The sequence below is a fragment of the Pristiophorus japonicus genome, chromosome 9 (genome assembly GCF_044704955.1).
Source record: "Pristiophorus japonicus isolate sPriJap1 chromosome 9, sPriJap1.hap1, whole genome shotgun sequence".
Lineage (NCBI taxonomy): Eukaryota > Metazoa > Chordata > Chondrichthyes > Pristiophoridae > Pristiophorus > Pristiophorus japonicus.
This window is the reverse complement of record NC_091985.1, coordinates 103,280,309-103,352,397: the sequence shown is the minus strand read 5'-3', so window position 1 is coordinate 103,352,397 and position 72,089 is coordinate 103,280,309. Positions and strand designations below refer to the sequence as shown.

Here is a 72,089-nt window from a genome sequence, read left to right as displayed (position 1 = left end):
GAGGCTAGCTCATTGAATGTATTCAAATCACAGATAGATAGATTTTTAACCAATAAGGGAATTAAGGGTTATGGAGAGCGGGCGGGTAAGTGGAGCTGAGTCCATGGCCAGATCAGCCATGATCTTGCTGAATGGCAGAGCAGGCTCGAGGGGCTAGATGGCCGACTCCTGTTCCTAATTCTTATGTTCTTATGTTCTTATGAGCTGGATGCGAAACTGGCATGAACATAACTGGCAAATAACTGGGAAAGACTTGTGGGGAAAGCAGCTATGGGAACAAATATGGTCCAAAGACCAGAAGATGAAAATAACTGTATATCATGTGGACGCTCACATGAAAAACACTTCAAAGACCTCTGAACACATTGCAAGGGTGGTTAAATGTCTTACCACAAGCAGTGCGCAATCTGAATCACCAACCATTACGGGGCGGACTCCCATAAGCCACATGTTAGGCAAAGTTAGTATCCCTACTATTGAAAAGGAAAATCAGACTCAGGACACAGTTTGTGAAGGAGGAAAAGTGTGGGTGCAGTACCCCCAGAAACCCTTACAAGCAGGGGAAATGTTAGCGAAAGGAGAAGGAAACACTTATTGGGTGCTTCTGACAGGTCAAGATATTCCTCTCTGTGTTGACAAGAGTAAATTGACTAAACGGAGCTGAAATTAATATACTTATGCTTCCTCCCACAGGAATTCTGCCCAAAATGGCGACTTACCAACTCATACCGGCAAGTCACTGTGTCTCGTTATCTGTGACTGTGCTACTTCCATCCTCAAACACAGCATGGGATGGCTGTACAGGGTGGTGGTTAGCTAACACCAATCGTACGCAAGACAATCAAGGGTGGATTGTATTGGTGGGACATCTTTTACGGATGGTCCCTGAGAACATCCGGCGCTTTGAAGCTGTTAATACATCCTATCGTTATTTTACTTGTCGCGTTCTTACTGCTTGTATGTATTCTTAGGTGTAGATTGCGGGCGTCGCTTGCGCATACTCAATATGTAACTGATGCATTACGCCTTCAACTTAATTATATTACTTAGAATGTCTAAATATCAAGGGTGCATTGTATTGTATGGGGTTAATCACATACTGTTAATTGTGATATTTAGACATTTACAGTGTGTCTCTGTCCCATGCCCCGTAGAATGTTGTTGCTATAGAGAGAGAGGGAAGTGACCTTGGGACGCACACCAGCTTGTTATGAGACGGTCGGCGCCTCAAGATCTCATGCTTTGTGGATGAGCACCTGGGGCCTTACAGATTAGGAATTGGCCATAAGCCACATGCACCCATGTTTTGTTCAACAGAATGTTTGTTTGATAGTATAAAGGTACAGCACTGCCCCGTAGCTCTTTGAACTTCACCTTGGACCGTGATTCGCGAGCGGTGCCGGGACCCCCAAGGCTCCAGACCAGCCGTCGCTGCAGAGTTCCTGTATTATTAATGTTTCTTTTCTCTCAGTAAATGGTATCTTATTCTTTACTTCATTTGTCTTGTCTCTTATTTAACATTCATCCAGATCCCGAACCTGGGTCTATTGTTATCAATCCAAAGCAGATGGTGTCGAACTTCTTGAGTGTTGTTGGAGCTGTACTCATCCAGGCAAGTGAAGAGTATTCCATCACACTCTTGACTTATAGATGGTGGAAAAGCTTTGGGGAGTCAGGAGGTGAGACACTTGCTGCAGAATACCCAGCCTCTGACCTGCTCTTGTAGCCATAGTATTTATGTGGCCACTCCAGTTAAGTTTCTGGTTGATGGTGACCCCCAGGATGTTGATGGTGGAGGATTTGTTGGAGAAAGTCATTGCCTGGCACTTGTGTGGCATGAATGTTACTTGCCTGTTCTGTCTTTCCACATATGTAAATCCTCTCAATTCTGGTATCACCCTTTTGAATCTTTTTTGAATCCAGTGCCTCTATATTTTTTTTATAATATGGAGACCAGAACTGTGCACAGTACTCTAAGTGCGGTCTAACCAAGATTTGATACAAGTTTAACATAATTTCTCCGCTTTTCAATTCCTATCCTTCTAGAAATGAACCCCATCCGGGACCAGGAGTTTTATCCTCTCTCAAGTTTGATCAGTTATCTCCCTCCTCCCCGCACCCCCCCCCCCCCCCACCCCTTTCTATCTATCTTAAATGTCTTTGTATCTTTTTAGACCTTTTTTCTGATGCCATGCTCACTTTGTTAATCTGCCTGGTAAATACTGAGGCAAAGTGTTCAATGTTTCTGCCATTTTGCTTTAATTACCTACAAGTTTATCTTGTGCATCCTGTAGTGGCTCTATCCCTGCACTTATTTGTCTTTTGTTGGTTATGTATCTGTAGAATACTTTACTATTTCTTTTTATATGCTTTGATCATTTAATTTCATAGGCCGGAATTTTCTGGGATCCGTGTGGGCGGGAATGGAGGCGGGTCAGGTGGGAAATTTGAAAAAAGTGGAAGCGGGTTTGGAACCCACCGTCATCCTGTCCCCATGCGCCGTTCCCTCGGATGCGGTTGCCGATGCGACGCGACCGGAAGAGGCGGGCAACCTTATTGAAATCATTATAAACTTGTTTTCAGACAGTTTAGAGCCTTTTACCCCCTACATTTCAAAATTCCCTGCATGACGAGAGTCACACAGCTCGGGAACTACATCTGTCAACCTGAGGCAGGAGTTGCTCCAGCGGATTACTTGATAGGATCAAATGTATTTTAAAAGCTCCCACCACACAGCTGATCACTTTCCTCAGACAGAAGTGGTTGCTGACTGCATTCCCAGCACAGATTGCGCAAGTCTTTCCAGCAAAGCCTCCATCCAGTGTTACCTCATTGGAAGAACCTTTCTCACCATTGACAGATTGCTTCTGTCAAATCTACTTGACCTGCCATCTATTCCATCATGGGTGCCGTTTATACTGTCTCACCTTGGTCCTCAGAATCTGACCATGATGAGCCCAACACCAGCAGCACCAAGCACACCAACAGCAGCAGCAACAACAACACCATTAACCTTCTCCTCAACTACCTGATGCTTCACAGGACAGAGGCCTTCAGCCGAGGGCTGCACCATGCTGGAGACGATACCCCCAACACAGGGTATACAGGCAGAGGATGAGCTTCCTCAACATGTCTGAGCAGCAGTGCCAAAGGAGGCTCAGGCTATTGCGCCAGGTCGTCGCAGACATTTGCAGATTGCTGGAGGAAGATCTGCAGGCCAGAGGTGTGGGTGGCCACACCGTAACAGTGGCTGTCAAAGTCAGCAGCACCTTCAACTTCTTCACCTCAGGCTCCTTCCAGGGATCTGCAGCAGACATTTGCAGCATCTCGCAGTCGGCCTCCCACAGATGCATCACCCAGGTCACCAATGCCCTGTTTGACAAGTCTGCCAATTATATCAACTTTGCCACTGATGAAGCAGGCGTCGGCTTTGCCGCTCTGGCTGGCTTCCCACGGGTGCACGGCAGCATCAACTGCACACATGTGGCCATCAGGATATCCTATCATAACCCAGGAGTCTTTGTCAACCACAAGGGCTTCCACTCACTCAGTGTGCAACTGATCTGCAACCATAGGAAGATCATCATGCATGTGTGTGCCAAATTTGCTGGTAGCTGTCATGACACTTTCGTCCTTCACCAGTCCACCCTCTCTCAGCTCTTCGCACCTCCAAACAGACTGTCCGGCTGGCTGCTTGGAGACAAGGCTCATGACACCATTGAGGAGGCTAAAGACTGAGGCCAAGGAGAGATATAATGAAAGCTACATGTCCACCAGATGTGTCATAGAGCAGACAATAGGCATGCTGAAAATATGATTCAGATGTCTTGGCCAATCTGGAGGAACCTTTCAGTACACACCAGCCAGGGTCTCCAGAATTGTCGTCTGCTGCGCCCTGACAACATAGTGCAGCAGGGAGGATTAGCGCTGGATGAGGAGCAAGGCACTGAGCACACAGCCTCTTTACACGAGGAGGAGGAGCATCAGCTGGAAGACGAGAAAGAGCAGGCACTGGATGAACCTGCGGTGCAGATGGCACCAGCACCTCAGCACATTGCTGCCCGGGAGTCCAGGACCTCATCATAGCCAGATTTACTTAACTTTACACAGTACACCCATATGGCTGCCACATGCTTCACCAGGTTGGCAACACTCCACAGCCACACCATAAAGCATCTCTACAATGACCAATCCATTCCTTTCACAGTCACCACCATCACTCCAACTCACTAAGCTACTTCCAATAAATGATCACTCCAACTCACTAAGCTACTTCCAATAAATGGTTCACAAAAATTTGTCCAAGACCTGAAAATTTTGAAAAAAAAGCTATTTATGGCTCACATTAAATTAACTGAAACTTCACATTAACATTGAATAAAACACCCAAGTGGCTACTTGCGTGTCATCTTTCTCTTATGAGTGCTTCTACGAGGTGCTACCCCTGTGACTTCAGCAGAGGTGGAGGCAGGCAGCTCATTTCCTTTAGACACTTTTGGCGGTCACCCTCTGGATTTTGGCGCTTATGATAGCCCCGCCAAAGTGTGCTCCCCCTGCGACTGGGACAGGGGCAAACTCGGCCATCGTTGTCCGGGGAGGCATCTGGGGCTCTGACTGAGGGGATGGCAACAGGGTAGAAGTGTGAACACTTTGAGAGGAGCCCCAGCTTCCATGTCCCTTCTCACCATCATCATTCTCTTGGACAACCCACACTTCCCTGCTAGTAAGACCGTGAGGAGCCATGTCTACACTGCCATCCCTCCTAGAGAGGACATCTATGAGCCTCTGCCATCTATTGTCCGTAGATAGCCATCTATTGTCCATAGATAGCCATCTATTCTGCATAGAGACCATGTGCTCCGCTGAAGAATGCATCAGCTGTTTCTTGCAGGTGGCTGGCCTATCCATGCAATGCAAAGCCTGCAATCGGCATCGCCTGTGACACGCTGGTGCTCATGTTGGACATTCTCTGAACACTGGCAGTCATCGCACTCGTAAAACCTATCAGAGCCTCCTGTACTTGTTCCTGCAGCTCCAGATCACCCTCTTTGTGGATGTCACCCGAGGCTCAGAGTCCGCATGCACTTGAGCAGAGCTGGGAAAGTCCTGTGTCCTCCGACAAGGAGTCTCCACTGCTGTCCCTATCTCCACCATCTGCTCTTGCTTGGTTGTGATTTGTGAGACACCAGGTGACAAAACTGTTCTATCTCGCGAGGACTCATTGATGTGTGCATATCTGTGCTGGTGCTAGGCTCCTCTGAGGAGTCGTCATCTTCTTGATCCTGGACAGTGGTGGGGACTCCTGATGGACCTGCAGAGTAGGTCTCCAGTCGTCCTGGTTAACCCTTGCCATTGGATAAAGGCTTAGCTCTGTCAAGCCAGTGTGGTGGCTGATGTGCAACAGTCACCACACGTTAAAAAAATCCACGCACAGGCATCTTCCACCCCTTCAACATATGGTTCGGGACTGAAACATCGGGTCCTTCATTGAAACATTTATGAACTTGTGTGGAAGCAAGTCATCCTCATTCGAGGGACCGCCTATGATGATGATGATGATGATGGACCTGTTGGAGAGTAAAGAGATGACTTAGATATGTCAATGTAGATTGGGCACAGATACCATTATGCACATAATGACCATTTAATGGCTGCTGACATCAGTCCCCATATTAGTGATTGATGTATGCCATGTAGCTGTATGATACGTAATTCTGTCACCAGGATACTGAGATGCCCCTCTATCTCCATTTCCCACCTCCAGGTGCTCAGCGACTCCCAGCAGCTCTAAGGCAGCCTCTACTTCAGCTGATGAAGAAACACTGAGGGTAGCAAGGGCACAGAATGTATTCTGGGTGGGGGAATTCAGTGTCCATCATCAAGAGTGGCTCGGTAGCTCCACGACTGACCGAACTAGCCGAGACCTGAAGGACATAGCTGCCAGGCTGGGCCTATGGCAGACGGTGGGAGAACCAACAAAAAAAGAAAACCTACTTGACCTCATTCTCACCAATCTACCTGTCACAGATGCATCTGTCCATGACAGTATTGGTAGCAGTGACTGCCACATATTCCTTGTGGAGATGAAGTCATATCTTCACACTGAGAACACCTCATGGCCTGGCATATCCCTCATTACCATTACCAGCAAGCCAGGAGACCAACCCTGGTTGAATGAGGAGTGTAGAAGAGTATACCAGGAGCAGCACCAGGCTTATGTAAAAATGAGGTGCCGACCTTGGGAACCCGCAACACAGAACTACATGCATGCTAAGCAGTAGAAGCAACATGCTATAGACAGAGTTAAGTGAATCCACAACCAATGGATCAGATCAAAGCTCTGTGTGCAGTCCTGCCACATCCAGTCGGCAATGGTGTTGGACCATTAACCAACTAACGGAAGGAGGAGGCTCCATGAATATCCCCATCCTCAATGATGGCAGAGCCCAGCACGCAAGTGCAAAAGACAAGGCTGAAGCATTCGCAACCATCTTCAGCTAGAAGTGCTGAGTGGATGATCCATATTGGCTTCCTCCTGAGATAACCTCCATCACAAATGCCAGTCTTCAACTATTTCGATTCGCTCCTCATGATACCAAGAAACGGCTAAGCGCATTGGATAATACAAAGGCAATGGGCCCCGGCAATATCCCGGCTGTTATGCTGAAGTCTTGTGCGCCAGAACTAGCCATGCCTCTAGCCAAGCCGTTCCAGTACAGCTAGATCACTGGCATCTATCCGACAATGCGGAAAACTGCCCAGGTAGGTCCTGTCTACAAAAAGCAGGACAATGCCAATCCGGCCAATTACCGCCCCATCAGTCTACTTTCAATCATCAGCAAAGTGAAGGAAGGTGTCGTCAACAGTGCTATCAAGAGGCACTTACTCACCAATAAACTTAGCTCAGTTTGGGTTCCGCCAGGACCACTCGGCTCCAGAACTCATTACAGCCTTGGTCCAAACATGAACAAAAGAGCTGAATTTCAGAGGTGAGGTGCGAATATCTGCCTTTGACATCAAGGCAGCATTTGACCGAGTGTGGCATCAAAGAATGGGAGTCAGGGGGAAAACTCTGCACTGACTGGAGTCATACCTAGGACAAAGGAAGATGGTTGCGGTTGTTGGAAGTCAATCATCTCAGACCAAGGACATCACTGCAGGAGTTCCACAGGGAAGTGTCCTAGGCCCATGGAATGCTTCATTAGTGAAATTCATAAGGTCAGAAATGGGGATGATAGCTGATGATTGCACAGTAATCCGTTCTATTCGCAACTTCTCAGATAATGAAGCATTCCATGCCCACATGCAGCAAAACCTGGAGTGGCAAGTAACATTCGAGCCACACAAGTGCCAGGCAATGACTATCTCCAACAAGAGAGAGTCTAACCACTACCCCTTGACATTCAACGGCATTACCACCGCCGAATCGTCCACCATCAATATCCTGGCGGTCACCATTAACTGAACCAGCCACATAAATACTGTGGCTACAAGAGCAAGTTAGAGGCTGGGTATTCTGTAGCAAATGTCTCACATCCTGACTTCCCAAAGGCTTTCCACCATCTACAAGGCACAAGTCAGAAGTATGATAGAATAATCTCCACTTGCCTGGATGAGTGCAGCTCCAACAACACTCAAGAAGCTCAACACCATCCAGGACAAAGCAGCCCGCTTGATTAGCACCCCATCTACTGTGTGTCAGCTGTGGCTCAGTGGGTAGCACATTCGACTCTGAATCAGAAGATTGTGGATTTAAATCCCACTACAGGGACGAGAGCACATAAATCGAGGTTGACACTCCAGTGTAGTGCTGAGGGAGTGCTGCACTGTCAGAGGTGCCGTCTTTCGGATGAGACGTTAAACTGAGGCCCTATCTGCTCTCGTAGATGGACATAAAAGATCCCATGGCACCATTTCGAAGAAGAGCAGGGGAGTTATCTCCGGTGTCCTTGCCAATGTTTATCCCACAATCAACATAACATAAAAATAATGGGGTAGAAATTCCGATATCCCGGACCCGTACAAAGTTTCTACGGATCCGGGAAGGCATCAGAAAAGCCAGTTCCCAGCGCGCTGAAAACCGGCTTTTCCGATTTGTCAAATTGATTGACAGATCGTAGCCCGATTGGGAGCGAGGACATTTGTACGGGCAAGATTGTGGGATTTACGCATATCCTGCCCGGCAAATGTCCTCAAAACTCTTGCGCCTGATAAAAGTAGGCGCATAGTCTACTTCTACAAGTGTAAGAGTTTAAAAACCTATAAAAAACATGATTAAAATAAAATTTTTAAAAACATATTTATGTTAAAACCCTGTCCACTCAGGTAATGTTATTTTAAACTCTAACCCTAACTTTAAAAAAAAATCAGATTTCTTTTCTTTAAAAAACATGTAGAACAACTTTAATTTTTATTAGTGTATTGTGTGAGGTGTTTTTTAAATGTTTTATGTAGTGTTTGTGCGTTTTGGGGTTTTTCTCTGTGCTGCACAGGCAGAAGAGGCCTATGGACCAGGATCTCGAGCAGGTGCAGCAGCTTCAGGTAAGTGCGCATTTTATGTCTATTATTTAGTGCTTTGCCTGCGGGAAGTCCTCGAGAGGAATTTCTGCCCCATTATCTGATCATTATCATCATCATCATAGGCAGTCCCTCCAAATCAAGGAAGACTTGCTTCCACTCTAAAAATGAGTTCTTAGGTGACTGAACAGTCCAATATGGGAATTACAGTCTCTGTCACAGGTAGGGCAGACAGTCATTGAAAGAAAGGGTGGGTGGGACTGATCTGCCGCATGCCCCTTCCGCTGCCTGCGCTTGCTTTCTGCATGCTCTCAGCGATGAGATGCGAGATGCTCAGCGTCCTCCCGGATGCACTTCCTCCACTTAGGGTGATCTTTGGCCAGGGACTCCCAGGTGTTGTTGGGGATGTTGCACTTTATCAAGGTGGCTTTGAGGATATCCTTGAAACGTTTTTTCTGCCCACCTTGGGCTCGCTTGCCATGTAGGAGTTCCGAGTAGAGCGCTTGCTTTGGGAGTTTTGTGTTAGGCATGTGAACAATGTGGCCCGCCCAGCGGAGCTGGTCGAGTGTGGTCAGTGCTTCAATGCTGGAGATGTTGGCCTGGTCGAGGACCAGGATTTGAAGGTCAGGCCCTCAAATCTGCCACCAAGCTCATGGTCTACAGGGCTGTAGTGATGCCCGCCCTCCTGTATGGCTCAGAAATGTAGACCATATACAGTGGACACCTCAAATCACTGGAGAAATACCACCAACGATGTCTCCGCAAGATCCTGCAAATCCCCTGGGAGGACAGACGCACCAACGTTGGCTTCCTCGACCAGACCAACATCCCCAGCAGCGAAGCACTGGTCATTATCACATTGCTGTTTGTAGGAGCTTGCTGTGCATAGATTGACTGCCGCGTTTGCCACATTATAACAGTGACTACACTCCAAAAAGTACTTAATTAGTTGTAAAACACTTTAAGACGTCTGGTGATCATGAAAGGCACTATATAAATGCAAGTATTTCTTTCACTGGCGCACCATGGCTGCAGTGTATACCATTTTGAGATGCACTGCAGCAACTCGCCAAGGTTTCTTCAATAGCACTCCCAAACCTGTGACCGCTATTACCTAGAAGGCCAAGGGCAGCAGGCGCATGAGAACACCAGCACCTGCAAGTTCCCCTCCAAGTCACACCCCATCCTGACTTGGAAATATACCGCCGTTCCTTCATCGTTGCTGGGTCAAAATCCTGGAACTCTCTACCTAACAGCTCTGTGGGAGTGCCTTCACCACACAGACTTCCGCGGTTCAAGAAGGCAGCTCACCACCTCCTTCACAAGGGCAATTAGGGATGGGCAATAAATGCTGGCCCTGCCAGTGACACACATATCCCAGGAACGAATAATTTAAAAAATCTGTAGCAAAGTGCAACACTTTGAAGCATAATGTCTGGAGTGTGACATTGCAAGTGTGACACAAATCTAGCAAGACCAGATGCAGGGGATATGCCAGGAGGTATACTCATCAAACACATGTTGATTTTACAATATGAATTATTCTGCAGAGATTAGCAAAAATCTCAGTTTAGGAACATTTCTTGGCTTGATACAGAATACTTGTAATTTAATTAAAAACTTTTATCCTGTGGTATATTACCCAGATAACCACAGAAATTGCTTGAGTAGAGCACCCTTTACGTAGAAAAACAAATTAGAGTACTAGTTTACAGGGATAGAAGTGAAGTCCATTTATGCTCCCTGTATGATTTTTTAGACAAAGCAGCTAGAGGAAGGCATTGTGTGAAATAGATAGCAACACATTAGAGATGGATATCTATATAATACTGATGTATGTTGGAATTTTTCAGCAATGCACACACTCAGACTGTGACATCTATGGAATTATATGCTAACTCACTTTAGCTGACAGGCTGAAAAGAATATCAACGCAAACCCTAAGCTTTTCAGAGACACAACGAGCTAGAAATTCAGTTTTTGGCGATATAGGTTTTTTCTCGTCATTTTTCAGAAGAAAAACGACGTCATTTTTAAGGGGTAAAATTGGCAAAAAGAATGCGCCCGACGGTAAAAATCGGCGTTGCACGAGGATTCGCAGTGGAAACCGCGGTCCTTGCCAACTTTAGCCCGAGGCCTATCACCACCAAAAATAGAGGCCCTGGGAGAGAAGAAAACACCAAAAAAAATTTGCAAAAATAAAAAAATCAGAAAACATTCCCTATACACTTAACTAATGAATCGCTGAAAAAGAATTTAAAAATTACTTCAACTTACCTTTTTTGTAGATCTTCATACCTATCGCTGTTTCTGGGGCTTCAGCGTAGGCTTTTCTCAGGCAGCGTTTTTTCATCCTGAGTACGGGTTCGCCGAGCGGCCAATTTTAAGTGGTCGCATTTTTTTTGGTGTTGCACGTCGTTGATCCGCTTCTCGGTGATATTTCAAAACCGCCAGTCGTTAACTTTGGCCAATTTAGGTGAGTACCTTTTACTGACAAAAAAGGCAAAATATCGCCTAAAAAAACGTGTGCAAGGCTGGCCAATTTCTCCCCCAAAATGATTTTACAGTACGTTTAATCAATGTTACTTTGAACAATGCAAAGTATGCAACTTTTATGTCTGTGTTATGCCACAAACTTTATTTTTAACAATAGAAATTTCAGTTACAGGTTGAACCTCCTTTATCCAGAACTCACTTATCCAGAACCACCACTCGTCCAGAATCATTCCCGGTCACCAGGTGGTGCATGCGCAGAACACCGACATGAACAAATTGAAGTCCTTCCTCGCTGCCGACTCCCGCAATTGCTGGCCTGATCCCACGATCCACCACTCCCCCCGCCCCCCCCCATGATCTCTCTGCTGCACTCCCAGCTCCAAGCCAGTCAGCCCCAATACCCCCTTGCTCAGTACCTGTACCACCCAATTTAATGTGACCACCCCTCGTCCGGAAAAATCCCTTATCCAGAACAGGCCAGGTCCTAAGGGTTCCGGATAAGGGAGGTTCAACCTGTACTGAGAAAACAGTAAATTTTCAAATACTTCACTCCCAGCACAGTCTCAACTTGACAGAAGCTGAATCAGAAGATTCAACATGGAGATTCATAATGCTCCCAATTTTTTGGTTATTATGAAAATTTACCAAAGGGGCCAAAAAGCTTTTGAAATTTATTTTGAGTGATATGATTGGTTGACTTTTTTCTTTTTTATTGGTAGAGTTTCCTCACTATTCATAGCTAAGGAGTTCTGATTTGTTGCTCTTTTAGAAATCTGAAATTTGAGCCAATCAAAAAATGTGATGCCAAAGTGTAATGGCAGAGATGCGACACAGGAGGAATGATGTAACAGATATGAAATGTGCACTATTGCTCTATTCTAAATATATTAGATTTGGATCGCATATGGTGATGCTCGTGATGAGTCGGGTGGTACACTTTTATGTAAGCTGGGTGCTCTGCAATGTAATGCACAATGTATTATCAAGCTGATTTATGGTGGCTGAATAACTCAAATTGCATTTTTATTACATAATATTCTGGGACTTTGCTGATGTTTTGAGATCAAATTCCACAATCATGTCCTTTTTACCATGAACAGGTGCTCTACTCATCTGTGTAATTATCTATCTAAATATCATCTGTCTGTCTGTCTGTCTGTATATCTATATATCAACTGTGTATCTCCTTAACCAATCAGATTGAAGAATTGTTAAATTAACAGTGCAAGAACTGAGAAGGAAGTGAAAGTTAGAATGGATGAATTCAATGTCAAATTAGGTACAGAAAGAGAAATAAAGTGAGGGAAAAAAAACATTGGAATAAGAGAGAAAAAAGAGACAAAAAGGAAAAGTTAGAAACATTTTAATGCATTTTTTTGCATTTAAAAAAAATCTTCAGCAACAATTAAAACCTGAAAGAATGAGACTTCATGCTTGTAATAGTTAATTAACTAAAAGGGTTAGACTTCACTTTCTGTGACATGTTTAGTTCTTATCTACTACGCAAATACAGCAACTTCACGCTTCTCAATGCAGTTTGGTAGTGAATCAGACAGCGAGATGCCGTTTCCGTGAAGTTAACAGCAGAGTGGCACAACTCGGATAGAAACGTTTGGATTTCCGTATTTAACCGCGCACCTGCCCTCGCCTGAAGGTGCAGTAGCATTTGCGCATAGATAACTGCGCATGTCGTTAGCCTCACCATTATATTGATAACATTAATTATAAGAAAAACACACTTCCAGTTGTTATATGGATACAGTCATACTGATGGGAGATTCTCCATACTGCACATGCTCAAACTGCAACAACTCTTTTTGGGGAAGACAAAACAAATTTTAAATCAAGTGCCCCCCGATCATTTTTGAGGCCCTTTTTTGTGTGTATTTTTGGGGGGGTTTTTTGTATTTTTTTTGTTTGATTTTTTTTTGGGGCACTAAAATCATAATTTTTTCCAAGTGCCCCCTATAAGAGGGGAGGGGACACTCAAACCGGCATTTAAAATAAATTAAACTTTAAAACATAAAATCAAATTAAAATTTGGTTGCCGGGGGTGATGATGCACTCCAGTCCCTCCGGCGCCCACCTCTCGCGGAATGCCGCGAGCGTACCTGTGGACACCGCGTGCTCCATTCAAACTGCAACAACTCTTTTGGGAGTAAAAATAAACATTAAATCATGCCCCCCGATCTTGGGGACACACCAAACATTTTTCAAGGCCCTTTTTTTTGTGTTTTTTTGGGGGTTTTTTTATTTTTTTTGTTTTTTGGGGGTTTTTTGGGGGGGTTTTTTGGGCACTAAAACCATAATTTTTTTTCCAAGTGCCCCCTATAAAAGGGGAGGGGGAACACTAAAAATCAGGCAAAAAACAAATTAAACTTTAAAACATGTAAAATCAAATTAAAATTTGGTTGCCGGGGGTGATAATGCACTCCAGTCCCTCCGGCGCCCACCTCTCGCGGACCTGTGGACACTGCATGCTCCATTCAAACTGCAACATTCTGGGAAGTGCAAACACAGGTGTAGTTGATGATTCTCTTCAATTGACAGTTCTGCAAGAATATCAACTCCAAGCCTTAGCTTGGAATAAATTCCTGAAGAAAATTGTTCAGACACAAAAGATAATCTTCTAGGTAAGTTTAATCATGTTGTTCTGAAATGTGTATTTTTAAAATTAATTTTATTACAATAGAAACAATATTAATTCCAAGATAAATTCTTATGAATGCTTGAATTCAGAACTCTGGCTTTGTCTGTAGACACCGTGGCTCTGGTGTTTCATGTCTCTTGGCAGTCTTGCTATACATAGCAATTAACTGACTTTGTGGGGCTGAAAACTCTCAATCACATTCTATCTGTAGATATGCAGCAGAGTAGGCACCGATGGTCTCCACTTCTGACTCCATCACAGTATCTGGGGTCAGGGGAGATCATTTCATTAACATGGCAATGGCAGGTGCCCACACAACTAAGTGGGTTACTTGGCTGCCCATTAAGCTAGGGCTTCCATTATAAGAGGATCAATTTCAGTAGAAGCTTCTCCTCGACCCTGCTCCCTGTGACATCAGGGACCATGTTTGAGTTGCATGGAACTTCTCCCCAAACCAGATAACCAAAGAAACTGTGACGTAGAAATTTGGCATCTGGCAGTGTGCGATGGACATCTGAAGGTATGACGGACAGGAAGTGCGCGCATATGTAAAGATGTTGGGGGGGAAATTGCGGTCAGAGGCTTCCTTCATATGAACGCCTCCGACCCGAAAAAATCTACAAAAGTACCTGGTGGTCCCAGAGGAATGTAGGATTCTGGTTGGAGGCCGAGATTCTCTGTGCAGTGCATGTGGAGATGTCTTTCATGTACATACGTATATATGTACGTAGATGCTGGTGTCACGTGGGCCTCGACCACCAATCACGATGCAGTATTCTCATAAAAATGGGAATTCCTTTTGTACGAGTTCCCATTACTATCAATGAGAAAAACACCGAAACACAGCATAATAATTAAATAAAACACCTCACATATTTAAAATTAAATGTAATTAAATGTTTTAGAAAGAAAATTGGGGGGGGGGGGGAATGTTTTTAATGTGTTTTAACAGGGTTAAAAATAAACTTACCTTAATGGAAAGGGTTTTTAATATAAAAATGAGTGTTTAAGTTTAATTTTTATATGTTTTAAAAGTGTTATGCTCGTAAAGTAAGCTATGCGCCTGCTTTTACCAGGCCTAAAGGTTTGAAGGACATTCGCTGGTCATGTTGAGCAAATAGCCCAATCTCTCCCATGTGGATGATCTTCTCCCAGGGATGTGGAGGATCTGTATGGAGAAATCTTGACAGATCGGAAAAGCTGGTTCTTGGCGCATGTGTATCGCGCTCCAAGAATTGGCTTTGCGAGGCCTAACCAGGTCCGTGCACACTTCGTACGCACCCGGCAAGTCCGCAATTTTTGGTAGACTGAAATGTTGGTCTTCGATGTGACAATCTATTTGCATAGATGGGTAAATTATGTGTAAGTTATATTATATTTCTTTCATTTCTCATTGGTGAATCCCCTACTCCCCATGCAAACCCCTAATAATGTGCTCTCAGGTTTCTGACAATGTTGCCATGAAGCTGCCTGAGATTGTGGTAGAAGCAGATTCAATCTTAGCTTTGAAAAGGGAATTGGATAAGTACCTAAAGAAAAAAAATTGCAGGCTATGGGGAGAGGGCGGGGGAGTGGGACTAGCTGAAGTGCTCTTGCAGAGAGCTGGCATGGTCTCAATGGGTCGAATGGCCTCCTTCTGTGTAACCATGCTATGATTTTATGATTCTGAGCCAGTGGATGAGATTTAAGACAGCAATAGACAGTTTCATAAACAATAAAGGGATAAGAGGTTATGGGGAACGGGCAGGGAAGTGCAGCTGAGTCCATGATCAGATCAGCCATGATCGTATTGATTGGCAGAGCAGGCTCGAGGGGCTGTATGGCCTACTTCTGCTCCTATTTCTTATGTTCTTATATCTGATAGTGGCTCCAGATAACTCTCTCAGATTTTCCCTCTCTGGGGCACCTATGTAGAACTTGGCTCTTTGTCCCACAGATTTCCATGATGATAACGATGAGATGGGGTACTTTTCTATATGGAGAATCTCTAATATGTCCTGCCACTACACTTAATGGGTTTACACACAATCTGCTCGCATAACAAGACTTCCAAAGTGCTTAGATGCAGGCATTTATAATTTCTAGCTCCCCAATGAGATGAGTTTCGGGGAAGGTCTTCTCACATATTGGTATCAGCACCATCCAGAATTGTGACTTTGCAGTTAATGTGACGTTGTCAATAGTAAAATGGATTTTATTATAAAGTATTTATATATGATTTGCAAAAGCTATCGAATAGGAGATTTATTCTAGCGGTATATAAAAACCACACAACTCATCAGCGGTCCTCCTTGCTGGTGAACCCGACCCCAATATCAGCAGCTTCTCCTTGATTTCTCCTGTAATTGCGTTGTGCACAACATAACTTTTGACATCTCCCGCAGAGTGAGAAATATTTGAGAAAGACGTGTAGCTTTGTTTTTTTTATCTAAAGAACTGGATTATGCTACCATTTCAATAAAATGAAGCCAGTCAATGGCTCCGATAATTTTGCCCGAGTTTAAATGTTCCAGAGTATCTCCTGCGAAGGACCGCGAGCAGCTCGCTGGACATGAGTCCATTGGAGTAAACCTGTTCGTTTTAAGCGGACCTCGATTGATTTCATCGTTAAACTTATTCATGAAATTCACGGGCATCTCTTCCTCGCCACAAGTTGCTGGACTATCTACACTTTAATAACGGCCGGCGCCAGTAACTCACCGTTAGTTTAGCAGCAAAGTCGGGGCCAATTAAATGTAATTACAAAAGATTCGCTTTATTCCGATTCCTCCTTCATATCATATCGCCTATATTTTTGTATTTTAACCAACTATCTTGTCCTTATGGCTTATGATTAAATAACGTGATACAATGTTCATTTTTAATTTTTATTGGTCTGCGTGTTCCCTTTTCCTACTCATGTTGAATTAGTAGACTGAAATGTTAGTCTTAGACTAGAGGTTGCAATTAATGCCTTTGGTCGTTTTTCTGTGCATGCCTATGGTGAGACGCTATATACAAGACAGCTCAAGTCTCCTTCCAGGCACTCAGCAATTACATCATCAGATTCCTTCCACCACGACTGGCATAGGATTTGCAGTAATTGGAATAGTTATCGAGTACATGTCAAATTCAATTTGTTCTGGAGTTTCGCTCCAAGAATTGGCAAGACAGTTATATCTACCATTTGGTGCAAAGCGAGAGCCAGAGAAAGGGTTAGATTGTGCGGCCCACAAGTCTAAAATTAAATATAAAATAAAAACAAAATGCCTTCAACCCACGCAGAATTTTCTTTTAAAATGATTGTAGTTCCCCAGGTGGGTAGGGAGGTTTAGAGGCTCGTGACGCAAAGCTGTTACTGTAGGTGACAACCAAGAAACAATTCAAAGTAGCGTTCAGTGGCTAAAAGAACCCCTATTATTTAAATCACGTAGTCTTGCCTTCTAGGATAAACAAATATCAGTGTATTCCTAATTTTAGAAATATCTCCTATATTTCGGTCAATCTGTGCAATTACTTTCCGATAATCTGCCACTGAGTTAAAACAATTCACATGATCCCCTTTTGAGTGAACCGATGATCTTGAAACAACGTTCTCAATACAATTTAAGCTAATGTAACACTTATAGTGAAATACAAACCACTGGCATATTTAGCTCAACCTCGCTTTGATTTGTCTCAGTAATTTAAAGTTAAAGTGATCAAAAGCAGCAAAAGAGTCACCGCTACAGCCGACGCACAAAATAAATCATTCTGAAATGCCCATTAATTCTCACTGCACTCTGTGCCATCCTTCAAATAATGCACTTCAGCCCAGAACACACGGCTCCACTGGAATACCAGGTTGGGTATGAGATGAATTAGAAAGTTCAAGTGAGATGAATATTTCTCCTCGTCCTCTCTCTGGCCAGTGTTTATAGCGATGTGTGTAAGAGCCGAAGGAAGTTTTTGGCTGTAAACTGTCATGCACTGCAGCTCACAGTCAAAAGCTCTCTAACTGCCCCTGCGGTACTCGGTCATGAGAACCAGCCTGAAATTACCCTCGGATCCAGAAACAAATTGCTTCCCCTTTTGTCGGTGAATAGAGAAAAGACTTTTGGTTTTATACCCGAGGGGCATCCTCAGTCTCCTTTCACAATGAACCGCTTTCATTTGATGCCTGCTGACCCTCCAAACTTTATTTCCCCCGCCATCGTTAATCCACGAAAAACTGCGATGATTTTCTTCGCATTTTCAAACTGCTGTCAAAACTCTGTCCCTATCCGCGTCCCCGCATCCGGTGTGCATTAACTATCGAAAATTCACTGCGGTGTGCGCAAATATCTCCCCAACCCTTAGCCTTCTGTATATTAACCATCAAGCAGTTATGGAGAGTGGTTTCAATGCTGTCATTTCAAGAGGCCCGCTCACTGTGATAGTTCATTGTCTTAAATAACTCATGTTTCAAAACAAATCGCCCTTCTTGTTTTTCACGTGTTACTAACGTTAAAGAATAACCTGCACACAATCTGAATATAGAGAGAAGAAGCAAAATACTGTGGATGCTGGAAATCTGAAATAAAACCAGAAATGCTGGGAGCACTCAGCATCTGTGGAGAGAGAAACGGAGTTAAAGTTTCAGGTCGACGATTCAACTGATATAACAACCCAGACTCCGTATTATATATATTTGGGTATGTGCTATAAACCGAATATCGCAGATTTTCTTAAATTTCTAGATTTTTCCTTCAAAATAATTGTGGCCCAAGGTTTCAACATGAATGCTTTGCTGTCCTGTGTAGGTCATTTCAAAGAGTATTGTTCTCGGCGCAACCCGATTAACGGTTCCATTAACTATTTCCTGGTTATTGTCACCTCAGCCTCTGAATGTATCTTTCTCACAGTAAGGTAATAAACCGTGGGCGCTAGCTCAGCGGTACTGTACTTTGGGCGAAGCGGTTACATCTCCTCTCAAACGAATCACGGCCATAAATACCTTCAGTCTGAACGTCGATTTGGGCCCAACGTAGATTAATTTCAATTTTAAGGTGCGTTCTCAATTAGAAGACAACTATAGCCCATGTCTGTAAAATATTACCTTCGATCCTACCGGATTACTTGCTTTGGTTACGAGGAAAGTTGCCACTCACAGAAGTAGGCATTTATCTATGAAATATTTCCTGTTAGTATTATTTTGGTATTTTGGTAAGGTGTTATCGCTTTACAAATAATAACTCGTTCTGCATTATCAATATTTGATTAATAATTCAAACAATCAGTGTGTAAGGCATGTTTGGTATTGCTGATATACTCTGATTTCAGTTTAAACGGGTGTTTACATGTTCTGATATGTGTGAAAAATTGTATTGCAAATAGATTAGACACTTAAGAAGACTGGGGGTCTATATCCTAAAAGCCATTTCCTCATTGAACCCCGTGCTTTGATATAGGTGTAAACATTTGCAGATTTGCATAAAATAGCTCTATTTAACTTCTGGTAATTACATCTGGCTGGAACTTCAGAGACTTCCACCAGCCTCACTGATATGGCCGCCACTAGCCAATCACAGCCGGCACTGCTCAGATCAAAGCACCACGCAACCAATCCGAGTCTATCCAACACGGTACCTGACGTCAGCAGCCAGATCGATAAGTATTTATTCGGATGGATGAGAAGGGACGATGAGAGTGTAAAAGGGATTATAGTTACTAGAGTCACCCATCAGCCTGTATGCCTGGTGTTGCAGTAGGAACCAACTTGGAGAAATCTTTGGGTTCTGAGGATCAGGACAATGAGTTCCAGTGGATCAGAGAGTGGGAAGAGCGGCCAGTACCGCGTGGACCATCTTCTAAGTGCGGTGGAGAATGAACTACAGGCTGGAAGCGAGAAAGGAGACCCCACTGAGAGAGAGCTGAAAGTCAACCTGGAAGACCTGGATCTGTGGCTGAAGTTTAAGGAGCTGACCAACGAAATGATCGTTACAAAGAATGGCAGGTAGGTGCGAGCAGCGGGGCGAGTTTCCTCTAAGGGACTCCCATCTGATCGCTTTGTAGAATGAGGAGGGCAAGGGTTTTAAAACTGTTGGAAAAGTCATTGGGGTAAACTATAACTCGGTCTGTTCTGTCTTGTACCTTCTATGATTATACCAGTAACAAAGCACCCCAATTTAAAGCTAACAATGATTGTGTTTTTGTCCTATTGGGGCTATTTTTCTTCCACATACTGCACAACAATTGTGACCAACGGTAGTGTCGTTTACAAGCATGTCCTTCAGGGCATTGTAAAAGGCAATTAATGGGGAGTTTGTGGCCAAGGATAAAGTGTACCATCCCCCATTGTTCACTTGGCTTGGTTTCTTTGCTGTTTCTCAGGAGGATGTTTCCCGTGCTGAAAGTGAACGTGTCAGGGCTGGATCCCAACGCCATGTATTCGTTCGTGTTGGATTTTGTGGCTGCCGACAATCACCGCTGGAAGTATGTAAACGGGGAGTGGGTTCCAGGTGGCAAACCGGAGCCGCAGGCACCGAGCTGTGTCTACATCCACCCGGACTCGCCCAACTTCGGAGCGCACTGGATGAAAGCGCCCGTCTCCTTCAGTAAAGTCAAACTCACCAACAAACTCAACGGCGGAGGACAGGTACATTTTGTCGATATAACGCACCACGACTGACCAAGTCAAGCAACCGTGCACCTGACTACAGCATTTGATATAACTCTCAAATGAACTTAGGCCAAATTATTTCCGATATTACATCTTGGATGATAAACAATTCAGAGCTATTTACAACCCTACTGATTTGGCATTTTATACCGTTTTTCAATAATATGTGAAGATACTAAATCAGCAGATTTAGAGATTTTTCCCCTTGTAACGTTTTCAAGGATCATGACATCCAAATTATGCGTTTTCTTGTTAATCGGGAATCAGTAACTGTTTAAACGTTCTCCAACGTATTGCAAATAATAGAGAATTAAAATGATTGTGGATTCCGATGAAAGTTTTACGTGTCTCAGTGCTGCTCTATGATACTCCACAATGCTGTTTATTATATCTGCAAAATATAGTGGAAACAGGAGAAATGCAACGGCATGAAGTAGGTGTTATGAACGTTCTGGAGGTGATGGGTCATTTGCTCTATATATGAGCTAAACCAAACTATGCCAAGGTCCAAAAAGACCCGTGAAAAACCCGTGAATAACTCGATCAAACTGCGTTATTAGCTCAAATACCTTAATGTCGATTGTTAAATATTTCACAGAATCCACACGACACTCTCGGTGTAATTGTGCACAATGACAGACTTTATTAGTGTGTTAATGTAACAGTAACTCAGCACATTTCAACCATATAGAAGCTGTTTAAACGGAACTGATATCTGATTGCCTTTGTCTTTTGTTTCAAATGTCAATTCGTAGATCATGTTGAACTCTCTGCATAAATACGAGCCCAGAATTCACATCGTGCGAGTTGGGGGTCCTCAGAGGATGATCAGCAGTCATTCGTTCCCGGAGACTCAGTTTATAGCCGTGACAGCTTATCAGAACGAAGAGGTAAGGACCTTTCAAATAATCTGATACTGCACCTTCAGACCAGACCGGAAACAAGGAGCATTAGCAGGACTACCAGCATTATTTTATTGCGATCATATGAAAACATTGATCGTTGCTGAGCATATTCAATTCCTAAAATTCTTAGGCCATTTAAATATTGATAACCGTATTTTGTCAATTCTGAATATTAACGATTACGAGCAGCAAAATATTAAATGTCAGCAACTCAACACTGGAACTGAAGCTGAAGAATCTTAACTTGTATTTACCCTCACAGATCACAGCTCTTAAAATTAAATACAACCCTTTTGCAAAAGCCTTCCTTGACTCCAAAGAGAGGTGAGACTAAAAAAGTTTTCTGTTACAGTATTTTGTGTAAGGACAAATCTGTGCGTTGTGTTAATTGGCTTTTCTCGTCCAGAAGCGATCACAAGGAAATGTTGGATGACATGAGTGACGGTCAACAATCTGGATATTCACAATGTAAGTTGTTGGGAGAGTTGCTTTGCAGTGATGTTGTATGTCGTCTGATCTCATTATTTTCTTCACCTTGTGTCTGACTTCATGTATCTTTCCCCCCAGTAGGTGGCTGGTTTCTGCCTGGCACAGGAACTCTGTGTCCTCCTTCTAATCCTCATGCTCAGTTTGGAGGACCTCTTTCTCTCTCCACACCCCATGGCTGCGAACGTTACTCCACCCTCAGGAACCACCGCTCTGCACCATACCCCAACCCGTACACACACAGAAACAACTCCCCGAGTAAGTGGTAATATTGCTGTAAAATATCCCAGACACAATTTTAAGCTACTCTAAAAGGATCAGGGAACATATTCATGAAAGGGCACAGGTCGCTTGGTGTAGAAACTTTGAACTGCTCCTCGATATCAAAGGCGATAATGTCTTTTGTCATACTAATGTACTTAAAAGACTTCATTATATAGTATCTGAATAGAACACTTAAATATGTTCCCTTCAAAACGTGACTCCTAATAGTAATTGGATCTAATGTATGATACATTAGCCGCCTATATGCAGATATTTTTACATTTAGAAAGCAAGGTGCAGAACCAAGGCAATGGTGCGGGGGTAACACCAAGGTTGAAAAGAGCAACATGGATGAGGTAAATCAAGCAATGAATAGGTGACACTAAGTTTTAGTTTCGAAAGCCTGATGATTGTGGGAGGACTGAAGGGGGTAAGGAATGCCACCGTTTTGAGGTCCTGGGAAATAAATGAGGTAGAGAAGTGTGACGAGTCTTCATTTCAACACAGTGGAGGAAGATCATGTAGGCGAAAAAGAGCAAAATTCTAGAAACACTAACTATAGTATCAATAAAATATAAAGGTTGCGATGGCGAAAGAGGGTGGCGGTGAGAGATCAGTATTCGTTCCAATTTTTAATTTTTACCGACCTTAGACCACTATTTTTACACAGTAGTTTTAATGTAACCAAAATAATGGTATTGTTTTCACCTTCATCATTTACCACAAAACTCACTTGCAATTTACAAACGTTTAGACATGAGAGTGTCTAATGATTGATTTCGGCAGGGAATGATTCGGTAAATACTCGATATAAGTTCTACAATTGAAAGTACGTGTACCCTTCAAGTAGACAATTTATTTGGATATCTAACTGCATAATACAGAACTGGATGTTAGCCATTTTGTAAAGCGGAATTTATGAAAGTCATAATTAAAATAATTGGTCTGGTTTTGTTTGCAAACTTATTAAAATGACCTTTACTGTAACAATATTGCGGAGGCGGAAATAATTAGTTTTTCAGTGTCATCATTTAATGCAGACGTGTTGCACCGTGTGGTACGTTCAGTTAGGTCGCTGTGTAATGAATGTATTGTGGTTTTGGCGGTTTTTCTGCAGCAGGCTATCCCGATAACTCCTCGGCCTGTCTCTCCATGCTTCCCAGTCATGACAACTGGTCGGGTCTGCAGGTCTCCACGCATACCAGCATGCTGCCCATGACACACAACACTGGCACTGCCACCAGCTCCAGGTATGAGACCTTTGGCAGGATAACCTTCGTGAATGTACCACAACTTCGGGGGGACCTTTCCGTAGAAACAAGAATACCTGCTATTTCTCAGGGAGGATTTAGAAATTGCACTGTTACCAAATCCCCCATGCTATTACTTTAATTCTGTTTGCCAAACTCTTTTTATTGACTTAAACTCCCAACCTGTTGCCGAAAGCAAATAGAAATTAAACCACGAAATTACCTGCATTGAATCACAGTTCATCCACATTAACACGTGGCAGAAATATATTGAAAATCCCCGCAAACCCCTCCCAATAAAACGATTGGAATAATTAGATAGGTAAATGTAGTATCATTGCAATCCTAATCTATTGATTCAAAATGCAAATGTCAGCAATACATATCTGCCAAAAATATTGCTCTAATTCTATCAGAATGAGAGTCAATTTAGCAACTTGAACGGGAACATCACGTTGTTATTGCATTTTATAGTAGATTACATGATCCATGTAGCCTGGAAATTAAACAAGGAGATCAGTAAAATTAATTTGCCTTTTCCCCCCTGTTGAAAGCCCTAGCGGGAAGTTTCTCAAGCTGTGAGAAGGTTCTGTGGTATTATAATGCGCCGAGTCTGAAAGCCGGCATGAAATTTCAATTTCATTTGGTATCCAATGTTTTAAGAGCGGCTGTGAATTAGTTACTGTCCATGTACTCCCGGATCTCACTTGGAGTTTTCGTACAGCCTCAGTCAGGCTCAGTTCTTTGAAGAATTGGATTTCATTTGTTCTAAATTAGATTTTTTTTAATCCAATGATTGTAGTTATCCGATAGAGAATGATACAGGGGCACAGAATGCAGTTAAGAAATTATTTCTTGTTTGAACCTATTCAACCAAATCGCAGTTTTTATCGAACAATTACTTTGGTCCATGTTATTTGTTTCCGATGCTTACTATAAATTAAATGATAAGACTAGCAAGGGAGATTTTTTTCACTCAAGAGTTGTTGGGGATCTGGAACATTCTATCTGAAAAGATGGTGGAAGCCGATTCCATAAATAATATTAAAAAGGAGTTGGACAGGTAGTCGAGGATGAGGAACTTACAGGGTTAATAACAAAATGCGGGGATATGGGACTAAGCACGACTACTCTTGCAAACAGCCAACACAGACACGATGGGCCAAGTGGCCTCCTTCTGTAACACTTGGTCACAATAAGGGAGCAAGGAAAATGCCATTATTATTGGTTCCTTTCATTATAGATACATATCGCTGCTCATCCCCCCCACTTACTCCATTTGAACTTTTAACGACGTTTCATAACTTTTAATTACACTTTCTTTCTCCTTGCAGCCAATATCCGAGTCTGTGGTCAGTCAGTAACAGCACCATCACCCCAGTGTCCCAGTCTGGGGGCATGTCCAACGGCCTGAGCTCACAGTTCCTGCGGGGTTCCCCGGCTCATTACCCGTCTTTGGCCCATTCGGTGAGCGCCACCTCCTCAGGGTCGCCCCTGTACGACAGCGGAACTGGACTCGAACTGTCCGACAGTCAGTACGACGCTTCTCCGCACAGCAGACTCACCTCCACATGGACTCCAGTTACTCCCCCATCCATGTGACAGCACCTGCACTCGCGTCGCCTTTCTCCAGCCATTTATTTAATTTAAGGACTTCTTGCGTGTTTCCCCCCATTTTGGACTTGATGTTTATACTCCGTGGGAAATCCGAAAGAATGGCACGAAAAACGAACTTGTTTTTAGACTGCTTGAAAGTTTACTGTATAGGTCGTCAGCGATGTGTGTTGCTCAGTACAAAGCCTCTCATGTCTTGGGGGATATGGAAGTGACAGTATTGTTTCAAAAGTTTCGATGACAATGATTCTGTTTTCATAAAGTTCTCATATTAATTATAATTTAGAAAAAATAAGATTATTGGAAAACAATTCTAATAAAGAAAATATAAACCTGCATCAGTACTTGTGAAGGTAAATCATGCAATGAATTAAATGTAGATAGTTGTCAGTAAGTACCTTAAAATCCACAGTTGATCGCTGAACAGTCCTCAGATGCAGTCTTAGTATTGGGGGTTGTCATTAATCACAAGGGTACAGAACTGCCCTGAGAAGTGTAGAAAAAACAAGATAGTGGATCAGACAGATCTGGGGTAGATTACCGCGTCCCATCCGCCACACTGTGACAAATATCACTGACCTCCTCTGGACATGCACACATACAAGAATCTACCTAATTCCCGGGATTCCCGGAATGGCGGGACTGACCTATCAAGAAAGACTGGATCAACTGGGCTTGTATTCACTGGAGTTCAGAAGAATGAGAGGGGACCTCATGGAAACGTTTAAAATTCTGACGGGTTTAGACAGGTTAAATGCAGGAAGAATGTTCCCAATGTTGGGGAAGTCCAGAACCAGGGGTCACAGTCTAAGGATAAGGGGTAAGCCATTTAGGACCGAGATGAGGAGAAACTTCTTCACCCAGAGAGTGGTGAACCTGTGGAATTCTCTACCACAGAAAGTTGTTGAGGCCAATTCACTAAATATATTCAAAAAGGAGTTAGATGAAGTCCTTACTACTAGGGGGATCAAGGGGTATGGCGAGAAAGCAGGAATGGGGTACTGAAGTTACATGTTCAGCCATGAACTCATTGAATGGCGGTGCAGGCTAGAAGGGCCGAATGGCCTACTCCTGCACCTATTTTCTATGTCTATGTTTCTACCTCCTGAGGTAGAGGAGAACCTGTTTTTTTTAAAGAGAGTTGATTGAACAAATAATTGAATTGCTTAACATGTTTTACTCGGGAGAAACATTTTTTCCACTCATTGAAAATATAAATAATTTTGCCTCATTTAGAGAGCTCTCGAGAATCTGTTGGGTGGCGAGGCAGAAAGTGTTACCCTGCCACCTTGGTGGGATTGTCGCTGCTGAATTCAGAATGTCCACGTTTCTGCTCATCATTTCTTCTGAGAACCGAGTGCTGCACTCGGTAACCATTCACGTGCATTATGCTTCATTTCACCATGAACTCTGAATCTTCTGAATTGCATTTTTTAGGAATAAATTGCTAACCCGAAAATGACGAGGCTTCGCTTCGCTGTTTAGACGCTTTTCATTTCAGTTTTCCAGTGAAGTTGCTTTCGACTTTCCTCACAGGTTCCCAGGAGTTGTCCTTGAATGTACTATATTCCGTTTGTCAATATTGTACATATTGCTCTGAGCGCTTTATTTTATTTTCGAGTTATTCGCCGTCATCCTTTTATGTTAATGATTGCGTTACGTTTTACTTTGGCTCTTCGCAATAGGTTTTCCTGTTTTCTCTTGTCTTGAAAATGCTTTGAGAAAACGCGGCGCTAGGAAGAGCATTCAAATTTGTTTATAAAAAGTAATGTGCAGCCGTGTTGATTTACTTTGGCTGATAACCTTGTGGGTAATAAAAATGAAGCTTTATGACGAAGCACTTGATCAATAAAACATTTAAGGGTTGTAAGATACCAAAAGAGGGAAACATTTTAACAGCTGGAGGAGAGGATAATTCTGGCAATATCATGGTGGGGAATTGCCGCTGAGGCAATGTTAGTTACATTTTATAACAAATATTTACGGATCATTTGGGGAATTCAATCGCTGGCTAGTACTTATCAGTGTAATTAATCAGCAAGGTGCTAAACTATGTGCAATTCTCATCTTTAAGTGATGTGGGTCAATATCTTTTTTATAAAGCAGTTTTGAGAAATGCTAATGATTGCGCTTTTAATTCACTCTGGTCAGAATTCCCTATTCTGCAACCTGAACTGATTTTTTAATCAGTGCCCCATTCATGAAAATATATTTTCATTTCCCTTTCCGAAGCGTTGACTTGGAACGTTTCCTTACAAAAATTAGATGGATTTTAAGGATTTCTTGCAAGGCTTTAATTGGATTTCATGCTTATACTCCGCGTCAGAACCGGTGCAATGAACTTACTGCCATTTTCATAAGGCGTACCATATGAGTATCTTCACAAAAGCAAAACACATGACTGCTGGTGGGGTCCGTCAGGGAGTCCTTGTGGGAGGAAATTGGTGTGTAAGAAAGGCTTTTTGTAAATTAAACCCTGCATATGGGGCCACAACCTGGCTCGTGGGGGACCGGTCACCTCATTCCTATTAGGGAAGTCCCATTACCTCTAGCGGGTTCATTATCCAGCAAAGCTTTGTTCCAATTAGAGATTTGCATGACCAGAGTTCATATAATGAGACTCGAATTAGTATTTCAAATTCTTAAATTGATCATTTATTTTACCCAGGATTGCTCGCCAAGTACTACATCTTCAAACAATACTGATCTCTACGGTGAAGAGGTGGCTGAAGTGCGCAGTTGTGGTTTCTTTGGAATATTGACTCCTCTCCAAATGAGTCTCCGATGCAGTAAAAGTGCACAAAGGCAGTATTCATTAGGAGAATGTCATTGTTAAACACGTAAAGGCAAATATTCAGTGAGATCGCGCTGTTTTCCAGCTCTCACAAAGCACGGAACTGTCAGTCCCAACATCTGAGACCGCAGAGAGCAAACAGCCCGAAACCAGAAGCCACAAACCCCGCCACTTTAAACACCAGTCTCGCGTCTGGAACTCCACGGCGAGACTGGCCTCAAACCTTCAACAGAGCTCCGTTTGAACATAGTTTCAATCGTAACCGATTCCCAAAGATGCGAGGACAACTGTACGATTCTCACTGGGGATGTCGGGCCTATTTCTGTAAAGAAACTAAATAAAAAAAGGCGATGGGATGGGACGCGAATCAGGGATTTTAACTTTTTAACTAATTTAAATTCGAGCCCAGGAAAACATTAAATACACCAACAATATTGCGGCGTGCCTCTGCGTCTCGACATGATTCTACTTTCTATTCTCTCTTTGAAGGAAACCCGATGCAGTGACTGTCTTGCCGCACTTGTTTATAGGCACCATTTCCGTTTTGTTTATTGCCGCACAGGAACAATAAAAGCTGCACAAATCTCGACGTGAGAAAGAGTGAGGTGGAATGTAACTAAATGTGATGGGAGCCAGTAGACAGGGAGGGAGCTGCATTATTTACAAAACAAAAAGCAGTCGCGCTTTCAACGAGAAATGCTGTAAATAGAAGAGCTGGTGTGAGCTACTGATAAATAATGCGCATCAGGATGAGCTCGGCAGATCTCAAAGCTTAACACGAGAAGGTCGTCCCTGATTACAGCCTATAGTTATTGAATAATTATAAATAATACGTGTCTGGACTTGAATAACGCGCCCACTCGATAAGCTGATAGTCTTCGGTATAAATACTTAAAAGAACATGATATTGACCAGTAACTTCCAGATCTAACGTTCAACAACGTTTTGAAATTTATTGATCGGATTAATTTACCCAGCGCTGTATTTAAATGCTCACTTTAAACAGTTCATTTATGACAATAGACCAGTTTATTGCAGTGTGTTTTAGAAGCAATGATTTCTGAAAAACTTTATACATAATATCCGGAACACGAGCTCTCAACAAAACACTGACAAGTATTTGCAATTCATATACGTATATTTGCACAGAATAAAACCGGTTGCACATTTCTGGAGACGAGTATTGGCCAGTGATACAGATTTAGAAGTAACTGCAACACTGATCATTCGATGTTGCGGTTACTTTAAAATCTGTATCACTAGTCAACACCACGCTCTGAAATACTTATATGGAAGACTTCATCAATCCGCCGTATTCCAGTTCAGAGACGTATTTAATTACTATAAACTGTAATCAAAGACAACTTTACACTTCTATGTGTTAAGTATTCCGCTCTGCCCGACCACAATTAATGGAATTAGGCCAATGAAAGGGATAAACTTGGAGATCAGTGTCACAGCGTTCTATTGAAATATATGGCAGATCTGGTGTAGTTACATTAAGTAGCGTGGGTCAAACTGACTGAAGTATTGTAGTGTAAATTCAGAGTTCGGTCGCCTGGGCGCTACTTTCTGTAATTCCTTCCCAAAACCCCATCCACCTCTCCACTTATCCCTTCAACTTTAACAACTTTTTCAAACCCCATCTTATTGACACTTCACTCACCCCACTCCGTCCACCGCTACTCCTTGTCTGCTTTTATTTATTTCTCCCGCTCTGTAAAGCCCTCTGCGACCTTTTCCAAGTCAAAGTATTAAAGGCAAGGTGTTATTATTGTAGGACCCCACCAGACAAAGGAATGGAGTAAAACTTTCTCCTCCACAGACTCTCACGCAACTGCAGGTTAGGCCCTTACCCTGGATTAGCACTGCAAAATAGCACATGAAACCATTTCACACCGGTATTAAAGTTACAGTGTAAATACAATCTAATTAAAAATACTGCAGAAGCTGGAAATGTGAAACAAAAAGAGAAAATGCTGGGGACACTCAGCAAGTCAGGCACCGAATCTGCACGTCTCTCCACATATGCTGTGCCTGACTTGCTGAGCGTCCCCAGCATTTTCCGATTTGGCAACCTAATTAAAGTAACTTGGTGCTTCTTGTGATTAGCACGCTTTAAAGACTGGGAGAGATTGATGCTAATTTCAACTCCGTGTTTGCTACAGAATGCTCGGGTCAGTCAGGCTGATGGTTACAAATAAGGCAACTGGCACGAAATGTAAACTGGTGGTGTTTATTTCATCTGGACGCCATGTTTTCAGAGACATGCTCCCCCCACCACCACACTGTAGAGGTGCGCCAGTACATACATCTTCCCTTCGGACAGATATACTGACACCAAGATTCTACTGGTAAAAGTGTAACCTAATAAAGGGCTACAGTGACGGCAGCGAGTTCCAGAGCTTGGGGCCTAGGCAATAACAGGCATGGGCACAGGATAAAAAATCGATACTACATTGGTCCCAAACTGAGGTCTAGTCCAATACGTAATAGGCAAGCGAACTCACATTAAAAACTGCTAATTTTGCCTTTTTTACTTTAAGCATCAACATAGAAAGGCCTTTATAGTAGTTTCAAATAATCTTCAACAGCAACAACTTGTATTTATATAGCACCTTTAACGTAGTGAAACATCCCAAGGCGCTTCACAAGAATATTATGCGATAAAAAGTTGACACCGGGCAACATTAGTAGAATGTAGGACAGGTGACCAAAAGCTTGGTCAAATAGGTATGTTTTAAGGAGCATCTTGAAGGAGGAAAGAGAGGTAGAGAGGCAGAGAGGTTTAGGCAGGGAATTCCAGAGCTTGGGACCTAGGCAAAAGAAGGCACGGTCAGCAATGGTTGAGCAATTATAATCAAGGATGCTCAGGAGGGCAGAATTAAAGGAGCGCGGACAAATCGGAGGGTTGTGGGGAGATTGCAAAGATAGGGAAGTGTGAGGCCATGGAGGGATTTGAAAATAAGGCTGAGAATTTTGAAATCCAAACGTTGCTTAAATGGTCAGCGAGCACAGGGGTGATGGGTGAGCAGGACTTGGTGCGAGTTAGGATATAGACAGAGAGTTTTGGATCACCTCTAGTGTAGAGTAGAATGTGGGAGACCAGCCAGGAATGCGTTGGAATAGTCAAGTCTAGAGGTAACATAGGCATGGATGAGGGCTTCAACAGAATGAGCCGAGGCAAGGGCAGAGACGGTCGATGTTACAGAGGTGGATTAGGCGGTCTTAGTTATGCTGTGGAAAGCTCATTTCAGGGTCAAATATGACACCAAGGTTGCGAAATCAGGTTCAGCCTCAGACAGAAGTTTGGGAGAGGGATGGAGTCAGTGGCTGGGGAACAGACTTTGTGGCGGGGACCAACTTACTCACTTTAATAGTGATTTTCAAATATGATCGTCAAGTTATCTCTTTCGTGCTTTTGTACTGAGCTCCCGAGTGAACCTGAAAGTATATGACAGAAAGACTGAAGTACGACATTTTAAAAGTGCAGGAAAGGAAGGACACCTTATGGTAAGGTTTTAAATGGAGTAGAGAAGCAGAAGGACCATTGTGTCATTAAATGCCAGGCACGTAGATAAGGCCATAAAAAGGTAACTAGATTCCTTGGTTTTGTAGCTTGAAGCATAGAATTTAAAAAAAACAAGGAGGTCATATTGAACTTGGACAAGACGTTAATTAAGCCACGGTTGTAGTTTTGGGCACCTCATTATAAGATGGATATAATAAATTGAAAAGGCTTTGGGTGACTGGGATGTTATCGGGAACGTTTATGAAGAAAGACTTGATAATGTAAGGCTTTAAAACATAGAGCTGCGAAAGTTAAGGGGGACCTGATAGAGATTTTCAAGGATGAATATTGATCAATTGTTTCCACTGGTTGGTGAGATGGTAATAAGAGTACACAAATTTAAGATAATCGCCAAATGTATTAAAAGGGAAGTTAGAACACATTTCTTTACACGGATGATTATGATTTGGAATTCCCGGCCATTAACTGCTGAGAATTTAAAAAAGAAGTTAGTTGTTTGAAAGAGAGGCATATTAACGGCTATGGGAAGCTAACAGGGCAGTGGGATTAGACTGACGCAGAGAAAAACAGACTTAATGGATCGAATGAGCTGTTTCTGCAGTAACATTGCACGATTCTATAGTGATCACAATATAAACCCAGGTCTATAGAACAGCGCACCAAGGAGCCAGTGGGCCCTCTGCTCCGTGACTGACACTTGCTGCGGTCACTCGCATTCCTTTTCATGCAGTGTAAATGTTCTCATCATATCAAACGAAGTGGTAATCCCTTGGGATGCAGGAATCATCTCCTCTGAACCAATGCCGCATCCCAAATTATTCCTAGCACCAGCTCTATCCCAATTGCGTGGAGACTCAAAAATGTGGCATATTCTGACATATTCAGGACTTGACAGTGTCTTCTTACTTACATAAACATAACAAGTGCTCCGAAAGTCGTTTTATATTGTAGCGCACGTTGGAATGTATTTCTATACAAAATGAACCAATTGCGAATGAAGATGCTTTAAGTAATTAGTTTCGAGTCCTTGTCAATTGGTTCATCTGTGATCTGATAGAACTGCGGGTTTGGAATGATATCGAGAATATTTCTTTTCACCGCAACACCAAATATCGCTCAACATAACACAGCACCACTGTCTTCTCTGCTCGGTCAGTTTGAATCTGATCAAGATTCCTCTTTAAAGGTGCTCTTTAATATGACCTCGGGATACACAGTGTCACCAGAGAGTAACATTATCATGGGTCTTATGAGTTAGAAACATAGAAACATAGAAAATAGGTGCAGGAGTAGGCCATTCGGCCCTTCTAGCCTGCACCGCCATTCAATGAGTTCATGGCTGAACATGCAACTTCAGTACCCCATTCCTGCTTTCTCACCATACCCCTTGATTCCCCCAGTAGTAAGGACTTCATCTAACTCCTTTTTGAATATATTTAGTGAATTGGCCTCAACAACTTTCTGTGGTAGAGAATTCCACAGGTTCACCACTCTCTGGGTGAAGAAATTCCTCCTCATCTCGGTCCTAAATGGCTTCCCCCTTATCCTTAGACTGTGTCCCCTGGTTCTGGACTTCCCCAACATTGGGAACATTCTTCCTGCATCTAACCTGTCTAACCCCATCAGAATTTTAAACGTTTCTATGAGGTCCCCTCTCATTCTTCTGAACTCCAGTGAATACAAGCCCAGTTGATCCAGTCTTTCTTGATAGGTCAGTCCCGCCATCCCGGGAATCAGTCTGGTGAATCTTCGCTGCACTCCCTCAATAGCAAGAATGTCCTTCCTCAGGTTAGGAGACCAAAACTGTACACAATACTCCAGGTGTGGCCTCACCAAGGCCCTGTACAATTGTAGCAACACCTCCCTGCCCCTGTACTCAAATCCCCTCGCTATGAAGGCCAACATGCCATTTGCTTTCTTAACCGCCTGCTGTACCTGCATGCCAACCTTCAATGACTGATGTACCATGACACCCAGGTCTCTTTGCACCTCCCCTTTTCCTAATCTGTCACCATTCAGATAATAGTCTGTCTCTCTGTTTTTACCACCAAAGTGGATAACCTCACATTTATCCACATTATACTTCATCTGCCATGCATTTGCCCACTCACCTAACCTATCCAAGTCGCTCTGCAGCCTCATAGCATCCTCCTCGCAGCTCACACTGCCACCCAACTTAGTATCATCCGCAAATTTGGAGATACTACATTTAATCCCCTCGTCTAAATCATTAATGTACAGTGTAAACAGCTAGGGCCCCAGCACAGAACCTTGCGGTACCCCACTAGTCACTGCCTGCCATTCTGAAAAGTCCCCATTTACTCCTACTCTTTGCTTCCTGTCTGACAACCAGTTCTCAATCCATGTCAGCACACTACCCCAATCCCATGTGCTTTAACTTTGCACATTAATCTCTTGTGTGGGACCTTGTCGAAAGCCTTCTGAAAGTCCAAATATACCACATCAACTGGTTCTCCCTTGTCCACTCTACTGGAAACATCCTCAAAAAATTCCAGAAGATTTGTCAAGCATGATTTCCCTTTCACAAATTCAAGCTGACTTGGACCTATCATATTACCTCTTTCCAAATGCACTGCTATGACATCCTTAACAATTGATTCCATCATTTTACCCACTACCGATGTCAGGCTGACCGGTCTATAATTCCCTGTTTTCTCTCTCCCTCCTTTTTTAAAAAGTGGGGTTACATTGGCTACCCTCCACTCCATAGGAACTGATCCAGAGTCAATGGAATGTTGGAAAATGACTGTCAATGCATCCACTATTTCCAAGGCCACCTCCTTAAGTACTCTGGGATGCAGTCCATCAGGCCTGGAGGATTTATCGGCCTTCAATCCCATCAATTTCCCCAACACAATTTCCCAACTAATAAAGATTTCCCTCAGTTCCTCCTCCTTACTAGCCCCTCTGACCCCTTTTATATCCGGAAGATTGTTAGTGTCCTCCTCAGTGAATACCGAACCAAAGTACTTGTTCAATTGGTCCGCCATTTCTTTGTTCCCCGTTATGACTTCCCCTGATTCTGACTGCAGGGGACCTACGTTTGTCTTTATTAACCTTTTTCTCTTTACATATCTATAGAAACTTTTGCAATCCGTCTTAATGTTCCCTGCAAGCTTCTTCTCGCACTCCATTTTCCCTGCCCTAATCAAACCCTTTGTCCTCCTCTGCTGAGTTCTAAATTTCTCCCAGTCCCCGGGTTCGCTGCTATTTCTGGCCAATTTGTATGCCACTTCCTTGGCTTTAATGCTATCCCTGATTTCCCTTGATAGCCACGGTTGAGCCACCTTCCCTTTTTTATTTTTACACCAGACAGGAATGTACAATTGTTGTAGTTCATCCATGCAGTCTCTAAATGTCTGCCATTGCCCATCCACAGTCAACCCCTTCAGTATCATTCGCCAATCTATCCTAGCCAATTCACGCCTCATACCTTCAAAGTTACCCTTCTTTAAGTTCTGGACCATGGTCTCTGAATGAACTGTTTCATTCTCCATCCTAATGCAGAATTCCACCATATTATGGTCACTCTTCCCCAAGGGGCCTCGCACAACGAGATTGCTAATTAATCCTCTCTCATTACACAACACCCAGTCTAAGATGACCTCCCCCCTAGTTGCTGCTGTGTCTCCTGTTGATATTTTAAAAGCTGGATTCTCTTCATTTTAGCAACTGAAATCACAGCCGTGACCTGGTGTTGAACAGGAAATAGACAGCAGCAACGTATTGTAGGACACTTTTTTATAGTGTAAACTGCTATAGTCTAAACTGTTCTGCACCGTGGTCACCGATTTCAGCCAGAGCGGCCTCTGGCTACAACTCACCTCTGCACATGGGCTAGGGAGGGCAACATTACCCAGTAAACTCTGCTGAAAAGCCAGTGCGTAACGGCGCTGTGTGCAGTGACATGTGATTTGTGTCATTGTATGTAATGTGTTTGAAGCAAATGTTAAAAAAAAGCTTCGCCAAGCACTTTTCATGAAAGCAATGGTCTTTTGAGATCATAATTTGACAACTTTATTAGCTTGTTATCTTCACACACATTAAATCATGCGAAGTACTCTAGATCAAGGAAAGATACACTTTGAATTGCAGTTCCTACTCTGCAGAAGACTGCGAGAAGCGAATTGTTGTAAACTCTTGGTCGCTGGCACTATACAGCATTGCTGGTTCTGAGTAAATATTAACTCAGCTGCAGTACTTTCGAATAACATTTCAATTCACAAGCAAACAAACAAGCCACTGATCCCATCTATACCGCCTTTTACTTTCAACCTGCACGAAAGTTTTCTTTAGATCTTCTGAAGTCTATCCTCCCCGCTAGTAAAGAGAAGAGTGTGTTGCAATACAACTGAGCATTGTATGTGTACCTGTTGGGCATCGCTAAATGCTCCAGGACAAAAAATGAAAACGAGTACATGGAACCTATTTTTGAGCGAATTCTGTGCTAGTCAAGGCGAGCGATGCAATTTTCTCCCCACGAGTCCTTGTCCTGATTCAATGTTTACAATGTCTACCAGAGGGGTCACTGAATAGCGAGCAGGAGCAGGAATCTTGTCAAGTTTACCCTTCGCTAGTCCAGGGTTGCAGAAGGCAACTGTTTCACTCCAACTGCTGCACCAACTAGAGTCAGGTAACTCAGCAGAGAATAGGGATTGAACCGAGGACTTTCTGTACACCTAAGCAGATGGAGAGTAAAGGTCCCTTTGCTCTAATCTAACTGGTCTCAGCCGATCAGGTAACCTGTATGTATACTCGGATGTGTTGAAATATTGCCTGGAGACCAAATCAAATGGAGACAAAGTTAAAGCAAATTAGGCAAAATCTTAGAAAAATTATTAAAGATGAAATTATTAAAAACTAAACATAGTTTAAAAAAAAAGATATATCACCTATCTATTTCTATAGAAGTATTTGAGTTGAAATGAATATGTATTCATTAAAAAATGTCACTTTTCTGTGCAACACATTCCTAAGTATTCTATGCTGAATATGACTGGCTGTTCCTCACAAACCGGAAGTGGCATGGCTCAGAATGGCAGTCTTGCATTGAACTGGTAAATGTCACACAAACTTGCATTTTGATAATAATGAACTCAGATTGGCAGATCTGGTAACACCAGTTTCAAAGTGTTTACCTTTGTGATTACCATAAAAAGTGAGTTTGCCGTTTAAATGGTTATGAAACATTAAAAAATGACGGAGAGGAAAAGACAAACTGGTTCATCAAGCCTGCCACATACTCACGATGGCTGAAGCATCATGACTAGCCCCTTCCTAAAGATTTTACATTCAGGAGTTTATAATGAGATCCTTAACAAAGCCATTGTACTTTTTGATAGCATGTTGCTTATGAGTGCATTAAATTGAACTCATCCAAAACTTTGCTGGTCACATACTAATTCGCAGTGTCTCGCTCGCTGATCTACATTGGTTCCAGGTTCACCAATGCCTCAATTTTAAAATTCTTATGCCGGTGTTCAAATACCTCCATAGCCTCGCCCCTCCCTATCTCTGTAACCACATTCAGCCTTACAACCCTCTGAGAACACTGCATTACTCCAACTCTGCTGCATCCCCCACTTCCTTCGCCCCACCATAGGTGGCCTTGCCTTCAGCCATCTGATCCTAAGCTCTGGAATTCCCTCCACAAACCTTTTCATTTCTCCAACACAAAAACAAAATATTTCGGATGCTGGAATCTGAAATAAAAATAGCAAATGCTGGAAATACTCAGCAGGCCAGGCTGCATATATGGAGAGAGAAACAAAGTTAACGTTTCAGGTTGATGGAAGGGTCATCGACCTGAAATGTTAACTGTTTCTCCAGAGATGCTGCCTAACCCGCTGAGCTTTCCAGCATTTTCTGTTTTTATCTCTTCATTTCTCCACCACTCTCTCCTTCTGTAAGATGCTGCTTAAAACCTACCTCTTTGACCAAGCATTTGGTCACCTGTCCCAATGTCTCCTTCTTTGGCTCAGTGTCAATTGTTGACTGTTTACATTCCTGTGAAGCACCTTGGGACGTTTTACTACGTTAAAGGAGTTATATAAATACAAGTTGTTGTTATTGTTGTACATTGATGTATCAGGTTTCCTAGCATGGATATCCAGATGCTGAGTACAATGCAGGTTAAAGATTGTAACAACTTGTTTGTTCTTGGTGTTAAGTTGGTCGTGAGTAGGGGTGTAGAGAAGGGGATCTGCCTCCTGGTGACCTTGTTGGCTAGATCCACCGTTTATACGTGGCTGCTAATGAATACATTTAATCTCCTATGCAGATTTGTTTTCTCTTACTCTGAGGTGATTTAGGTGTTGGGCCATACTGTCTGGTATTTTCCTACTTCCAGACAGAGACTGAACAGCTCTCATTATTTGGAATAAGTCCCATAGAAACTTCAGATATTTGTTTATTGTAGGGAGTAATGCACCCACTACACTAATGCACCCGTTACCCATCCTGGAGCTAGCAACAAAGCTGTGCTTGCCTTCATGCTGCAGGGAGAACTTGCTGTCCAGTAAATAAGCCCAGAAGGCATATAGCTCGGTCTGTAAGAATGGTGAGGTATGTTGTGTTCCTTCTGACCTTCGAATGGTTGAATGCGGGGGCATGACAACAATATGTACAGGAAGGTATTTATCTGGGTATAGCTGATGGAGCAGTCATCCAGTACAATGCAGTGAAATTTCTGAAGCTACTGTTGGCATGGTACATTCAATGGATTTTGACTTCTGAGCATGTTGTTGCAGGTGACTCCATTCCTCCTGCTATTCCTCCTCTATTAGTTGGCAGTGTAGGTCTTGTCCCTAGACTTACTTCTGGATTTTTGTGTTTATTTTTTTCATGGAGGCAAGCATGGTGTACACATGGATTAGGTTGCTAAGGCATCTAAGAAGAGGCGTGGGGAAATCACTTTGCACAAGGGTCGTTGGAGTATTACATGATTCTAGGAGTTAATGCCTAGTGCGCAGGTAGCCATATAGATTGTACACCTCATGCAGAATCCCTATTGTTGCCCATTTTAGGTCAGTTAACTCAACATAGACCAGTGATCGAGCTCGGAACTTTCTTGGTTGTGTGCCTCAGCTACTCATTGCTTTAACTATCTGAATTGTATGGGGAGGTAATTACATTTTATTTTTTAAGCATCTCCATTCCTCGTGTGCATAACTGAAGACCTGCTGTTAGCAAAATAGGACTCCAGCTGTGTGTTCGATTGCCATTCAGGTGGCAGAGAGAGATATTGTTACACTTACAACAAAAACACGTGCCTTGTGCACTTAATACTTGGGTGATATTTTACCCTTCTTACTACTTGGTCCATTCAAAACATCACCAACCAGTCATATAGGCATTAGAAAAAAATTCCCTCCAATTTTCTTCCATTATCTCCTGCAGATTCTGACTCATGCTGGGACTTTCATTCTTTTCCCTAATTTGGGGCCCCAAGGCCACTGGAAGTTTGGATGTGAGGTCACAACTCACAACAGTGGTTGCTCAGCAGATGCAATCTGTGTTTACAATGTTTTACTTTCTCTTCCCTATGGGTGCTGCATGGCTCCTCACCCTTCCATGGTGGAACAGCCAGGAGCACAAACTTCTCCTGAATTGATGTCAATAGTCATGCAGTGATTGAGTGGTGTGATTCAAATAACATCAAATGCTGCTGCTTCTCAAGCACCCAGGTACAGAAAACTAATGACATGCACAGGTTTGAGTGATGAGGGTTTCAATTTATGAGCAGAGAAACTGAGTTACAGTGACTGAATATGTCAAATTCCATTTTTGTTGCAAGGAATTTTGGACTGTTACCAATGTTTTGGGGTTTAGATTGTACGTTTTGAAAAATGCCCATTGGCCATTTCAAATGCACACTGTTCGGCATTGCAATACATCATGGGGCACAGTGACTAGGAACTGGTTAAAACAATCCCAAAACATGACAAAGATCTCAAAACCAAACAAACCTCAGAAAAGAAATGTTGACAGGGAGTTTCAATTGAAACAGATAAGTTTAGTTACATCTTAGCATGCATCCAGTAGAGTCTAACAAACAGAAACTCAGTTTGCTCAACACTTGAGTATTTTAAGTTTGAGGAGGAAAAGACTATTTGTTAAAATACAAATATTCCTGAAACAGAATAGTTAGACTAGAATATCCTCACTCTTAACTCGGAGAGGCCGACAGTTGAACTTGGGCAGCAGCAGGCAGAATATGTTGCATCAGATATGTCCAATTAGAGGCTGTGGAAAAATGTAGGCGCACAGACAGACCTTGGGATGGGTAGGGACAGGAAGACCTTGGGGTGGGTGGGGACAGACAGACCTTGAGCTGAGTGGGGACTGGTAGAACTTGGGGTGGGAGGGGACAGACAGATCTTGGGGTGAGTGGGGACTGGTAGAACTTGGGGTGAGTGGGGACAGACAGACCTTGGGGTGAGTGGGGACAGACAGACCTTGGGGTGGGTGGGGACAGACAGACCTTGGGGTGGGTAGGGACTGACAGACCTTGGGATGGGTGGGGGCAGACAGACCTTGAGCAAAGCAGGCAGTGTCACATTGGCTACCCATTACATGCCCTGCCCAATACTCAGTTCCAATGACTGCAATGCCACTGAATACTGGGCATGTCTTATAATGTTTTGCATCCCCACCTAAGGGCAATTTCACCCCACAGACTGAGGAAAGCCAATCGGATATGTGGGCTTGTGCAAAATCAGACCACCTAGCCAGCATTACTTGTGCAAAAATTCAAGCAGCAACATTACAGAGAGCATTACAGATTATCCTATAAAGGGAGAAATAGAGAAAGAGAATATCTTAGTTGCTGGTACTGAGTCTGTCATGTGCCTTTTGATTACAACCTCTTTTGTCGGTAATGATTTGCACTCTATCAAGTATTTGTATTGGTTAGTTAACCAATTTACAAATGGTGCGCATTATCCACTTCTATGAAGAGGACCCCCAGATGGAAACTGGCAGATATCTAGTAGATAATTAGGAAGAGGAGCACAGATAATGGAAGTTCCCTTGTATATTATTAAGCTGTTGTATACTGTGCTAGTTTATTTATACATTGGCTCAAAATACAGTTGGATGTTGCAGTGGGCGAGTGAGGATACTTGAGGGGTGAGCTTCAATGTGCCAATGGGCCAATCATCAGAAACCTGAAGAAAGAATGGGGGGGGGGGGAAGGGGGAACTCTGAAGAAGAAAAAACTTTACTCCATATCTAACTGCTATACTAGTCAGGCAAATGATTGATGCTAATGCTGGATGGTAAACATGTAAAAAGTACCATTCTCCAGCAATGACATCCATCCCTTAATGACCACAAATCATTCATTCCCCTGCTGCCCTTCCCAAAAATAAATAATATACTCAGTTTCTCTAGGTATTAACATTGTTGGATATATTGCACTGTAGCCCCAGTTTCAAGGAGGTGGACTGCTGAAAGGGTTAAGTGTTTCAGTCACTGCCTGGCCGCTAGCATTCCCACTTCTGTATACTTTGCCTTATGAGCAAATTCTGCTACTTAGGTGAGGAATGGCAGCCATCCCCACAGCTTGCTAGAATGCTCAACATTGCCACCGAGAAAAAAGCAGATCACAGCCCCACACAGGCCCTTCCCTGCCAGAAAATATCAAGTGATTAACCTTTATTGAGCAACCTCGGGCAGAATTTAATTCACACTCCGACAACAACCACTGAATCTCCAAAAAAGAAGAGCTGCATTTTTCCACATTTACCTGTGATCAAACAAGTTTAAGTCTTCTGTCAATCAAGTCAACACTCCTTAAAATATTTATTTATTATATTGCAATTGGTTTGATCCCATAGAGTTGTTGAAAGAGAGACAGAGCTGTACATCTTATTTGGGTGGGAAGATATTATTTCGATACTAACTTAACAGTTTCTTTGCAAGAAAAATTGCTGCAAATTATTAAACAACGCCTAGAATAGAATGAATTTCTTTCTTTAGCTGCCTCTTTTCTTTTTCTCTCATGAAGGTACTGACAGTGTCTCATGTGCTGGTAACTTAACCAACCAGTTCTTCTAGAGCTCCCCCAACGGCTTAGAGATAATGGGAATAATTATCAACATCATTAACTAAGGGGTAACCTGGTAGCACAGATCACTTGACCTCATTGCAGAACACGCCCACATTTCATCCCACTTACCTCTGGAGCCATACTGACCAGGTTCCACCCTCAGTCTTGCTGAGCAAGTATATCTCAGCCAGTGAACCATGGTGTAGGCACAGTCATTGGGCCACTGGGGAAATGAGAGGACGCGTTGCCCGCACACATTTTTTCTTGCATGGATTGTTTTACTCTCCCCAGCTCTAAATCTCACAATTGCCCCATTGCCTCCCATGATTTTCTATTCGTGGTTGTCTCTCAGGAAAGTGGTCAGGGAGCTATAATTGAGTACAGGCAGGGGAATATTGGCCAAGGTTTCTACTCTTGGTTGTTACCTAATAACTCCTATTGGAATTGCACTGGTTAGATGTAGTCCTTACTACTAGGTGGATCAAGGGGTATGGCGAGAAAGCAGGAATGGGGTACTGAAGTTGCATGTTCAGCCATGAACTCATTGAATGGCGGTGCAGGCTTGAAGGGCCGAATGGCCTACTCCTGCACCTATTTTCTATGTCTCTATGTTTCTATGTATGGACAGTAGTGGGTGAGGATAGGTTCAGGCTTGGCTGTGATGTCCTCTGCCATTGGATACCCGGACAATGCTGGCTGTCATGGCTGGTACATGAATAATGGTCAATTTTGTTGAGGTATTAACAGGCAACTGCTGCTCATAGAACTGCACAGAGTCAAGGGGTCAATCTGTTTAGGAGGTGGGGAGGCAGTAGGGTCATAATTGGCTGCCGTGCCTGAGGGGGAAATTGTCTAGGGTTCCTGCTCCTAGTCACGATTTGGCAGCCCTTGATGACAATGATCTATGTGGGCTTCGGGTGAGAATAGGACTGAGAGCAGCTGTCTGATGATGCTTACTGTCAAGTTTCACACAATAATGATGGACATTAGAACAAGATACCAGGGGGGGAGGGGGGGACACAAATGCCCATGCAACTATACCTCAGCAACCAAACATGAAAATAATTAATTTTATCACCAATGGGAATAAAGTCCTGAAAGAAAAGAGCTTGACATGGGTAACGGCATGATTTGAAAGTCACTGTAATAGCCTTCCAACAATGGTTTTCCTCTCAACTTTCTCCCCATTTTATTTCCTACTCTCCTGAAGGCACCATTCATGCTGGGAGTCTAATTTTTAAAATTCATTCTCAGGGTGTGGCCGTCACTAGCAAGGCCATCTTCTTGCCCGTCCCCAGTTGCCCTTGTGAAGGTGATGGTGGGCCATCTTCTTGAACTGCTGCGTTAGATTTGGTGAAGATTTTAAGGGAGCCAGCAGTTCTTTGGTATAAGATTCAAGTGGCCATTCTTCACAAATTTTTATTTTTTTTATTTTTTTTATTTATTCGTTGCCAATCTTTCCAATTCTTTGTCAGATCATCTTGTCAGATTACAAACGCCAGAGGTCACCTTGGGCCCAATTAAGGATCACTCTGCGCCAATGCTCTTAGCCAAAAGGCCGAGAGCCAAAGCACCGTTCCTGGAAGTACTGCAATACCAGGTTTGTGCCATGGAGGTGGATGGGTCAAGCCACCCCACCCACCTCCTATTTCCAAAAAGCATAGGAGAACCACCTTCCTGATCCAGGGAGAACCACTTTCTGGTCATGGTTACTCCCCTGTCAGGTCAGTTATGCATGATCTTAGCCAAAAGGCCGAGAACATTTATTTTTTAAAAATTCGTAGCCAATCTTTCCAATTCTTTGTCAAATCACAAACGCCAGAGGTCACCTTGCACACATCAAGGATCACTCTGCGCCAATGCTCTTAGCCAAAAGGCCTAGAGCCACTGCACCGTTCCTGGAAGTACTGCAATACCAGGTTCGTGCCATGGAGGTGGATGGGTCAGGCCCCCCACACACCTCCGTGGAGGTGGATGGGTCAAGCCACCCCACCCACCTCCTATTTCCAAAAAGCATAGGAGAACCACCTTCCTGATCCAGGGAGAACCACTTTGGGGTCATGGTTACTCCCCTGTCAGGTCAGTTACGCATGATCTTAGCCAAAAGGCCGAGAACATGAGACACTGCACTAATACACTGAGGACGTGAAGGGCATGACATGGACTGGAGCTGTACAAATCAAAAAGACCTCAGCACCTCTGGGCCAGGGAGGTGATAAACCTGTGGATGGTCCTGCACCTGACCACTCTTCAGTAATCCTGCCTGCAAGTGTGTATGCATACACACTACGGCCACAATCTTCGCAGCCCTGTGAGTGCAGGTTTGGAGGCAGGCCCACTGTCAAAATGGCCCTCATTGACAGCGGGGCCGAAGTCCGCTCCAAACATGCCTCCATATCAGTTTTTCAACTGTCGGGTCTGTCTGTGTATCACAGACCCAACACCAAGCTGCAGGCTAGTTAATTAAGGTAGTTAACAGGTAGTTGAATGCTACTGAAGAGGATTAAAATCAGGCACTTACAATTTTACCAACCTTTTGACAAATTTCCAATGTCAGAATCTGAAGCCTTCAGGATTTTGAAGAAACTTTTGAGCTTTATATAATTTGGAAGTGTTTGCAGTGAACTCGCTATTGACTGTCACCTCCTTGGAGCAACCTCACTCATCATTGACAGATCGCTTCTGTAATCTCAACCTCACCTGCCATCTATTCAGGAAAAAATCTCACCTTGGTCATCAGAATCCCACCATGATGAGGGTGGATTCACTCTGGAGCATCCACGATGCGAGAATGACGTGAGAAGCACGTGTAGCGAGCTGGTCTTACCACAGGTGAAGGGTCCACAGCCAGCTAGGGAATGGAAGACCAGCAGGAAGAGCAGTGCAAGGAAGGTAGTGCAGGAGTCCCCTGCGGTCATCCCCCTGCAAAACTGATACACTGCTTTGAGTACTGTTGAGGGGGATGACTCATCAGGGGAGGGCAGCAGCAACCAAGTTCATGGCACCATGGCTGGCTCTGTTGCACAGGAAGGCAGGAAAAAGAGTGGGAGAGCGATAGTGATAGGGGATTCAATTGTAAGGGGAATAGATAGGCGTTTCTGTGGCCGCAACCGAGACTCCAGGATGGTATGTTGCCTCCCTGGTGCAAGGGTCAAGGTTGTCTCGGAGCGGGTGCAGGACATTCTGAAAAGGAAGGGAGAACAGCCAGTTGTCGTGGTGCACATTGGTACCAACGACATAGGTAAAAAAAGGGATGAGGTCCTACCAGACAAATTTCAGGAGCTAGGAGCTAAATTAAAAAGTAGGACCTCAAAAGTAGTAATCTCGGGATTGCTACCAGTGCCACGTGCTAGTCAGAGTAGGAATCGCAGGATAGCGCAGATGAATACGTGGCTTGAGCAGTGGTGCAGCAGGGAGGGATTCAAATTCCTCGGGCATTGGAACCGGTTCTGGGGGAGGTGGGACCAGTACAAACTGGACGGTCTGCACCTGGGCAGGACCGGAACCAATGTCCTAGGGGGAGTGTTTGCTAGTGCTGTTGGGAAGGAGTTAAACTAATATGGCAGGGGGATGGGAACCAATGCAGGGAGACAGAGGGAAACAAAATGGAGACAGAAGCAAAAGACAGAAAGGAGATGAGTAAAAGTGGAGGGCAGAGAAACCCAAGGCAAAAAACAAAAAGGGCCAATGTACAGCAAAATTGTAAAGGGTCAAAGTGTAATAAAAAGGCAAGCCTGAAAGCTCGGTGCCTCAGTGCGAGGATTATTCGGAACCCAGGAGAGGGCTCTGAGCTAGTTAGAGTGGGTAAGAGTGCAGATGAACAGGACCCCAAGAAAGAACGCAAAATGCAGGATGCAACAAAGCAGAGTAGCACTGGGGTAAGTGTAAACCACAAGGTGATAGGAAGGGACAATATGTATGAATATAAAGGAGCTGCAGGAGGGGTCAAAACTAAAAATCATGGTTTAAAAACTAGTATTAAAACACTCTACCTAAACGCACGCAGCATTTGAAATAAAATAAAGGAGTTGACGGCACAAATCATTACAAATGGGTATGATTTGGTGGCCATTAGAGAAACGTGGTTGCAGGGTGGCCAAGACTGGGAATTAAACATACAGGGGTATCTGACAATTCGGAAGGATAGACAAGAAGGGAAAGGAGGTGGGGTAGCTCTGTTAATAAAGGATGATATCAGGGCAGTTGTGAGAGACGATATTGGCTCTAATGAACAAAATGTTGAATCATTGTGGGTGGAGATTAGAGATAGTAAGGGGAAAAAGTCACTGGTGGGTGTAGTTTATAGGCTCCCAAATAATAACTTCACGGTGGGGCGGACAATAATCAAGGGAATAATAGAGGCATGTGAAAAAGGAATGACAGTAATCATGGGGGATTTTAACCTACATATCGATTGGTCAAATCAAATTGCACGGGGTAGCCTGGAGGAGGAATTCATATGGGATTGTTTCTTGGAACAGTATGTTACAGAACCTACAAGGGAGCAAGCTATCTTAGATCTGGTCCTGTGTAATGAGACAGGAATAATAAACGATCTCCTAGTAAAAGATCCTCTCGGAATGAGTGATCACAGTCTGGTTGAATTTGTAAGACAGATTGAGGATGAGGAAGTAGTGTCTCAAATGAGCGTACTATGCTTAAACAAAGGGGACTACAGTTGGGTGAGGGCAGAGTTAGCTAAAGTAGACTGGGGACACAGACTAAACGGTGGCACAATTGAGGAACAGTGGAGGACTTTTAAGGAGCTCTTTCATAGTGCTCAACAAAATATATTCCAGTGAAAAAGGGCGGTAAGAGAAGGGAAAACCAGCAGTGGATAACCAAGGAAATAAAGTAGAGTATCAAATTAAAAACCAATGCGTATAAGGTGGCCAAGGTGAGTGGGAAACTAGAAGATTGGGGAAATTTTAAACGACAGCAATGAATGACTAAGAAAGCAATAAAGAAAGGAAAGATAGATTACGAAAGTAAACTTGCGCAAAACATAAAAACAGATAGTAAAAGCTTTTACTGATATATAAAACGGAAGAGAGTGACTAAAGTAAATGTTGGTCCCTTAGAAGATGAGAAGGGGGATTTAATAATGGGAAATGTGGAAATGGCTGAGACCTTAAACAATTATTTTGCTTCGGTCTTCACAGTGGAAGACACAAAAACCATGCCAAAATTTGCTGGTCACAGGAATGTGGGAAGGGAGGACCTTGAGACAATCACTGTCACTAGGGAGGTAGTGCTGGACAGGCTAATGGGACTCAAGGTAGACAAGTCCCCTGGACCTGATGAAATGCATCCCAGGGTATTAAAAGAGATGGCGGAAGTTATAGCAGATGCATTCGTTATAATCTCCCAAAATTCTCTGGACTCTGGGGAGGTACCAGCGGATTGGAAAGCAGCTAATGTAATGCCTCTGTTTAAAAAAGGGGGCAGACAAAAGGCAGGTAACTATAGGCTGGTTAGTTTAACATCTATAGTGGGGAAAATGCTTGAAACTATCATTAAGGAAGAAATAGTGGGACATGTAGATAGGAATAGTGCAATCAAGCAGACGCAACATGGATTCATGAAGGGGAAATCATGTTTAACTAATTTACTGGAATTATTTGAGGTTATAACGAGCATGGTGGATCGAGGTGTACCGATGGATGTGGTGTATTTAGATTTCCAAAAGGCATTCGATAAGGTGCCACACAAAAGGTTACTGCAGAAGATAAAGGTACGCGGAGTCAGAGGAAATGTATTAGCATGGATAGAGAATTGGCTGGCTAACAGAAAGCAGAGAGTCGGGATAAATGGGTCCTTTTTGGGTTGGAAATCGGTGATTAGTGGTGTGCCACAGGGATCGGTGCTGGGACCACAACTGTTTACAATGTACATAGATGACCTGGAAGAGGGGACAGAGTGTAGTGTAACAAAATTTGCAGATGACACAAAGATTAGTGGGAAAGTGGGTTGTGTCGAGGACACAGAGGTTGCAAAGAGATTTAGATAGGTTAAGCGAATGGGCTAAGGTTTGGCAGATGGAATACAATGTCAGAAAATGTGAGGTCATCCACCTTGGGAAAAAAAACAGTAAAAGGGAATATTATTTGAATGGGGAGAAATTACAACATGCTGCGGTGCAGAGGGACCTGGGGGTCCTTGTGCATGAATCCCAAAAAGTTAGTTTGCAGGTGCAGCAGATAATTAGGAAGGCGAATGGAATGTTGGCCTTCATTGCGAGAGGGATGGAGTACAAAAGCAGGGAGGTCCTGCTGCAACTGTACAGGGTATTGGTGAGGCCGCATCTGGAGTACTGCGTGCAGTTTTTGTCACCTTACTTAAGGAAGGATATACTAGCCTTGGAGGGGGTACAGAGACGATTCACTAGGTTGATTCCAGAGATGAGGGGGTTACCTTATGATGATAGATTGAGTAGACTGGGTCTGTACTTGTTGGAGTTCAGAAGGATGAGGGGTGATCTTATGGAAACATTTAAAATAATGAAAGGGATAGACAAGATAGAGGCAGAGAGGTTGTTTCCACTGGCTGGGGAGACTAGAACTAGGGGGCACAGCCTCAAAATACGGGGGAGCCAATTTAAAACCGAGTTGAGAAGGAATTTCTTCTCCCAGAGGGTTGTGAATCTGGAATTCTCTGCCCAAGGAAGCAGTTGAGGCTAGCTCATTGAATGTATTCAAGTCATAGATAGATAGATTTTTAACCAATAAGGGAATTAAGGGTTATGGGGAGCGGGCGGGTAAGTGGAGCTGAGTCCACGGCCAGATCAGCCATGATCTTTTTGAATGGCGAAGCAGGCTCGAGGGGCTAGAAGGCCTACTCCTGTTCCTAATTCTTATGTTCTTATGTTCTTATGATCAGCCCCAACACCAACATCACTAAACACGCCAGCATTACCAATTACAACACCAACCTTCTCCACAATCAACTAATGCTGCACAGGACACAGGGCATCAGCACCTGACCACATTTCTGCCCAGCAGACCAGGGCTGGCCTCACCATGGCCACATTTACTTCACTTGATGCTTTACACCCTGGCTGCTACATGATACACCAGGTTGGCACCATCCCACACCAGTTTCATCAAGCATCCATGCAATGCCCAAGCTATTCCTTTTACACTCATCACCATTGCAGGAGGGACCATTATGTCTCACCATTCACTGCAACTCACTAAGCCACTTCCAAAGAATCACACAAATCTGTCCAAGAACACAATGTAATAAAAATAAAGATTTCAATGTTTGACAACACATCAACATAAACTTTACATGAACATTGGCTAAAGGACCTAAGTGCCTACCCTTTTGTGTTGTTAGCTGGTATGATTGGACAAGGATGAGGGGGATTGTGAGGGGTGGCTAGTGAGATGGGGAACTGATAATGTAGATAGAGAGGGAGGGATGGATGGAGGTGCAAGGTAAGTTGGTGTGAGTAAGGATGTGCAGGAGTAGGGTAGGGAAGGCAGAGTGATGGGGATGTGATGAGTGGCACAGCAGGCTGAGGTTGAGTGTGGCTTTCAGGTAACATTTCGTGGTCTACTGAGATCATTGAAAGTTTGCACCACTGCAACCTGGTCCTCCTGATGGCATCCCTGCTTGTGCCCTCCTGTGCAATTTGCAACCAGGCTGCATTGGTGTCCTGCGGAGGTTTCTTCTGCCCATTGAGAGGGAAGAGAACCTCCCTGCATGCTGTGACTCCCTCCAAAGCATCTGGAGGGAGGGATGGGAGAGCTTGGGTGCAGCCGTGCACCTCTGTGCAGTGCATGTCAGCTTTTGCAGCAGCTCAATGCTGCAGAACACATTAAGGAAACCAGCTGATGAGCATCATCAAAAGACATCATCGGACCCGCTTCCTGTTAATTGGCCGGGAACCTCGCAGGGCAGGCTTAACAAGCCCCATCAAGGGAAGTTTGCTTCAAGAGGACGGGATGGAGCTGGGAGTGGGTTTCCCACATGCCACCGATGTCAGCTGTCCTGATCTCACCACGGGTGGCAAAATTGCAGCCTCCGTATGGGCAGGATTGATGTGATTGTGAAGTCCCCCATGCTCAAATAGCCTACCAACACTCATTGTCTAAGATCATCCAAAAATAATATGAACATAAGAAATAAGAGCAGGAGTGGACCATACGGCCCTTTGAGCTTTCCACCATTCAGTAAGATCATGGCTGATCTTCCACCTCAACTCCATTTTCCCGCTGTATCGCATATCCCTCGCTCCCCTTAGTGTCCAAAAATCTATCGATCTCTGTTGAATATACACAACAACTGAGCATCCACAGCCCTCAGGGGTAGAGAATTTCAAAGATAATAACTCCTTAAACGAGGTACGGGAAGATTGCATACTACAGTGAGAGCTGCCAAGGGCAGAATAAATTAATAAATAATTCCTTTAAAAACACAGAGCAACTGTGATGTACTCACTAAAACACAGGGTGTGTGTGGGGGGGCAGGGGGTAAAATAATACCACTCAGTTAGTACTCAGGGGTACAAAATAGGGTTCTAATCTCTCAAAATATTGAACTTCAATAAACAGTAACACACCTGTGATTTAAAACAGTGAGAACCTGTAATTGATTTTTACAAATTGGCACTCCTAACACAGAGCACCAGGAACACAAATTGAGAATTCTGGTCCGCGGGTCAGTTCATCCCAAACCGTTTTCTGTCCATTCTTGGCTCTGTATTGAGAGAGATGGGGGGCAGAATTGCCCTACGCCCCAATTGGGGGCGGTAACCTTCCGGGGCCGGGACTTTTAGCACCTGGCACAGAAGTCCCACCCCACCACCACTGAATCGGGGTTACCGCCCCTCAAAGGAAGTGGAGCACAATCTCCTGCACTCCATTACCTTTGGGGGCGGTAACAAGGACTCCACTGGGGAGGGGACTCAAACACTACACAGATGCTCCGCGTAGCACTGATGCGCTTCAACGTCCCTCCCCTTCGCTGAAATGGGATGGCCGTTGTGCACTCTGCATGGCCTCTGATGGCCTCCATTGGGCTACCAGCGCAGTGTGCGACTTGGCCAGCAGCCCGGCAGCCAAGACGGAGTGCCTGGCTGAATAATGGCAGCCCAGACCATGCTAGGACCCGAGAGTCAGCCGACAAAAAAAGATGGCGGCCCAGGACGCTGGCGACCTCCACTTTAAGCACCGCTGCGAGAGCGGATCGGCCAGCTTCGTGACACACGAAGCTGGCCTTGACATCCGCCTGCGGCAGCCTCATGGCCCACGGGCAATTTAACCCGCGGGGGGGGTTAATAGGTCGGCACGGGATGGTGAGGGGCCGTCGCTCACAGTGATGTTGTCATCGCCGGTTACATGGTGGAAAAGAGTATTTGAAGACCAGGCCCTCAAAACTGTCACCAAGCTCATGGTCTACAAGGCCGTAGTAATACCTGCCCTCCTGTATGGCTCAGAGACGTGGACCATGTACAGTAGACACCTCAAGTCGCTGGAGAAATACCACCAGCGATGTCTCCGCAAGATCCTGCAAATCCCCTGGGAGGAGAGGCACACAAACATTAGCGTCATCGTCCAGGCCAACATCCCCAGCATTGAAGCACTGACCACACTTGATCAGCTCCGCTGGGCAGGCCACATAGTCCGCATGCCAGACACGAGACTCCCAAAGCAAGCGCTCTACTCGGAACTCGTCCACAGCAAACGAACCAAAGGCGGGCAGAGGAAATGTTACAAGGACACCCTCAAAGCCTCCCTGATAAAGTGCGACATCCCCACTGACACCTGGGTGTCCTTGGCCATAGACCGCCCTAAGTGGAGAAAGTGCATTCGGGAGGGCGCTGAGCTCCTCGAGTATCGTCGCCGAGAGCATGAAGAAATCAAGCGCAGGCAGCAGAAGGAGCGTGCGGAAAACCAGGCTCCCTGCCCACCCTTTCCCTCAACAACTATCTATCCGACCTGTGACAGAGACTGTGGTTCTTGTATTGGACTGTACAGCCACCTAAGAACTCATGTTAAGAGTGGAAGCAAGTCTTCCTCGATTCCGAGGGACTGCCTACGATGATGATGATGATATAAAAGGACAGTTTCGCCTCTCTGAGTTGCAAAATCCGCACTGATGTACCTAACATTTTCCAGATGTGGAATGCCTAAATTAGATTAACATTCAACCCTTCGTCACTATCAGCTTCAGCTCCTGTAACTGTTTCCTTGGAGATGGGTCAGTTTGAGAGAGGGACACAGGTCAGCAGTCGATCCTGCCTGTTGTGGTGCGGGATTTCTCCTGAATCTATCTGAGTGCAGTGTGGAGCTCTGTAAGGTGACAGTGAAATGAGTTAAAAACAGAAAGTGCTGGAAGTATGCAGCAGGTCCATCAGGATCTGTAAAAGGACAGGCGAACATTTCATGGGTGGACCCGTCAAGGGTTCCACAAAGGGGCCTCACCCGATAAATTAATCCAACTTTTCAGGCACTGACAGACCTGTTGTGCACTGCCACCCATTTCAGCTTTTATTTCTGATTTCCAGCATTTGTAGTTTTGTTTTATTAGGAAAACAAATCCTGCTCAGTCACTTCAATCGCATAATAGGATATTAATCAACTCCATGTGATGCTGTCGGTGCAAGCAGCATATTATTAATTAGTACAAGGTTTATATAATGTTTTATTGCAGCAGTATCCTACCTTTTGGAGCATGGTTATGGGTAAGTATGGGTTAGAAACTGGATCCAAGTTTTTGGGATAGATTTAGGAGCAGGATATGGTCAAAGGTGGGGAAATGGGAAATTCAAATCCCAACATCGAAATCCAAATCACATCACCTGAATCCAAATTCCAACACCTGAATCCAAATTCCGAACACCGGAATCCAAATCCCAACACTGGAATCCAAATTCTCAATACCAGAAATCCAAATCCCAACACCGGAATTCAAATCCCAACACTGGAATCCAAATTCCCAGCAATGGAAATCCAAATCCCAACACCTGAATGTAAATCCCAACATGGAATCCGAATTCCCAATACTGGAAATCCAAATTCCCAACAATGGAAATCCAAATCCCAATGCCGGAAATCCAAATCCCAGCACCGGAATTCAAATCCCAACACTGGAATCCAAATCCCAATGCCGAAATCCAAATCCCAACACCTGAACCCAAATCCCAACATTGGAATCTAAATTCCCAATACCGGAAATCCAAATCCCAGCACCGGAATTCAAATCCCAACACTGGAATCCAAATCCCAATGCCGGAAATCCAAATCCCAACACCTGAATCCAAATCCCAACATTGGAATCTAAATTCCCAATACCGGAAATCCAAATTCCCAATGCCGGAAATCCAAATCCCAACACCTGAATCCAAATCCCAACACTGGAATCCAAATTCCCAACAATGGAAATCCAAATCCCAACACCTGAATCCAAATCCCAACATTGGAATCTAAATTCCCAATACCGGAAATCCAAATTCCCAACAGCGGAAATCCAAATCCCAATGCCGGAAATCCAAATCCCAACATTGGAATCTAAATTCCCAATACCGGAAATCCAAATTCCCAATGCCGGAAATCCAAATCCTAATGCTAGAATCCAAATTCTCAACTGTTGCTGACCATCTGCTTTAATCTCTGCTCAGTTTTTTCCACTTTGTCTCCATTTTTTTTGCTTTCAGTACCACCTCCACTTTCATGTCTGCTGCCTCTGATCTCTGGCTGCTGCTATCGTTGCGCCCAATGATACCACCTCCAAGATCGAATCCAATTACAACAGTACCGCCTGGGCCTGGAGGATTGGTAAAGGCAGCAAAAAGGTGGCACTTTGATTGATCTGAATCCACCAAGCAATCCTCCTGCTCAGGCAGTTTAAATAGCCCTGGACTAATCCACCATTGTCTCTGCTCACAGAGGAAGGACATAATCCACCTCCTATATTTGCAGTGCTACACTGTCTGTGGGCCTACAGTAGGTGACAGACCTTGGTAACATCCAATCACAAAGGAGATTCAGTCAGCTGGACCAGTGGCACTGAAAATACACCAGAATAGACTGTTACAAAATCCCTGTATGAAAAGGGCAATAAACAAGTAACAGGTTATATGCATAAACATGCAAAGAGAGAAAATCCAGCTGGAGCTTCACAGGCCAGGCAGTACTTGTTCGAGGGCCAGAGTCTGACTCTGTGTCTTGGACATGTCCTTTGGTACAAAGAATGTTGGGTGATTTTCATTGTAATCCTATTAGCAGACAGTGCACTTAAGTGGAGTGAAATACATTACTCACGCAGGTAGGTTTTAAAGGCAATTCTGCAGACTTCATTTGCATCTCAGCGGCTACAGGCAGTATCAGCCACATCCAAGAAGATCTCAGGTTTGATCCCTGATTTGTGCTGAGTTACCTAATTCAAGGCTTGGTGGCAAGCAAGCTGGGAGGGCTTGGCTGCAAATGGCATGTGTGTCCCTGGGCTAGGTAGTGAAATGATCTGCTCGGATACTGGCCAGTACTGTGGTGGCAATTTTAGAAATGTTGCACGAGATCTTCGATCTAGGAAGGGTCTGAAAATAAAATATTGCTTTTCACGCTTTACTTGGTGTATTTTCTAGAGATCTGGACTTTATATTTATGAGTAAGTTAACTATATGGATGAAAAGAGGCATTCCAAAGCACTAACCATCAGCCAGTCAACCTGCCATTACCTGCAAGCAGCCGCCAGGCGTAAGTCAGCAACCAATAGATGAATGCCAGCAATGAACCAATAGGAGTGTGCCAGTAATGGACCAATATGAGTAAGCCAGCAATGAACCAATAGGAATAAGCCAGCAATGAATCAATCAGAGTAAGTCAACAATCATCCAATAGAATGTGGCTGAGCAGCTTAAAGGGAACGTTGGTTCTGGGGCCTCAATTGTTCACCATATTTATTAATGACTTGGATGAAGGAATAGATTGTTGTGTGGGGAAGTTGCAGATGGCACTAAGTTTGGAGAGATAGTAAGTAATGCAGTTGGGAGCAGCAAGTTACAAAGGGACATAGACAGATTAAACAAGTGGGGAAAACTATAGCAGATGGAATTTAAAATGTCAAATGTGAGGATCTAAGAAAGATAAATCAGAGTATTTTCTAAATGGTGAGATACTGAGAACTCTAGAGGAGCAAAACGATTTGGGAGTCCAAGTACACTAATCATTTACAGCTAGTAAACAGGTACAAAAAGCAATCAAAATGACTAATTGGATGTTCATTTTTATTGCAAGGGGTTGGAATACAAATGGGAGGAAGTTATGGCCTCAGTTGTATAGAGTCTTGATCAGACCCATCTGGAGTAGTGCGTTCAGTTTAGGGCACCGCACCTTAGGAAGGCCTTGGAGTGGGTTCGGCGCAGATTCATCAGAATGATACCAGACTTAAAGGATTAAATTATGAGGCTAGGTTGCATAAACCTGGCTTGTATTCTTTTGAGTTTAGAAGGGTTAGGGGGTGATCTGATCGAGGTGCTTAAAATGTTAAAAGGATTCGATAGGGTAGATGGAGTGAAACTATTTCCTCTGATGGGGGAATCAAGAACGAGTGGCCATAATCTTAAAATTAGACCTACGCCATTTAGGGGAGAAATTAGGACACACTGTTTCACACAAAGGATAGTAGAAATCTAGAACTCCCTCTCCAAAAGGCTGTGGATGCTGGGATAATTGGAGCTTTCAAGACTGAGATTGATAGATTTTTGTTAGGTAAGGGTACCACGGGATATGGAGCTAAGGTTGGTCAATGGAATTGAGGTACTCATCAGCCATGATCTAATTGAATGCCAGAGCAGGCTTGAGGGGCTGAATGACCTACTTCTGTTCCTATGTTCCTGGCAACAGACAATGGGAAACTGCCCAGATTTAAGTAGATGGCTGGAAGATGTCCAAACAGGGCTCCAATGGTCTCCGATGCTGCGTTGGAGGCCCTGGTGCAATCAGTGGACAAGAGGAGTGAGATCCTGTTCCCCCTGAGGTCAGAAAGTCTCCTAGGCAACACTTCTGCTGCTAGTTGGAAGATGTGGTCAATGCCAGAAGCTTAGCTCACAGGACATGGTTGTAATGTTAAAAGATCACTGACGTCACTGGAATTGTCAAGGTTAGAATGCTCTCTTACTCTCTGCTCACATCTCCAGCCTCATCACTCACAATACTTCCATCCCCCACTTCCTTTCACTCTCCTACAATCACTATGCCACACTTCACTCCACCTCCTGCTTCTCATATTCACATACAAACTACTACTGCAACCCTCACTTCCCTAAACCTCACATCTTACACACTGCTTTATAACTACTCTACATGTAGGCTCATTCTCCAACCACCTCACAAGACACTCGCTATCACATCCTTTCTATCTTGCAGGAAAAAAATCACACACAACTTGAGACCGGATGAAGCCAAGCCTGCCTGCACACCCTCTCCCCTCTCGAAGAAAATGTGCTGACCATCACAGGCATGGGGAGAATCATGGCTGTGGTGAGTGGTAATGCTGGGGATATCAAGCAGGGTTTCTTCACACCTTATCTTCTTTTTCCCTTCTTACTTCTATCTCACACTACACAGGACATGCATGATATGCTTTCACCAGCCACTTCTTGCTCTGCTCTGTCTTCACACTAAAACCTAACCCCTGTCCCTCTCTTTCAATTCAGATGCTGAAAATGTGTAGATACTTCTGCTGCTTCAGGAAGTGGAAGTAGCCTTGCTGAAGATGTCTTGTCACTCGATCTGACCCTAGAAAACGCCAGCTCCGAGATTGGCACCATGCATACTTTTGAGGCTAGACTAGAAGATGGGTTTTCAAGTGGTGAAACACTGAGCGTCAGTGTTTATGAACTAGGTCACGGGATAGAGCACCACAGGTACCAGCTTGCTGGAGGATGAGATCACATACTAGCTGTGCTGCAGATGCTGACTTTGAAGGCCCAGCCTACCGAAGAAATCTGAAGGAAATGGTAGGTGCACTGGGCAGCCTGGTAGCGAACTTGTGCAGAATGGCTCAGTGCATGGAGGAGTCCAGCTCCAATTTTTGCTGGGGCTTCACGCAGAGCATGATGACCATTTTGTCCCCAATGGACTGAGCGATCAGCTCTATGAACATGACAATGGCACCCACCATGATGGAACCTCTGCTGACCACTTCCATGGCAACTAATAATACTGTCATGAAAGCTCAATTGGCTATCATCTTGGCTTTGATGCCAGTGTTGACAGTGGATTCCACAGCATCATATCCTCCTGCACTCTATTCTAGCACAGAGCCATAGGATTACTGAGCTGCAGTCCCAGGAGAGTGGCCTTGGCTCCATAGGAGAGGCACCTCTGTCCTCTCTCAGGACGACAGCATGTCTGCTTCCCTGCCACCCACTCTGCTAGTGCCCTTATTAGTGCCACAAAGCCATCTGGGCCAGACAGCCCCAACCCACAAGATACTGTAGGCTGCTCAGGACTGTACTGCAAAGTTCCTCCTGAAAGGTTCAGGCAGCAGATGCATTGCTTGAGCATGCTGACTATCTGCTCAATTACATTTCTGGTGGCAGCATGGCTCTCATTGTAGGCCAGCTTTGCAATTGTGCCTGGGTTCCTGACAGGAATCATGAGCCAAGTCTGAAGGGCTTAGCTCTTGCCACCCAGTAGCCAACCTATAATCTGATGGCCTGGTTGGAATAAAGATGGCACAGAGCACTCGCGCAGGATGAATTCATTATTGCTGCTGCCAGGAAATCAGGCACAGGCCTGCATGATGCATTGATTGTGGTCACAAACAAGCTGGAAGTTGAGGAAATGGAATCCCTTTCAAATGACAAAGATGCCAGAATGGTGATGGGGAGCACGCAAGGCAATGTGGGTGTAGTCTATGGTACCTTGCATCCTGGGGAAGCCGGGAATGTGGGCGAAAACTACTGCGCTTGCCTTGCTTTGCTCTGTCCATGGGGAAAGAGGTATAGGTGTACCTCCTGGTCTAGAGTCTCAGTGGCCTCAATGGTAGACTGCAAACTGTGAGAAGTTGTGGATGTCAGCTGTTGCAGCCTAGAAGCAGCCTGTTGAATAAAAGTTAAAGTTCACGCGACCTTGGCAGTTACAGGCTGTGCTGTCCATGCCCTGGTTCGAGATTGGAGTTGTGACATAGCTCAGGGATAGCCTCTTTGGTGAAGGCACATCAGACACTGACCCTCAGTGAAGGAAGGAGAAATGCTCCCTGAAGATCGACTGTGGTTATGACCTGCACAATGTCCTCCTCCCCCCTCTTCTCCCAGCTGCCTATTTGGACTTCAGTTTGAGCTTGAAACTGACCACAAGCCGCTCATTTCACTCTTTTCAGAGAGCAAAGGTATAAATACCAATGCTTTGTCCCGCATCCATAGATGGGCACTAACATTATCTGCTTATGACTCTGTTATTCGCCACAGACCAGGCACTGAAAACTGTGCCGATGCTCTCAGCCGGTTACCATTTCTACCACTGGGGTTGAAATGGCACAATCCGCAGACTTGCTCCTGGCCATGGATGCTTTTGAGAGGGAGGGGTCACCCGTCACAGCTCGCCAGATCAGGACCTGGACCAGCCATTATAAGTAAAGAGTTGCATCCTAAATGAGAACTGGTCGGCCGTTCCCGGGGAAATGTAAGATGAAATTAAGCTGTTTCACCGACGCAAAGATGAAATGTCCATCCAGTCGGATTGTCTCTTCTGGGGTAATCACGTGGTTTTGCCAAGAAAAGGCAGGGAAATGTTTGTACGCGACCTACACAGTACCCACCCAGGCACTGTCATGATGAAGGCAATTGCCAGGTCGCATATTTGGTGGCCCGACATTGACTCGGACTTGGAGTCATGCATGTATCAGTGCAACACTTGCTCGCATCTGAGCAATGCACCAAGGGAGGCTCCACTGAGTCTGTGGTCATGGCCCTCCAAACCGTGGTCCAGGATCCACGTAGATTTTGCTGGCCCCTTTCTGGAAAAGATGTTTTTAGTAGTTGTGGACATTTATTCTAAATGGATTGAATGCGTAATCATGTCATCCAGCATGTCCACAGCCACCATTGAAAGCCTCCGGGCCATGTTCGCCATCCATGGCTTGCCCGACGTTCTTGTCAGCAACAAAGGATTATGTTTGACCAGCTCAGAATTCAACGAGTTTATGACCCACAATGGCATCAAGCATGTCAGGTCTGCTCCGTTTAAGCCCGCGTCTAATGGTCAAGTGGAGTGGACAGTCCAAACAATCAAGTAGAGCATGAAACACGTGCTCCCTGCAGACCCACTTGTCTCGCATTCTGCTCAGTTACCGGCCGCGACCCCACTCGCTCACCGGGGTTCCCCCGGCAGAATTGTTAATGAAGAGAGCCCTCAAAACCAGGCTCTCCCGAGTCCACCTGGATTTCAATGATCATGTGGAAACCCGGCGACACCGGCAGAACATGTACCACGATCGCGTGGCTGTTTCACATGACATTGATGTTAACGACCCTGTGTTTGTCCTGAATTACAGTCATGGTCCCAAGTGGGTTGCTGACGCTGTTTTGGCCAAGGAAGGGAATAGGGTGTTTATAATCAAACTGTCAAATGGCCAAACGTGCAGAAAGCATTTAGATCAGACCAAATTGCGATTAGTGACAACCAGGAACGACTTGAAGAGGACATCATCTTCGACGATCCACCAACACATACCCAGCCAGCAATCGACCTCGCTGTCAATCACGAGGATGAACCCACCATTCCTGACAGTCCGGTCAGACCAGCCGTGGTGCAGTGCAGCAATGGTCCGGCCAACTCACGCCAGGGTTTGAACTTAGATGATCAACCAGGGAGCGAAGGGCTCCGGATCGCCTCAATTTGTAAATAACTTGTACTGAAGACTTTGGGGAGGAGTGATGTTATGTATGTAACTATGTAATACTTGCCACCAGAGGGCGCGACTGTTGGAGTCCTAATGTTCAGCTGCACACACGTGCAGGGTCAGTATAAAAGGTTGGCTGCCATGTTGTTTGGGCATTCTGGAGTTGTAATAAAGAAGACTAAGGTCACACTAAGTTTAGCTCACAGTACTCAGCCTCATGGAGTTCTTCTATACACTACATAGTGGATGATCCCTTTAACTAGCATTGCTGAAGGGTGCTTCTTGCCTGTTAGCACCACAAATTGATGGGTGAGTTTATCCCATGGTGAGTCAGGCACTGGGGCAGCCCAATATCACAAAAGGGTACTGCAATAAACATAGGACCCTTATTTGAATATTTAGCGTTTAGCATACGTTCGGCATGTACCCTGGGTCTTACGGTGCAGCCCTATCCAATATTGTGGTCAGTGCACTTCTGGCGCAGGATGAGAGTGTATGCCACCTCCCATATTGTTGTTTAGGTGCCCATTTTGCATCTGAAAAATGGGTACAGCCTTAACGAATTTCTAGACAATTGAGTCCACAATTGGCAACTCACACAAGGAGCCACACACATAGGGAGCACTGGTCAGAAAATGGTGGGCCCACAGTGCCTAATTTAACATCTATTTAAATCAGATGTTGCGTTCCTGTAATTTGCTGATAAGCCTTCTCTGTGAGTGCCATTCCTCGCTGGAACCGCCCAATTGGGGAATCAGCCCTTTTATATTTTCTACATAGTTAAATTCACCTTGTGTGTTGGTGTATGACAGAACGAGAGCTAAAGAGGCAAAAGGAGAAAATTGTTTTCAAAACTAACAGCAAAAAACCCATCACCAGGTTTCAAAAACACTGCCCAGAACAAGCTTTTTCTACATTGCCCAACTGGAACTGTGCATACGCACACATCAAAAGAAGGCCCTCGTGTGTCACAGGTTCACACTCCTAAAGTAAAGGCAAATTTCACTGCTGACCATTTCCTTACAGGGCGGCTGTGAATAGTAAATATGGCATTTGAATATTCAACTGAACCCGGGGCCGCATACTTGAATATTCAGCTTATTAGACTTGTTTGTGGAGCCAAGTCATGATACAGCTGCAGCAAGGCCATGCTTATGGCTGACTAACATCTCCTCAATAAAATGATGCAAACTGTATATAGTTCCTCTTAATGTCTCAGTGTACAGACAGACAGCTGTTGAAGTGACTCGGCAGAGCAGTGGATATTAAAAGATCACAATCAACTTGTGACTTCCTTTGAGAATGCAGCATTCAGGGTCAGACCACGTCCCTGTCCTGTTACCTATTTTTCTATGCCTTGAACTGTAAAGCCACTTTTATATTGTGCCAGATCTGTGCCAGTGCAGCTGGCTCCCAAAGTCTGGGTCCTCCGCAACTGGTGCCAACCCTAAAATAAACTTGCCAGTGAAGCTGGGTCTTCCTAACCTCCAGCCTTGGTGAATTCAGCAATATTATTTTGGGGTTACCACTGGGTGTGTTGGAACAGTGTGTCAAGCCCTCCTTTAAGACGCTCATTAAAATCTACCTCTTTGATCAAGCTTTTGGTCACATGTCCTAGTATCGCCTTATGTGGCTCAGTGTTAAATTTTGTCTGATAATGCTCTTGTGAAGCGTCTTGGGATATTTTACTATGTTAAAGGTGCAACAGAGAATCATAGAATTTTACAGCGCAGAAGGAGGCCATTGAGCTCAACGTATCTGTGCAGGCGCTTTGAAAGAGCTATCCAATTAATCCCACTCCCCAGCCCTTTCACCATAGCCCTGCAAATTTTTCCCCTTCATGTATTTATCCAATTTTCCTTTGAAAGTTATTATTGAATCTGCTTCCACCACCCTTTCAAGCAGAGCATTCCAGATTATATCAACTAGCAGCGTAAAAAAGATTATCCTCATCTCACCTCCGGTTCTTTTGCCAATTATCTTCAATTTGTGTCCCTTGGTTACTGACTCTTCTGCGAGTGGAAACAATTTCTCCTCATTTACTCTATCAAAACCCCTCATGATTTTGAACACCTTCATCAAAGCTCCTTGTAATCTTCTCTGCTCCAAGGAGAACAACCCCAGCTTCTGTAATCTCCCCACATAACTAAAACCGTGCATCCCTGGTACTATTCTAGTAAACCTCCTCTGCACTCTCCCTAAGGCCATGACAACCTTCCTAAAATGTGGTGCCAGAATGATCAATCTGGGCAGGATGGATTCTCAACAGCTAATGGGCCGCTGGGACCTCACTTTACAGTTTCTAACCCCCCAGGACACTGGGAGACGTGCAGGAGCTTTGTTCCTGTAAATGTATTCATTGTTTAACTTGCTAAAAATATTTTCAGACATTTAGGGGGGCGAAATTCAATAGTGCCCTGTTTGGGGCATTAACTTCTAACTTCTTGAAAAGCTAGCACCCAGCGAAATGGCTTGGAAAATTGTGGGAAATTGCGCGGTTTTGCCCCAGGAGTGTAGGAGGCGGTAAATGAGGCGCTAATGGCCTCAGTAGTGGGGTACTGCAGGGGCACTATTGCCAGAGAGTTACCCAATTTCAGCTGACTTAGCATTCAGCAATCAGTCTTCAATGCTTGCCTCTAGCTCATTCCAGCTCTTAGGGCTCAATTTTGCCCAACACCTTTTTTCGGCACACTTACCTTAAGTGCGCTGACTTTGCGCACTGGAAATGGCGGCGGAAAAAAGTCGCCCCATTCTGGCCGCTCTTCCGAGTTCCCGGAGTCTCAGCGTGGCGTGCATTCTGAAGTGGGGGGCGGAGCAACAGGCCAGCACCGAAAACAGTGCTGGCACCTGCGCACATGCGCAGTGGTGTTGGCCCGATGTGCGTGCATGCGCAATAGTGGCAAAACTTGGCACTGCGTAGCACCGCCCCGGTGACATCGCGGCCAGCAGCCCGCATTTCTCCGGTCGCTCTGGACTCCCTGTGCGCGTCTTCCCTTCCCTATCCCAGGCCGAATGGCCTCATGCACAGGCTGGCCCGCTGTCTTCCTGGGCCAACTTCAAAGATAAGGTAAGATTTACTTCATTTTTATTAGTATTTTAATTGTTGGAGCTTTTCCTTGCAATGTTTGGTGCTTGGTTGTTGAGGTCCTCGCCAGTTCCCTTCCCACCCCTATCCCTGCCCTAATTTCTGCCGAATGTGCGCTGCTTTTTCTTCACTGCCCGCAAGGTTTTTCAGAGCTGGCCACATACGCCGACCTAAGTGGATTTGGAGTAAGTTTTAGCTGGCCAAAGTGGCATAAATGGCCCAAACTGGCGTAAGTGTCTTGGAACGCCCCCTTTTGAAAAAAAAACTGACCTAAAAAAAATCGTACCTAACTGACTTACTCTGGAGCAAATCTTTGGGGGAAAATGGCATTTTTTAAACTTATGCCAGAAAGAACAAGTTACTCCAAAAAAATTGACGCAAGTCATGGCCACAATTGGACCCTTTAAGAGGAGGTAATTTCAAACTGCTGCTGCTCAGTTTCAGCATTGCTGCACTTGAGTCAAACCTCTCAGAATCTGAGATACCTTTGTGTGATGGCTGGTGCGAATCCGACTGCAAGAGAGAGGGCCACGTGTTTTAATAATGTGGCATTGGAGATATTGGCAGGGGCAGTGGAGAGAAGGAGGGAGTCGCTGTTCCCTGCATCAAGAAGGAGGCTATCACCACAGGTGTTCGGGGCGATGTGGCGAGAAGTGGCCGAGGAGATGTCGGCCAGCCCTTTGTAGATTGAACCTTGACACAGTGCAGCAAGAAGTCAATGACCTCAGTCAGGTGGTCAAGGTAAGTACATGCTTCCACACCACCTACATACCAGCCTCTGAACATCTGTCTGTGCACACTGCACAAACCACCACTCCCCCACCAAACATCTGCAGCTACTCACACTCACATCCTTATCTCACGCCTTGCCTACATTCACAGCTATTCAACCACGGCAGGCATATCACCACATACATAGCGACCACCGGGAGAGTCATCGCAAGAATCCTCCTCAATCGCCTTCTCCCTGTGGCTGAAGAGCTCCTCCCAGAGTCACAATGTGGATTCCGCCCACTAAGGGGCATAATGGACATGATCTTCACCGCACATCAAATACAAGAGAAATGCAGGGAACAGCACCAACCCTTGTGCATGGTCTTTGACCTCAAAAAAGCCTTCAACACTGTCAACTGTGAGGGATTATGGAGTGTCCTCCTCGGATTCGGCTGCCCTCAAAAGTTGGTCACCATCCTCCGCCTGCTCCACGATGACATGCAAGCCGTGATCCTGACCAACGGATTCATCACAGACCCAATCCACATCCGGACCGGGATCAAGCAAGGTTGTGTCATCGCACCAACGCTCTTCTTGATCTTCCTTGCAGCAATGCTCCATCTCACCCTCGGCAAGCTCCCCGCTGGAGTGGAGCTAAATTACAGGACAAACAGGAATCTGTTCAACCTCTGCCGCCTCCAGGCCAGATCCAAGGTCGTCCCATCCTCCGTCATCAAATGACAGTATGCAGACGATGCTTGCGTCTGCGCACACTCGGAGGCCGAACTCCAAGCCATCGTCAACACCCTCACCGAGGTGTATGAGAGCATGGGCCTTACACTAAACATCCGTAAGACAAAAGTCCTCTACCAACCCACCACACAGCACTGCCCCCCTGTTATCAAAATCCACGACGAGGCCTTGGACAATGGGGACCATTTTCCATACATCAGGAGCCTACTGTCAACAAGGGCAGACATCGACGACGAGTTCCAACACTGCCTTCAGTGTGCCAGCACAGCCTTCGGTCACCTGAGGAAGAGAATGTTTGAAGACCTGGACCTCAAACCCGGCACCAGGCTCATGGTCTACAGAACAGTAGTGATACCCGCCCTCCTATATGGCTCAGAGACATGGACTATGTACAGCACGCACCTCAAAACACTGGAGAAGTACCACCACCATTGTCTCTGCAAGATCCTGCAAATCCATTGGCAGGAGAGATGCACCAATGTCAGTGTTCTCGCTCAGGCCAACATCCCCAGCGTCGAAGCACTGACCACGCTCGATCAGCTCCAGTGGATGGGCCACATTGTCCACATGCCTGACACTTGACTCGCAAAACAAGCGCTCTCCTCGGAACTCCTACATGGCAAGCGAGCCCCAGGTGGGCAGAGGAAACACTTCAAGGGCACCCTCAAAGCCTCCTTGAAAAAGTAAACATCCCCATCAACATCTGGGAATCCCTGGCCCAAGACCACCCAAAGAGGAAGAAAAGCATCCGGGAAGGCGCTGAACAGCTCGAGTCTCTTCGCCGAGAGCAGCAACCCAGGAACCCCAACCTCCCGTTCCTCCAACCACCGTCTGCCCCACCTGTGGCAGAGACTGTAGGTCCCACATTGGACTCTTCAGTCACCTGAAAACTCATCTTTAGTGTGGAAGCAAGTCATCCTCGACTCCGAGGGACTGCCTAAGAAGGAAGAGATACATAGCTGGACTCTTATTCACTTTCTTTTGCAGGCCAAAATGACACATAACAGGAAGGAGTAGCAGCGGACTGGAGTGGGGGAGAACTTCAACTGCGCGAGCTCACTGAACTTAAGGAGCGACTGCTGCGTACTCATTGACCCCCAGGTGGTGGGCGCGTGGCCAGCGGAGATGTTTACCCCCAACAGTGGTACCTTTATCCCCTCTCCATTTCTCATCCCACTTCTCCGTCAAACTAGAAGGTTTTGTCACTTTTCAGCTCCTGATACTGTCTGCCTTCCTTGCTCCATTCCTGCCCCCCTGCCCTCACATTCACGCAAGTCTTGTGCCATTTATGCTTTCAGATAATCAGCCAGAAGATGTGCAGCCTGTACCTGAGCTCCCCTAGCACAGCTAGGAGGAAGAGGAGGAGTTGAAAGAGGAGCCAAGCACTGTATCATTGCAAGTTATTATTTAAATGGAGAAAGATTGCAAAGTGCTGCAGTACAGCGGGACCTGGGGGTACTTGTGCATGAAACACAAAAGGTTAGTATGCAGGTACAGCAAGTGATCAGGAAAGCAAATGGAATGTTGGCCTTTATTGCAAGGGGAATAGAGTATAAAAGTAAGGAAGTCCGGCTACAACTGTACAGGATATTGTTGAGGCCACACCTGGAATACTGCGTGCAGTTTTGGTTTCCATATTTACGAAAGGATATACTTGCTTTGGAGGCAGTTCAGAGAAGGTTCACTAGGTTGATTCTGGAGATGAGGGGGTTGACTTAAGAGGAAAGGTTGAGTGGTTTGGCCCTCTATTCATTGGAATTCAGAAGAATGAGAGGTGATCTTACAGAAATGTATAAGATTATGAGGGGGCTTGACAAGGTGGATACAGAGAGGATGTTTCCCCTGACAGGGGAGACTAGAACTAGAGGGCATAATCTTAGAATAAGGGTCCGCCCATTTAAAACTGAGATGAGGAGAAATTTCTTCTCTCAGAGGGTTGTGGATCTGTGGAATTCGTTGCCTCAGAGAGCTGTGGAAGCTGGGACATTGAATAAATCTAAGACAGAAATAGACAGTTTCTTAAACAATAAGAGAATAAGGGGTTATGGAGAGCGGGCAGGGAAGTGGAGCTGAGTCCATGATCGGATCAGCCATAATCGTATTACATGGTGGAGCAGGCTCGAGGGGCCGTATGGCTCCTGCTCCTATTTCTTATGTTCTTATGTTCTTATCTCACCCGCAGGCACCAGCACAGAGACTGGCATTACGTGTTCGTTAGAGGTTAGGTTAGTAGAGGGGTCTGCACTGGGTGATGCACCGGAGACAAGCAGACTACAGCAAGGCCAAGAGGAAAGGGAACCTCGGGAGCCATCTCCTCAGATGATGCGTTCACGCGCGAGTTCTGCTGCACAGGACTCAGATGAGGAGCTTGATGGGGAAGCTTTCACACAAAAGGTGGTGGACATACACTCTGACATGATAGGTGCCTGAGAGCCTCTCAGCAGTGGTAAGGAGCATGGAGGAGTTCACCTCCTGCATTGCACTGAGCCCTGCACACACCATGGAGCCCAGCTTTGCCAGTGTGCAGACGATGGTGGACTCCCAGAGAGACCGTGTGGATCCAGAACTCATGATGCTTGTCATCGGCGATGTGGCAGCTTTCATTGCAGCAACGCATTATCTTGGTGCTGTAATGCAGACAATGGTTGGCAGCAGGGAAGCTCATACGGTTCTCAAGTAGTTTCAGCCTGATGTCACGCATGGTCTGACTGCTGTTCATCATAGGCAGTCCCTCGAGATCGAGGAAGACTTGCTTCCACTCTAAAAATGAGTTCTTCAGTCCAATACGGGAATTACAGTCCTTGTCTGTCCCACCTGTGACAGTCGTTGAGGGAAAGGGTAGGTGGGACTGGTTTACCGCACGCTCCTTCCACTGCCTGCGCTTGCTTTCTTTATCCTCTCGGCGATGAGACTCGAGGTGCACAGCGTCCTCCCAGATGCACTTCCTCCACTTAGAACAGTCTTTGGCCAGGGATTCCCAGGTGTTGGTGGGGATGTTGCATTTTATCAAGGAGACTTTGAGGGTGTCCTTGAAACGTTTCCTCTGCCCACCTGGTGCTCGCTTGCCATGTAGGAGTTCCAAGTAGAGTGCTTGCTTTGGGAGTCTTGTGTCAGTCATGCGAACAATGTGGCCCACCCAGTGGAGCTGGTCGAGTGTGGTTAGTACTTCGATGCTGGGAATGTTGGCCTGGTCGAGGATGCATCTGTCCTCCCAGGGGATTTGCAGGATCTTGCAGAGACATCGTTGGTGGTATTTCTCCAGTGATTGGAGGTGTCTACTGTATATGGTCCACGTCTCTGAGCCATACAGGAGGGCGGGTATCACTACAGCCCTGTAGACCATGAGCTTGGTGGCAGGTTTGAGGGCCTGGTCTTCGAACACTCTTTTCCTCAGGCAGCCGAAGGCTGCGCTGGCGCACTGGAGGCGGTGTTGAATCTCGTCGTCGATGTCTGCCCTTGATAATAGGGTCCCAAGGTATGGAAAGTGGTCTACATTGTCAGGGCCACGCTGTGGATCTTGATAACTGGGGGGGGGGGGGTAGTGCTGTATGGTGGGGTCAGGCTGGTGGAGGACCTTTGTCTTACGGATGTTTAGTGTAAGGCCCAGGCTTTTGTATGCCTCAGTGAAGATGTTGTCTATGACTTGGAGTTCAGTCTCTGAATGTGCACAGACACAAGCGTCGTCCGTGTACTGTAGCTCGACAGCAGAGGTTGCAACGATGTTGGATCAGGCCTGGAGACGACGAAGGTTAAACAGGTTCCCACTGGTTCTGCAGTTTAGTTCCACTCCAGCGGGGAGCTTGTTGAGCGTGAGATGGAGCATTGCAGCGAGGAAGATTGAGAAGAGTATTGGCACGATGACGCAGCCCTGCTTGACCCCAGACCGGACGTGGATTGGGTCTGTAGTGGATCTGTTGGTCAGGATCACGGCTTGGTGCCGTAATGCAGCCAATGGTTGGCAGCAGGGAAGCTCAGACTGCTTTCATGCAGTCTCAGCCTGATGTCACGCATGGTCTGACTGCTGTTATGCAGTCAATGACTGCTGGCATCGAGTCTCGAACTGATCTCATGCAATCTCAGTTGGGTGTCACGCGTGCTCTGACTGCTGCCATCACCACTGGGTCCACCACAGTCCAACGGGGATCTCACGGTGTCACAGTAGGCTACCAATCTGTGCTGCAGCAGCTGGTGGGGATGCTGAGGTGCTGCCCCCGGGGAGTGGCAGTGGGTCAGTGGAGCAGTAACCTGCTGTCCTCCCTCACGATGACAGCATTCCTGATTCCACCAATGCTATTCCACCATTGCACTTGTCACTGCCCGTCACCTAACCTGAGGCTGTGCATTCTACAGCCGGGCCTTCCAGGCACAGTGCTGGTCAAGGGCATCCTGTAAGACTATCTGTCGTCTCTGGCCCTGACACACAGCAGCCTTCCACCAGCCATTGGGGAGACACTACGGAGGAGCACTAGAATAGTTAAAGCAAATAAGGAAATGCACAAGGGTCATTCTTAAATGCACCATGATACAGTTAATTGTTACTACATACATTTTTATTGGAATGTTTCATCTTTGCTGTTGTCTCCCATTTCAGTTTTGGGGCTTTGGTATGGAAGGGTAAATTGATGTGGTAATGGGGATGTCCAGAGGTACCGGGAATTAGGATGGAATTGACTGGAACCGAAGTCTGATGAGACGGTCACCGACCACTCTAGCAGAATTGCAATTGAATGGCTGCCTCCTCCGTCACTGGTGTTGCTGCTCCTTCTCCCCCTCCTCCTGAGGTGGTGGAGTTATGTCTCGTGGCAACGCTGTGCCCTCATGATGCTGAAATTGTGCAGCATGCAGCAGAAGACGACGAATAAGGACACAGCCGAGTACTAGAGGACTCTTCCCAAGCGGTCAAGGCAGTGGGAATGTTGCTTGAGCACTCCGATGGTCTGCTCAATGATGTTCCTGGTGGAAGCACGGCTCTCATTGTATGAGTGCTGGGCTGGAGTGTTGGGGTTGCGGAGAGGAGTCATGAGCCAGGTGAGCTCTTGTCTCCCAGCAGCCAGCCGCGAGCTTGATGTGGTGGCTGGAAAAGAGCTGGCATACCGGTCTGGCGCAGGATGAAGGCATCGTGGCTGCTGCCAGGATAGAGGGCATTGACGTGTGTGATCGCACACTAACTGCACATTCAGCAAGTGGCAGCCTTTGCGGTTACAGAATATCTCAGGATTGTGATGCGGTGCCCGCAAAGCAACATGGGTGCAGTCAATGGTGCTGTGCATCATGGGGAAGCCCACTATCCTGGCAAAGCCACATGCATGCTCCAGCTTCTTCTCTCTGGTCATGGGGAAAGAAATGTAGTCACTTCTCCTACTGTATAGAGCATCTGTCACCTCGCGGATGGAGCGATGGACGGCAGACTGGGTGATGTTGGATGTTGTGTATGCATGCCTGTTTACTGCGTGATGTCTGTAACACTGTTGTGCCACATTGAATGTACCCTTATAGTGCACACACCTTACCGGTACACCAGAGGGTGCTGCTGCTGGAGACCTAGGGGTTGCCTGCTCACGGCAGGTAGCCCAGTATAAAAGGGAACTCACAGCTTGTTGTCATCACTCAGCAGCTGCAAATAAAGGACTACAGGTCTACACAATTTAAGTATCATACTCTGCCTCGTGGAGTCATTACTAAAGGTGCCTACATACACCACAACTGGCGACAGGAATACGAGGTCACGAACTACATGCTCAACATGTCTAACCACAGCAACCTTCAGCAATTTACAGAGGGGGAAGATTGGGATGCTTTTGTGGAAAAATTGGAACATTTCTTTGTAGCAAACGACCTGGACGGGGACACACCGGCTACACTACTGAACAAACGCAGGGCCATCCTGCTTAGCAGTTGTGGGCCCACCATCTACAGTCTCGTCAGGAACTTACTAGCCCCGAAGAAGACAACCACCAAGAGCTATGAGCAACTTGTAACAATCATACAGCAACAACTAAAACCGAAAGAAAGCATCCTCACAGCCAGGCACAGGTTCTCCACTTACTGGCGACCTGAAGGCCAAGAAATTGCCAAGTATGCTGCACACTTCAGAAGACTAGCTGCACCGTGTAAGTTTGGCGACCACCTTAATGAAGCACTAAGGGACATATTTGCCATCGAAATCGGCCACGAAGGCCTCCTACACAAATTGCTCTCGGTTGACATCACGGTCACCCTGCAGAAAGCAAACCAAGTGAGCCAGGCCTACATGGTTTCGACCAGCGACTCTAGGCGAATACTGACCCAGGACTCTAAACCGGCGAGCGCAGTGCACCGCATGGATACTTCTAAAGGCAGAAATGCTGCCCCGCGTCCCGCAACCCTGAGTCCGTCACATGGGGCAAACCGGATGGCTCCGTGCTGGCGCTGTGGAGAAAACCACAGGGCCCACCAGTGCCACTACAAAGACTATGCATGCAAAGGCTGCAAAGAGAAAGGGCACCTTCAGAGAATGTGCAGAAAATGCTTTACTCACCGTGTCTTTGATGAGCTAGCTGATCAACCGGGCTCTGAGACAGATGAAGAGGAAGTTGCTCAAACCCTGGAAGTAGAGTATGGAATCCATACCTGCTCCAACGTAAGTTCTCCGTGGACGACGGGGTTCCAGTTTCCATGGAAATCAACACAGGGGCGAGTCAGTCTGTGATGAGCCAAATGACCTTTGAAAAAATTTGGATGAATCCTGCCACTCAACCAAAACTGTCTCCAGTCCAGGCAAAGCTGCTCACCGAAACCAAAGGTAAAATCCAAATCGTTGCCAGCGTAGATGTCCAGATCGCCCAGGGCGGCGTGTTGAACAAACTCCCCCTGTGGATTATAGCCGGCGACGGTCCCACGTTGCTGGGCAGGAATTGGATGAACCGGGTCCACATCAGGCGAAGTGGCCCTGTGGAAGAAAAAACCACCACAGCCCTCCTGCAGGAAAGCCAGGAAATGGCTGCAACACCAGCAGCACAAGGAGAAACACGTAATCAAAATGGCCGCTGCCTTGCCACCAGTGAGCATAGAGGAGCATCACATGACACAGAGCGGCCAATCGGATTTGAAGGCTCCCTTAAAGGAGACCGGTAACCAAATAAATTTAAAGGGGAAGTTACAACTATTTGAGTACACGGACTTTAAAGCTAAAGATGCGATTAAAGGGTGCAAGTATGAAAATGTATGCAATGTAACAATGAATTGTGATGCTGGTTTAACTAATGTGACTAATGATATGAATGCAGGTGTCAGTAAGGTTAAGAACAAGTTTATTATGCTTAACAGTAATGATAGAGATTATAAAATGCCTAATGTGACCATGTCTGTTGAAACCAGGACACCCAAAAGTGATGCAAATGCTAGAATGTATAATGCAGGCTCGACTATGTGTGTGATCAGAGCCAAGGTGTCATGTATACCGGTAGGACACTGCCAAAGGACATTGGGTCCTACAGGGACCATGCTGATGCCAATGGAATCCCCCTGTGGGAGACCCCCAGGTCCAGCAGCCTACCTGACCATGTAGCCTGGACCTTTGGAACGAATGTGATGCCCCTTGCAGGACACACACACAGCCAGTGGGAGCAGACCCACTACAGGGACAGTGGTCAATCGTCAGCCCAGCTACCACCAATGGCAACCTGCACCAGACCAGCCTCACAGCCCTGGCCAGCAGGGCCAACACCAGGAGCATGAGACCAATACCCTCCAGCTTCTCTGGCAAACCCTGGGATGACCTGATCCTCATTCCAATTGGTGGACAAGGAGCCCATCCAATCTTGTGGCCTTGCCTACCACCCCACAACTACCCACATCACAGTGTATACACACTGCTGCCGTGGCTATCTCCCCGAGGGATCCCACAACAGTGACACCCACTTGGTTTGTGTGTGAAGGAGGGGAAATATACGAGGCCAGCCTCAAACACAGGGGTCACACCTGGCAACCACACAACCCTCACCACAACCTCCCATAGCCCACCACTGTTCACCTCCCCTGGACATGACAACTAGGATATGAAAAATGCTCAAGGGGGAGTATTGTTGTGTATGCATGTCTACAACAGTGTTATGCCACATTGAATGTACCCTTATACTGCACACACTTTACCGGTACACCAGAGGGTGCTGCTGCTGGAGACCAAGGGGTTGTCTGCACACGGCAGGTAACCCAGTATAAAAGGGAACTCGCATCTTATTGTCGTCACTCAGGAGCTGCAAATAAAGGACGACAGGTCTGCACAGTTTAAGTATCATACCCTGCCTCGTGGAGTCATTACTAAAGGTGCCTACATATACCACATTAGAGATGCTTCCTGTTGCACACTGGAACGACCCACTGGCATAGAAACTGAGCACGATGATGATCTTGACTGCCACTGAGGGAGTCATGCTCACCCTGATCTGAGGCTCAGCGTCTGGTTGCAACAGATGACAGAGCTCTGTGACGAAGTCCTTGCTGAAGC

The 72,089-nt window shown here is 45.2% G+C and overlaps 1 protein-coding gene and 2 pseudogenes across 3 annotated transcripts; 1 reads left to right on the top strand and 2 right to left on the bottom strand.

Annotated features, from left to right (window-relative positions):
• Positions 1-19,413: 19,413 nt before the first annotated feature.
• On the top strand, positions 19,414-24,789 carry tbxtb (T-box transcription factor Tb). Of its 3 annotated transcripts, none has more exons than XM_070888729.1 (8): positions 19,414-19,616; positions 19,994-20,258; positions 21,038-21,172; positions 21,450-21,511; positions 21,594-21,655; positions 21,758-21,931; positions 23,058-23,187; positions 24,522-24,789. In XM_070888729.1, the coding sequence occupies exons 1-8, from the start codon at positions 19,414-19,416 to the stop codon at positions 24,787-24,789; spliced, it is 1,299 nt and encodes a 432-aa protein (XP_070744830.1). The 3 variants fall into 3 exon arrangements, with proteins under 3 accessions (XP_070744830.1, XP_070744829.1, XP_070744831.1); XM_070888728.1 differs by having other exon boundaries at positions 21,755-21,931; XM_070888730.1 differs by lacking the exon at positions 21,758-21,931.
• A 17,973-nt stretch (positions 24,790-42,762) lies between these two features.
• Positions 42,763-42,964, bottom strand: LOC139274289 (U2 spliceosomal RNA; annotated as a pseudogene).
• Positions 42,965-43,081: 117 nt separating this feature from the next.
• LOC139274366 (U2 spliceosomal RNA) lies at positions 43,082-43,319 on the bottom strand (annotated as a pseudogene).
• Positions 43,320-72,089: the final 28,770 nt, after the last annotated feature.

Coding starts and splice junctions, on each gene's coding strand:
- tbxtb (XM_070888728.1), top strand. CDS start 19,414: ATGAGTTCCAGTGGATCAGAGAGTGGGAAGAGCGGCCAGTACCGCGTG. Junction 21,512..21,593: donor TTCCTTGACTCCAAAGAGAG/GTGAGACTAAAA, acceptor TTTCTCGTCCAG/AAGCGATCACAAGGAAATGT. Junction 21,656..21,754: donor ACAATCTGGATATTCACAAT/GTAAGTTGTTGG, acceptor CTTTCCCCCCAG/TAGGTGGCTGGTTTCTGCCT.